Here is a 71,129-nt window from a genome sequence, read left to right on the forward strand (position 1 = left end):
TCCCCATGAATGGGATGAGTGCTCTTATAAGCAGTGGCCAGAAGCCTAGCTGTCTCTTCTCTCTCTGCCGTGTGAGGACACAGTGAGAAGCTGGCAGCCTGCAACCAGAAGAGGGCTCTCACTAGAACCCGACCGTGCTGGCACCCTGACCTTGGACTTCCAGCCTCCAGAACTGTGAGAAACATGTTGGCTGTTGAAGCCCCCAGGTCTGCAGTCTTCTGTTACAGCAGTGCCAGGTGGCTAAGGCAGAATGGTTGTAGCATCTGGGTTATAACTTACCGAAATCACACACATGGGCTGCATATTCCAAAATATTTTAAAGAAAATTGCAAACACTGTAACTGTGGTTTTCTTCTGGATGGAAAAGAAACATTCTGCTGCTCCCATACTATGCTGGGGCCTGGAGCCAAAAGATTACCCCAGACTCTGTCTAAGGCTCTGCAAAGCCACTGCTTCTGTGGGGTCTCGCCACCTCCAGGGGCGCTCTGCCTGGGAAGGGGCAGGGGTTCTGCTCTCCTAACAACCCCGCACACGTATGTCATTTAAAAGAAATCGTATCTTGGGACTTCCCTGGTGGCACAGTGGTTAAGAATCCACCTGCCAATGCAGGGGACACGGGTTCGAGCCCTGGTCCGGGAAGACCCCACATGCCACGGAGCAACTAAGCCCGTGCACCACAACTACTGAGCTGCACTCTAGAGCCCGCGAGCCACAACTACTGAGCCCACGTTCCGCAACTGCTGAAGCCCGCATGCCTAGAGCCCATGCTCCATAACAAGAGAAGCCACCGCATTGAGAAGCCCACGCACCAGGACGAAGAGTAGCGTCCGATCGCCACAACTAGAGAAAGCCCGCGTGCAGCAAAGAAGACCCAATGCAGCCAAAAAAAAAAAAAAAAAAATCACATCTTTAGTTTGTCCTTATTCCTCAGGGACCCACCAACATCGCTGCTCTCATCATTTCCCCTCCCCCAACAGTCCAGAGAATCTTTCTGTTCCAGGGATCAGGGAAGACCTCATCACAGTCTCTCAAAACTTTGCTCATGTCAAGATTACTTTCTTTATCCTCCAGGAGGTCATTTCCCTGGCTCTCTGTCACCTTCCCTTCCCTGAAAAGGGGACACGGGATAAAGGGCCAAAAATGCAAGGGAAAAATGCTGGAAGAAATACACTGGTACTGTTTCAAAAAATGTATCCTACCATGGATACAATAACCTGAACCCTGCAAGGGCTCCCTGCTGTTCTCAGCAAAGGGTTGCCCAGCAACGGAGGTGTTAACGTGCTGAGGGAGCTCCTGGCTTGTGCAGTTTTCCATTCGTGGCTGGGCTTAACGAGTCTGGATACCCTCTGGATACCTGGGTCAGCACCTTCCTGGAAAGTCTTGACACCTCAGATGTTCTGACAGCAAATCATTCACTTCTGTCTTCCACACATCCCCATAGATCAGAATGAAGAGTCTACAGAAGGTTTGCTTCGGTAGGGCACTTCCTATGGCTTTACTTGCCTCACATCCTACATCTTTCCAGATACTTGGACCAGGAGAACAGGACTCCAGGGTTTTCCTTAGCACTCTGTCAGGTGTCTGGGTGGGGGGGGGATCCTCCCGATCAATACCCCCCACTGCTTGCTGTCTGTCTGGAGTGTTACTGACAGTGCTGTACATTTATCTGTTACATAAAAATTGTCACAAATATGGTGACAGGGAAAGTCAGGATGCCACAGTGGAGAGGGAATCTCACTTAAGCAAGAAGATCTGTGTTTGAATCCCAGGGCTGCTGCTTGTTAGCTGGGAAACCTTGCTGGTTTATTAAAAAGATTAAATGAGGTAGTCTATGTACAGCGCCTAATACATTGGAAGCTTCAACAAGAATCTGAATACAGTCCTTCCACATCCACAGGTTCAGCCGAAGATTGAAAATGTTTGAGAAAAAATTCCGGAAGTTCCCAAAAGCAAAGTCTGAGTCCGCAGAGCGCCGGCAACTACTTCCATAGCCTTTCCATTGTGTTAGGTATTCCAAGTAAACTAGCGACGATTCAAAGTATACGGGAGGATGTGCACAGGTGACATGCAAATACTGTGCCACCGTATATGAGGGACTTGGACATCCACGGATTGGTATCCGAGGAAGGTCCTGGAAACAATTCCCAGCAGACACTGCCTGCATATGCAAACACATCAAGTACCTTGTTAATGATTTTTAAAGGCGTTCACAATGCACATGTTAATTTTCCAAAAAGGCAGGGGCGGTGGGGGGCAGTGTTTTCCTGTGGATCCTGATGGGGGAGACCGCTCTCATCTACAGCCTATGAAGCGTTTACAACTATGGACGTTGTAAAGGCTCATGAAACCATAAGCACTTACAACTTCCATAGTATCCCCTTCATTCTGCTGCCGTTCTTCCGAACAGCAATGAACCTGGGCTCAGGGGAAGTTCTTTTCCCTGCTAAGTGACAGGCTATAAGGCAAGGCATGAAAAGGGATTATTGGATACATGAATTCAGATAAAAGGGAGGTCCCCAGAAGCAGGCTGACAAGGCCTCCTTCGACTGTCCATCAGCAGAAAAGCTGTCTGGCAGATACGATTTTTTGGAACCAGCAATCATGGGGAACTCTGGGTGACAGATGTCAGATGCTGCCAGAGCGGCTGCCAGAACCAATCTCCCTCCACCTTCAGACCTCAGGCTGATGGAGGACCGGGCGCAGCTGGACCGGCAGCCCCTTCCGGCTCGGATCACTGCTCACATTGTTATTTCTCAGTCGCTGGACAAACAGATGGTTTACCGTGTATTTGTGATTTTTTTTTGTTGGCCTAGAAATTCTGTTCTTCCATCAGGGTACAGCATGTAATCAATTATGACAGTGGGTGGTGTAAGAAAATCCCTGCCAATAAAAGTCCAAGACCTTCTCTTTTATTAAATTTGCATAAACCACGACAATTTCCAACTTAAAAGCAATAGGAGGAAAAAGCAAAGTCACGGGGTAAGAAATAACTTGGGTAATTGCAAAACCACAATTCTCAGTTGGTCCTGAAGACTCTTGTTAGTTTATACTAATACCTGATGTCTGTTTCGTCTGCCCGTTTTTAGCCTTAAAATCTTCTTGTCTCTCTTCTGATGAGCCTTGACGAGCTTCGTGTTAGAATCGTAACGTAACAATCGTAAGTAAACAGAACAAGTCCCAGGAGCACACACACCCACCGACTCAGACTTCTTTTTGAATATTCAGAGTTTTACTCTAGTAAGTCCTTTTACATTAGAACTTTGGCCTGCCTCAGTATATATGCGTGACCGCATACATACAACAGTATATGCGTTCTCCCCCATCTGCCCTCTGGGTAATTTTCTTTATGAAAAAAATCTTAATTATACGCATACAGCTGAAAAGTTCTTTAACCGTAGAATAGCAGAAGCATTTTTAACGTTATAAATATCACCTAGACAAACCCCTGACACAACCTATACGTTTCTTCTTATCTTGTTGTAATGTATGTGTCTTTTCTTATAACATCAGGCTCACAGTGAATAGTTTTCTATCCTATTGAATAGTTTTTTTTTTCCTTTTTTTTGCCATTTAACCACTTACCGGTATCATTAGGTATTCTTTAGGAACATGATTTCTCTGGATGACAAATACTGATTGGGCTTCTACAACGTGACTGTCACCGTTCCAGGCACTAAAGACGTATAAGAGAACAAGAGGGTCCCTTTCTTCAAAAAAACCTACATTCCCGCAGAGAGAGACAGGCAATAAACCTGTGAAAACAGTAAATAGATGATATAATTTCAGGCCTAAGTGCTCTAAGATAGGGTAACACATAGTGACTGGGCGGGGACTGGAAGGAAGGCCTTAACTTCTGAGTTAAGTTCTGAAGGCTAGAAGGAGGTAGGCCATGCAAGTATCTTGGGAAAGGGCTTTGTCGGCAGAAGGAACTGAAAATGCAAAGGCCCTGAGGCAGGAATGAGCATGACGTGGTCCAGGAACAGAGGGAAGCCGTTATGGCTGGAGCTCGGTGAAGAGGGGCCATGAGGAGGGAAATGGGACCAGAAACCCAGAGAGAGGCCAAGTCACCTAGGCCTTGGAGGGGCTGGGACTTCAGTGGCAGTGAGAATCCGTGAGAGAATTTTCCAGCAGGGGGGTGACGTGAGATGATTACAGAGCTATCGCTTTGCTGGCTGGGGAGGGGATGGTTTATGGGGTACAAGAGTGCAGGCAGCAGAGCCATGTGAACAGACTCTCCAGACAAGCTATGTTAACAGTTGTTCACACAAGAGATGATGGAGGGTTGGTGGAGGATGCAGTAAAGCCGTAAGAAGTGGATTCAAGACATAATTTGGTGAGAGAGGCCACAGAAACTTCTTTTTCAGGTTTTAAGTTCCTCCCTCCCTCCCTCCCTTCCTTCCTTCTTTCCTCCCGCCCTTCCTTTTCTTTCTTATTGAAGATTTGAACAACACAATTAACAACACAATTATTTCAGACACATATAGAACTCGGCACCATATAATGAGTGAATCCACATTCTTCACAAACATACATGAAACATTTACACCACAGGACTGGGGACAAATTCATGGAACAAGTCTCTGCAAATTTCAAAGACGTGTATCTTTAAAGAGCTCTCAAGTCCTGGAGATTTAAGACTGTATATATTTTAGTCTTACTATCAGAAAGAGGAAAAACCTTCAGTTTAAAAATATATATTTATAAACAAGAAGAATAGAAATTTCACTGACTCTGAGTAACCAACAGGCCAACGTTTGGTCGCAATAGAATTATTCTCAGCCCCAATTCTATTGTTGAAACCATTTAGATGCCCTGCAAATGGACTCCCACCCTCACTAGCCTCCCCATCCCACCTTCCAGACAGATCAGGTATTTTCACACTTGGCTTATCCTCAGTGAAGACTGGGATTAGATCTTTATTTGAAAATAAAAGCAAAAGTCCAGCACTCACTGTACTATTGAACGTACAGAAATTTGTGATGACACTGATGGGGAATGTAAGGTTACAGTGAAGAATCAGGATTATGTGAGCAATGGTAGAGGCATTGCCATTTACTGAGATGAGAGGAGTGGGCCGTCTTTGGAGGCAAAAATCAAAGGTTCTGCATGGATAAAGCTAGCTTGAGATGCCTACACTAGAGATCCCAGGGAAGATGCTGAGCAGGTCACTGGATAAATGAATGCGCAGAGGAGAGAGCAGCCAAGGTGGCAGAGTAGGAGGCCCCTGAGCCCACCTCCTCCCAGGGGCACACCAACATTACAACTATTTACAGAGCAACTATTGACGAGGAAGATAGGAAGACTACAGAAAAGATCTTCTACAACTGAAGATTTTAAAGGGGAACCAGAACAAAATGAGTGGGAGGGGCAGAGATGTAGTACAGTCAGGACCTATACACCTGTGAGGGAGTGACCCACAAACCAGAGGATAGTTACAATTGCAGAGGTTCTCCCCAAGGAGCGAGTGGTTTGAGCCCCACATCAGGCTCCCCAGCCCAGCACCAGGAAGACAAGGCCCCAGAATGTTTGGGGACACAGACAGTGGCAGCAGGCATTCTGGGGAGCTTGTTCTACCACGTGGACACGGGCGCTGCCAGCTGCCATTCTGGAATCCTCCCTTGAGTTTATTACCATTGGGACTCAACCACACCCACCAGCCTGCAGGCAACAGTATTGGGATGCCTCAGGCCAAGCAGCTAGCTAGGCCCAGGACCCCTGGGCCCTGCAGCCAGAGATTCTTGGACCTGGCTCCACCTACCAGCAGGTCAACACAAGCTCTGGAACCCCAGGTCCTACAGCCAGAGACTCTAGGACCTATCTTCCTCAAACTATTCCAAAAAACTGCAGAGGAAGGAATGCTTCTGAACTCATTCTGTGAGGCCAGTATCACCGTGATACCAAAACCAGAAAAAGATATCACAGAAAAAAAAAGAAAATTACAGGCCAATATCACTGAGGAACAGAGATGCAGAAATCCTCAAGAAAATATTGGCAAACTGAATTCGACAATACATTGAAAGGATCATAAACCGTGATCAAGTGGGATTTATCCCAGGGATGCAAGGATAGTTCAATATCCACAAATCAATTGATGTGACACACATTACAAATTGAAGAATAAAAATCATATCATCGTCTCAACAGACGCAGAGAAAGCTTTTGACAAAGTTCAACATCAATTCATGATAAAAACTCTCAACAAAGTGGGTATAGCGGGAACATACCTCAACATTTAATAAAAGCCATATATGATAAGCCCGCATTTAACATCATACTCCAGGGTGAAAAGCTGAAAGCATTTCCTCTAAGATCAGGAAGAAGACAAGAATGCCCACTCTTGACACTTTTATTCAACATAGTATTGAAAACCTTAGCCATAGCAGTCAGACAAGAAAAAGCAATAAAACGAACCCAAGTTGGAAAGGGGAAGGTAAAACTGTCACTGTTTGCAGATGACATGATACTATGCATAGAAAATCCTAAAGACACCACCAAAAAACTACTAGAGATCATTGACGAATTCAGCAGGATACAAAACTAATATACAGAAATCTATTGCATTTCTATACACTAAAGATGAACTATCAGAAAGAGAAATTAAGGAAACAATTCCACTTACCATTGCATCAAAATAAATAAAATAACTAGGAATAAATCTAACTAAGGAGGTAAAAGACCTGTACTCGGAAAACTGTAAGACACTGATGAAGGAAATTGAAGTCAACATAGACAGATGGAAAGATATACTGTGTCCATGGACTGGAAGAATTAATAGTTAAAATGACCATACTACCCAAAGCAATCTACAGATTCAATGCAATCCATATCAAAATACCAATGGCATTTTTTCACAGATCTGGAAGAAATAATTGTAAAATTTGTATTGAATCACAAAAGACCCTGAATAGCCAAACAATCTTGAGAAAGAAGAACAAAGCTGTGTATTATGCTCCCTGATTTCAAACTATACTACAAAGCATGAGTAATCAAAACAGTATGATCTGGCACAAACACACACACATAGATCAATGGAACAGAACAGAGAGCTCAGAAATGAACCCATACTTATATACACGATTAATCTATGACAAAGGAGGCAAGAATAGACAATGGGAAAAAGACAGCCTCTTCAATAAATGGTGTTGGGTAAACTGAACTGCTACATGCAAAAGCAGCAAACTGGACAGTTCTCTCCCACCATGCACAAGAACAAATTCAAAATGGATTAAATATACAGCTTAATTATATGACCTGAAGCCATAAAACTTCTAGAAGAAAACATAGGCAGTAAGCTCTTTGACATCAGTCTTAGTAATATTTTTAATTTTTTATTATTATTTTTAATGGCATTTATTTGAAACATATTTTTTTAAGTTTATTTATTTATTCTTTTAGGCTGTGCCAGGTCTTATTTGCGACAGGCGGGATCTTCATTGCGGCATGTGGGATCTTTTTTTTAGTTGCAGCGTGCGGACTTCTTAGTTGCGGCATGCAGACTCCTTAGTTGTGGCACGTAAACTCTTAGTTGCGGCATGCATGTGGGATCTAGTTCCCCAACCAGGGATTGAACCTGGGCCCCCTGCAGTGACAGGGTGGAGTCTTACCCACTGGACCACCAGGGAAGTCCCATATTTTTTAGATATGTCTCCTCAGGAAAGGGAAACAAAAACAAAAATAAACAAATAGGATTACATCAAACTAAAAAGCTTTTGCACAGCAAAGGAAACTATAAACAAAATGAAAAAGGACATCTACTGAATGGGAAAAAGATATTTGCCAATGATATATCCGATAGTGGGTTAATGTCCAAAATACAGAAAGAACTCATACAACTCAACATCAAAAAAAAAAAAAAAAAAAAAAACAACCCAAACAACCTGATTAAAATGTGCAGAGTATCTGAATAGACATTTTTTCCAAAGAAGACATATAGGCCCATGGAAAGATGCTCAACATCACTAATAATCAGGGAAATGCAAATCAAAACCACAATGAGATATCACCTCACACCTGTCAGAATGGCTATTATCAAAAACACGAAGTGTTGACGAGGGTGTGGAGAAAAGGGAACCCTCCTACACTGTTAGTGTGATGTAAATTGGTGCAGCCACTATGGAGAACAGTATGGAGGTTCCTCAAAAGACTACAAATAAAACCACCATATGATCCAGCAATTCCACTGCTGGGTATATATCTGAAGAAAATGAAACCACTAATTTGAAAAGATACATGCACCCCAATGTTCATAGCAGCACTGTTTACAATAGGCAAAATATGGAAGCAACTCAAATGCCCATCAATAGATGAATGGATAAAAAAAATGCAATAAACACACACACACACACACACACACACACACACACACACACACACGCATTGGAATACTACTCAGCCATAAAAAAGAATGAAATCTTGCCATTTGCAACAACGTAGATTGACCTAGAGGATATTATGCTAACTGAAATAAGTCAGACAGAGAAGGACAAATACTGTATGATTTCACTTATATCTGGAATATAAAAAAACCCAATGAACAAACAAAACAAAACAGAAACACATTTATAGATACAGAGAACAAACTGGTGGTTACCAGTGGGGAAGGGGGTGCTGGGAGGAAAGCATAGGTGAGAGAGATTAAGAGGTATAAACTTCCAGGTGCAAAATAAATGATTCATGGGTATAAAATGTACAGTGAGGGGGACTTCCTTGGTGGCCCAGTGGATGAGACTCTGTGTTCCCAAGGCAGGGGGCTGGGGTTCGATCCCTGGTCAAGGAACTACATCCCAAATGCATGCTGCAACTAAGAGTTCACATGCCACAACAAAGGAGCCTGCCTGCTGCAACCAAGACCGGTGCTACCAACTAAATAAATACATTTTTTAAATGTATGGTGTGGCGAATATAGGTGACATGTTTAAATCACTTATCTTGGTGATCACTTTGAAATGTACAGAAATATTGAATCACTATGTTGCATAACAGGAACTAACGCAGAGTTTTAGGTCAATTATACTTCAAAAACGAACAACAAACTCATAGAAAAAGGAGATCAGATTTGTGATTACTAGAGGCGGGGGCGGGTAGGGAGGGAGAATTGGATGAAGGCAGTCAAAAGGTACGAACTTCCAGTTATAAGATTAAATACTAGTGATGTAGCGTACAACAGGATGAAGATGATGAGCACAGCTGTGTTATATATGAAAGTTAAGAGAGTAAATTTAAGAGTTCTCATCACAAGAAAAACAACTTTTTCTTTTTCTTTTATTTTGTGTCTGCGAGATGATGGAGGTTCACCAAACTTCTTGTGATCGTCACTTCATGATGTACGTAAGTCAAATCGTTATGTTATGCACCTTAAACTTACAGAGTGCTGCTGCATGTCAGTAAAATTGGAAGAAGAAAAAATGAATGAGGAGGTCAGGGGAAAGTTGCAGACCAGAGGCACAAATAAGACCTATACACTGGGTGAGGTCACCTGGGAGACTCAGACATGCATGGTCCGTGTGGCATTGTCCACACACTAAACATTTATGTGTTCCCCCATACTCCCCATCACCTTTGCAGTTAGCTGGGTTGTGTGAGTAGCTCTGGACAGTGAATGGAGGAAGCACCTAAGAACTGGTTCAAGACCCTCAGTTGTCCTCATTTCCTGCCACAGTTATCATGAATCCATGTACTAATGTCATTGTTAACTCCAGTCCCTGAGGGGATTTGCAGAGTAAATTCACAAATTTACTCCATGTCCCACACGTAGCATGAGAGAGAAATAAACTTTTATGTGGTAAGCCATGGAAATTTCGGGACGAATTTGTTACCTCAGCATAACTTGGCCTATCCTGACTAATTCAGAATTCCATCATATAAGCTGCCACAACAAAAGCATCCTCTTTCATTAAAAAAGATAGCATATGTGATTTGATATGTTTTCAACAAAAGTATAGCAGTGGTTATTTCTAGCTTCTGTCTAAACAACATTTAAATGAACTCCTTGTTCATTTTATAAGCTGAAGGGTAATCTCTGAACTGTTGAGTGAATAATGCAGGATAACGTCCATTCTTTCAAAGATCCTCATTTCTCAACTGTTTTTTCCTGATTGTTAAGGTTTATGAAAACATCGTTTTTATACATCGTTCTTGGATAATTAAAAAAGTAATATTGATGCTTTATAATTTTCTAAATTTCTCCAAAAACAATTCTCTCCCCTTATATCAGCTAATTTTTTAGATGTTTGATTCATTTGACAAATTGACGATAAAAGAGATTCCGCATTCATTCATTTCACAAGTTTTAATTGAGCCCCTACTTTGTTCTAAACATTTTGATAGGAGCCAGGGAAATAAGGAAAAGATCCAGTACTTACCTTCATAGTTATGGTTTTTTTTTTTTTTTTTTTTTTTTGCGGTACGTGGGCCTCTCACTGTTGTGGCCTCTCCGTGGCTCACGGGCCCAGCTGCTCCGCGGCATGTGGGATCTTCCCGGACAGGGGCACGAACCCGTGTCCCCTGCATCGGCAGGCGGACTCTCAACCACTGCACCACCAGGGAAGCCCATAGTTATGGTTTTGATACCACCTGGAGCATTACCTACGGCCAAACTCAGTTCTGAGATCCTGAGAGATGGGAAATTAGTTAACCTCTGTGTGCCTTAATATCTTCATCTGTAAAATGGAAATAGTAACTCATTCCCTCCAGAGGTATTGCAGTAATAAAATGAGACAAAGTGGAAGGCTATTTTTAGTTACATTTAGAAATGCACTCAGACCATCTTAACACAAAGGGGTTTTACTGGAAAAACCAGAATCTACAAGGTACCTGGTGCTCGGGCAGCTGGAGAGAGGAAGTAGGGACCAGGTGGTCTCTGCATTGCTCACTGTGTCTTCTTTCTGTCTGTCTACTCAGTTCCCCCACTATCTTTGCTTGCTCTTACCTTCTACTCCGTGATTTTGCTTTCAAGCTTGTATTGCTGGTGGTTTCCGTTTCTTCATAGCTTCAGTCTACACACTGCCTTGAGCTCTATCTCCATGCTTTCTTTCTTCTTTCGCCCTCACAGATAACTACCTTTAATTTTTCAGTTCAAATTTCCAGAAGAATCTGTTTGATCGATTTGTTCATTCAGGCATTCAGAACACATACATGGAGTATCTACTAAGGACAGGCAGTGGACGCCCGTGGTAATCCCCACCCCCTGTTAGGAACCTGTTAATGATCCCTCCAACCTCATCCTGAAGATGGACTCTTTCCCTGGGACCTTGTTAGAGGTGCTGAATTTGTCCCCCACTCCAGATCTACTGAATCAGAATCTACATTTTAACAAAATCCCCAGGTGATTTGTATGCACAGTTCAAGTCTCAGAAGCACTGCTTTAAACTTCTAGCTCAAAACTGGCTGCACACTGGAAACAGCTGGAGATTTAAAAAATTACTGATGCCTGGGTCCCTCGCAAAGGGATTCCTTTTTAATTTTCCTGGGGTGCAGCCTGGCATTCAGAAAATCCTAGATGATTCCAATGTGCAGGTAGGTTTGAGAATCTCTGAACTAGTCCTGAGTCACCACAATCAGCTGTGAACCTGGACAAACTGCTTAGTTTCTCTCTAGGCTAGACTTCTCATCTCTTAAGTGAAGATAACCTGTGGACCTCAGAGTTGTTCTGAGGGTCCCATCTTCTCTTATACAATTGGGGATTTAAGGAAACAAATGCATTATTAAATATGAGAATATAAGTAAAAATACATAGAAGATAATTGTAAAGCTTACATGATTACACTCTACCTGTGTCATGGCTGAGTACCGTTATCCCATCTTACCTATCACGTAATGGAGGGTTAGAGAGGTTAAGTAACTGTCTCAAGGCCCTGAAGGCTGTTAAAGAGAAATTATTCACCAGATTCTCTTTAAAAACCGGCGGGGAAGACTTTACTACAGACTACTGCGATGGGGGAAACAGACCGAATGCAGCTCTGAACACAACTGGGACCAACGGAGATTTACAGCCAGGGGGCAGGGTGAAGGAGAGAACGGAAAAAAACGACCAAGACGAACTTGGTGAGATATTGGGGGGTAGGGTGGCGGGTGGGATGAGGAACGTGATTAGAAATCGAGAGTGGAGGAAGAGGAGCTTGATTAGGTACCAAGGGTGGGGGGGATTCTCGATCGAGTGGCTTCGCAGGATTCTTTGGTAAAATCAGGCTCAGCAGGCCAGGCACGAGGCCTAGTCTACACGAGGGCTCCAAAGGACCAGACCAGAGTTTGCTCCCGGAGTGGGTCTAGGCGGAGTTGGGGGCTCAAGCCGGGCGAGTCTAAGCGCGCAGACACTGCTGACCCTACACGCCCCCAGTGCCGGGGTTAATGCAAACCTCACAGGACCGAACGTGTCTGGCGCTGTACACCCACGAAGCAGGACTGCTGGCTGCCCTCCAGCTTCCAATCAGACCAACCCCAATCGGAGCGGCGGTCCCTTAGCCGCTCGTAGCCTACAGGACCGGGTTTCCCCGGGCACGCCCCGCCTCCCGGTCCGGGGCGGGGCCGCCGCACCTGCCGCGCACCAATCACGGGCCGGCGCGTAGGGGCGCACGCGCCACGGCCCTGGGCGGGGCCTCGCCGCACATCAGTCTCCGCGACCTGCCGGCCCCCGGCCTCCCTGATTGGCCGTCCTGGAGTGACGTGACGGCCGCCTCGGCCTATGGCAGCGGAGCCGGCCGGTGGCGGGGTGCGGAAGCTGCGGGGTGCGGCGGGCGCAGTGCCGGTTGGCTTGTGCGGAGTGTGGGAGACGGTTCGGGCGGCGTGCGCGGCCTTTGCTTTGCTCTGTCCCGGCGCCGGCGGGATGACGCGCTTCGCTCTGACAGTGGTCCGGCAGTGAGTATGGCCTGCGCGGGCTGCCCTTTCCCCTCCGTGGAGTGTTGCGGGCTGGGCTGTGGGACCGAAGATCTGCACCCGCCCCGCCCTGCCCGTCCCATTTGCTCCTCCGAGGCTCGGCCTGGCGATTTCTAGGTGTTTCCTGTGAGTTACCCCCTACCGGCCCTCCTGCCCCAGCGAAGCTGAGCGGGAAGCCAGGTGTCAGATGGCAGCGGTCCCGCGTTCGATGGGGACAGGGAGGTCGGGAGGAGTGAGTGTCAAGGGCCCCCGTCTCCGGGTGGCAGCTGAAGCTGAAGAGACAGCCCTGTCGCCGCACCTCCCGGGCCCCGCGTTTGCCCCCGGCCGGTCCCCCAGGGTCTGCAGAGTGACTGGTCCGGGGCCCACGTTTCCGCTCCAGGCTCTGCGACGGCTCCGTCCCTGTCCCCTCGGTCGCCTCGGCCCCCCAGGCTTGTGTCTGAGATTCGCTTCTTCTCCGCAGATCTTCTGTCGCTGGGGGAGGAGAGGGGGCCTCGCCCTGCTCTCAGCCGCCTGCATCGCCCCGAATAAATATGTTTATCATATAACGTTACAGGGAGCTAAATGCTGACAAGTCGTTACGTCTCTTCCTTTTTCCTTCTCGACTCTTCTTGGCCCGGTGTTAATGGGAGGTGGAATTCAGGGAGGTCAGGAGCACAGATTTTTCGAGAAAGATCGACGTAGGTTAGAATCTGGGCTCCAGCTAGGAGCCTTGTAACCTGGGCTTCCTTTCACCGACTTAATCTCTACGACCTCAGTTTCCTGATTTATAAAATGGCGTTAGTGATAGGACCCACTTCACTGGGTTAGTGTGATAATGAAATGTCAGAAAGGTGAAGCGTATAGCACAGTGGAGGGGGAGAAATATATCTGAGAATTAACTAACTTTTGTTTCTGTAAGGACAGCTCTGATACAGATGCAGGGAGTCCTCCAATTTGTGTGTTAATGGGACCAGCATTCTGAGCGGGTGCTGTGTGTCAGCCCGTAACTAAGGGTTACAGGGTTACAGGGAACTAAGATGCCGTTTTTGACATCGTGGAGCTTGTGGAGAACAGCGATATGGTCTAACCTTGCCAAGCTGACTTTAGCTGCTATCGTCTTTGGTCCTGTTTTTACTTTATAGGAAGATTATCTTGGCAACCATCTGAAGTTGTTCCGTTAGGATTCACAGGATTTTAATGACTGAGCTAGAAATCGAGCTCCTCTCTTTCCGCCCCACCCCTCTCCATTTTTAGAAGGCTTTATGACTGTCGTGTGACCTTCTTAAGGTCATCCAGCTAGTCAGTAGCAGAACAGGGATTAGTGTCTTGATTGCCCTCATTTTCCTCTGAAGTTTCTGGATGCCTTGACACAGTGCCTGGCGTGTAATTGCCACTCAGAAGTCGTAGAAAATCTGGGCAAGACCACCCCTTGAAAAACAAGATGATCCCTATTCAGTTTCTTAATATACAGTAGTTACATGAGTTCGGATTTTATCCCCTCCCTGCTTCTTAAAAAGGGCTTGATTTTTAAAATGGATTCATCATAGAATTCCTATGAGGAATTAATTTAAAAATAAGTCTTAATAAATTAGTATGTGCCAGGCACTGTCGTAATTAAATTCTGACAACAGTCTGGTGAGGTAAAGACTGGCTTCTCAATTTGCGGGTGAGGAAACAGACACGGAGGGCATGTGACTTGCTTATAGTCACATGACAAGTTGGGGTGGTGGCCTTTAAACCAAGGCAGCAGATCTGCGGCCCATCCTCTTAACTATATACTATGCCCTTCTGCCTCCAATTTTAGAGTTGAAACCTAGTGTTTGTAGGTTGCTTAAATATCATCAGCCATTTCAGAGGCTACTTTTTATTTCCTGTGATATAACCATGAAGAGTGGTAAGAATAGTTTACTTTGCTCTGTTTTATTCATGGGAAAGTGCAAAGGAAGTGCTGAAATAATTGATAGGGTTAGTTTTCTCCTTCAGAGTTCTCAAAGCTAAAAATGGATGATTCTTTCAGGAAAAGAAACAGTTTCAAACTTGATTGATCACCAGAGTTCAATGTAATGACTCTTACTGGAATCAGCAAGATTGAATCATTGAGCAAAATAGTGGGAGTTTACCTTGAGTTGTCTCTTACCTGACTCTGTCAAACGCTTTGCAACTCAGTGTGTTTAAGAGTTGGATAATTTTTGGATAATGCAAGAAAACTTTTTAAATGCAGTTTCTTTAAGTTCAGTCAAATCCTTTATGAATCTGTGCTGTTACCATCTGTGTGTTGGTCTTCATCATCATACTTGAAAGGGAGAGTTACCAGTTGTATCATTTTTGGAACAGAATACCCCACCTTTCAAACTTCAAGTCTACTAGTCTGATTGAGCTGTAGCGTCTGGTGGCGTTAGAGCAGCATGGTTGAAAACCCCAGTATATGCAGGTCGGCACTGCCATCACCCACACGGCACATCGAAGGCCCTAGTTCCCTTGAAAGGTTCTTTGTAGGAGTTTGCAGTTGGTTGCCTGCAAAACCATCCCATTTCACTTCCGTTTTTAGCTAGCTCTTTAAACATTTTTACAAAGTAAATTTCCTTTACTTTTAACTACTTAAAGATGATGAATCATGGGGCTTCCCTGGTGGCGCAGTGGTTGGGGGGTCCGCCTGCCGATGCAGGGGACACGGGTTCGTACCCCGGTCCGGGAGGATCCTACATGGCACGGAGCGGCTGGGCCCGTGAGCCATGGCCGCTGAGCCTGCGCGTCCGGAGCCTGTGCTTCGAAAAAAGATGATGAATCAGTGTAGGTATTGACAGCAAAACTGATTGGTTTTTCTTACTCTGCCTCTGTCGGCACTTAGTCTTCATGAATGCTAGTCACTGTTCTGTTTGTTAATAAAGCAGAGGCCAGATGAATATTGGATCATCTGTCAACTTCTATCAAGATGCATGTAATCGTTATGTTACTGTGATATTTGTTTTCTGGGAGTAGGGTTGATTAACTGGGAGAACCTATGCAACTAGGCCTAATCTACATATAGACAAAAATATATCATGAATTGAGTATTTTACATTTTTGCCCCCAGACCATCTGGTGAAACTCTCCATGTTACTAGTGCTTGAAATCTTCTATGTTTTCAAATTATTAATCCATTTTCAAAGGAATTAACTGGTGTGGAGGAATTAGGATGAAGCTGTATATGCATGATTAACTATCAGGTGAGTACACTCCATTCCTGTGTCCACCAAAGCATATCTATTTTGAAAACTTGCCCCAAGTATATACTGACTTCCCATGATTTGTCTCTGCTGCAGCAAACCGAGTCCTGGTCCGTGGAATTTGAATTATTAAAAAGGATGTGATTGGGAAATTAAGCTTTCTATATGATTTCTAGAGAAACGCTGTAGAATACAAACCAGAACTAACAAAATAACATGTCTTTTTAAGGGGAGAAGAGCATGATTATCCACAAAATAAATGGTGCATATCTGTGGGCCTTTAGACGGCCGGTCACAGACATGACTTCCTGGCCTAAGTGTTTGCGTTCTCGCGGAGTCGGGCGTCCGTCTTGGAAGTGAGTCACACTGCAGGTTTTGAGAATCAGTGCTGTTATTCCTGATTCCTTTAAAATACACTCCTCTGACCTTTCCACTCCCCCTGCCTTCCCCGCCACTGCCACAAGCCGAGCTTCGGTTAGGGAAGTAGCTTCATAGTAAACCTATTTTAGCCACCCACTTTCCTCTCCCACTCCCCAAACAAACTAAACAGTGGCTTCAAGCATTTGTACAGACCTCTCGAAAAAGCTGATAAAAGCTGTAAAACTAAATATTTGTGCACATTTTTGGAAAAAAAATTCTCTTTCTAGATTCTTACACTATAATGTTTATAAAGTGATTTGAAAGCAAAATATGCCCAGTAGAACAGCAGTGATTATTAATAATGCACTAATGTCTGCAGCAGTCTCGACTGACTTACAGCTAAAGGAAATCTTTTATTATGTTACAGCTATTTTTTCTCCTTTTGCTGGAATTGCTGAGATGCTGGGGCAGTACTGTTACAAATTATCAAAGTACTGGGATTCTGTTTTTTAACAGGATGACATTTTGATGATATAATGTGTTCTTCTGAATCCGTGATCAAATCAGCTATTGGGATTAAGTTAAAATCTTGAGCTACCTTTTCAGTAAGCATACAGAAAGTTATCGTCTTGGCATATCATTTGTGTGATTTGTAAAGACCTGGTCCAGCGTAATTATTAAATTTCTTCTCACCCTTGATTTTAAATCTGTGCAATGAGCAAGAGAGCTTGTGATCCACAGTAAGTGGGCAAAACCTTCTGAGGTTCCCATATAAAAGTAAATATGGGATTGGGGGCCAGGGAGGCGTTATTTGAATTTTGCTGGTCATTGAATTGGTTACAAAGCCATTGTCTAAAGAGGACGTCACTCGTACAGAAGTGAAGTACAGCCCTTTTATTCTTGGTCTCGGCAAGACTGTGAGGCTGAGACAGACAGGAAGTGGATCCTGTGTTTGGGAACTGTTTTCTGTATGAGAAGCAGTGCCTTCCCCATCACTTCCCTGGATGCTTTGTTCATCTGAACCGCAGAGCTTAATCTCTTTCCTATCCATTTCATACGATTCTGAATGGGTTTTGGAATGCTGCAAGACATCTTTTATTAATACTCACCTCAAGAACGATAATACTGGCAAGTGAGTGGCTAGTAGTGCTGTGTAATTTCACTCACTTGTCGTATATTTTTTAAGCCGCTACATCCACACGTTTAGAAATCAGAACAGTTCTCCTGAGTTTTCTGTCCTCTCCCCCTGCAGGTGACCACAGCCTCTGCGTCCTCCCGGCATCTCTCGTGCAGATGCAAACGTTTACTTTTGCGCCCTGCCTTTCTTGTTCTTTCCTTCTTTCTTTCTTTTTTTAAAAATTATTTTTGGCTCTGTTGGGTCTTCGTCGCAGTGCTCAGGCTTCTCCTTGCGGTGGCTTCTTTTGTTGCAGAGCGCGGGCTCTAGGCACGCAGGCTTCAGTAGTTGTGGCACAAGGGCTCAGTAGTTGTGGCTTGCGGGCCCTAGAGCACAGGCTCAGTAGTTGTGGCACACGGGCTTAGTTGCTCCACGGCATGTGGGATCTTCCCGGACCAGGGCTCGAACCCGTGTCCCCTGCATTGGCAGGTGGATTCTTAACCACTGCGCCACCAGGGAAGTTCCTGTCCTGCCTTTCTAAAAAGGTAGCAGTCTTTGTATATTATTCTGTACCTTGCTTTTTCTGCTGAATATGTCTTGGTGATTTTTCCATCTCTTTACGTAAATCACTCTCCCGCAGACACAGCCGCATCGAATTCCATCAGGTAGATATCCCACTGTTTATTTGTTAAAGTAACGGGTTCCCTGCTAAAGGGAATTTAGGTTATTTACCATCTATCGCTGTTAGAAATATACTGTAGCAAATATTCTTTTAAATCTAGATGAATGCAAGCATTTCCAGTAACAGGGCTGCTGAATCAAAGGGTAAACAGACTTGTCATTTTGGTGGATATTTCCAGATGACCCTCCATCCAGAGAGCATGTACACTGAGCTTCTGTTATTTCCCAGGATTTTCTCCAGGGACCAGGCATGTTAGGGTGATGCAGCCTCTGGCCGTGCCTTTTAAGGAACTGGGGCCAGGATAGATGCATGACTACAAAAGTTAACTAGCGTAGTACAGAAGTACAGTAACTAACTACAGTAGTGCCGGGAAAAATGCGAGTGCAGAGTTGGGGTAGTTAAAGGGGATGGGGCGGTAGGGAACGGTGCTGGAGAGGGAAAGCTACTTCAAGGAGTTATCTGGCTGTGTTGGGTCTTGAAGAATGAGAACACTTTGGCCAGGTCCAGCGGTCTCTGTTTTAATAAGACCCCTAGGGGATTCTGAGACACACTCAAGTTTGAGAACCTGTGCTGTAGGCGAGGTTGAAAAACCCCGGTTTTTATAAACGAGGGGCAAGGTATAAACAAGGGGCAGAGACACGAGTTTGTGATCACGACCAAGGTCTGGTGGCATTCCTTTCTGGTTCTGAGTGAATCAGTCCCACGCGAGATATTTTTCTTTTTAAACTACTGCTTCACGTAAAAAACAAAGCAGGAGTGATGAGCCTTCATGGTAATCAGGGAAACACCAATTAAAGTCAAGGTGAGGTAAACTGTTCAGGTTCCGTCTTGGCACAAACTGAAAGCTGTCACATTATAGTGAGGATGTGGAACGCTGCAGAGGGGTTGCGACTGGTATAACCACTTGGCCTTATCGAATAAAGCTGGATGCGCCGTGGCCCCGCAGTTCTAGTGCTAGGCACGGGTCCCTAGGCAGGGGTCAACAGACCCCTGAGAGCGAATAGTTTAGGATTTGCAGGCCACATGGTCTGTCTGAACTGATCATTTCCACCATTAGAGTGTGAAAACAGTCATAAACAATAAATAAACGTATGGGTATGACTGTATGCCAACAAAACTTGGTTCACGGAAAGACTTGCTTACCAGTCCTTGAGTGGATCTCAGACATGAGCACGCAGCAGCATCGCTTGGCGGGTTTATTGAAACAGACTCTGCTGGCCGCCACCTCAGAGCTCCTGAGTCAGTGTGTCTGGGGGCAGGTGGGGCCTGAGACACTGCATTTCCAGGCATTGCCAGTGATGCAAGTCCAGGGACCATGCTTTTGAGAACCACTGCCCTAGAGAGTCTGCTGCGCTCTGACAAACATGTTCATGGCAGCGTAGCCCGGAGCTGGAAACAGTCTAGGTGTCTGTCACAGTGGACCATGCACTACATCGTAGCAAACCCTTACAGTGAAGTTTACACAGTAAAAACGAGAATCGAGTGCGGCCACACTCAGCAACGCTGGTGCATCTCCCAAAATGTTGAACAAAAGAAGCAACACAGAAAACCACGTAGAGTAAGAAGCAAGTCACTGTAAAGTTCAACAACAGGCAAACTAATCTATGCTGCACGTGGGCAGGAAAGCGAAGAGGAAGGGTGAGCACCGGAGCGGGCAAAAGTCCCGGCAGGGGATCCGCTGGGGAGGGAGGACATCGTGGTGGACAGGGACGGGGTCCTGGAGGCCGGCAGTGATCTGTTAACTTGGGTGGTGTTACGTGCCTGCTGGCTTTATCATTATGTTATTTACTATTTGTTTCATAATTCTTAAAAGATTAAAAATGCATTAAGTCTTGGATATCTATATAGTCTGTCCAAAAATGGCTTATAAATACAGCTACTGAGTGCTTCCTACAGCCAGGCAGTGTCTGGGTGCTTTACCTGTGTTCATCCCATCATCCCGAGAATCTTGTGAGGTTGGGACCGTCTATTATCCCCATTTGACAGATGAGGAAGCTGAGGCATTGAGCTTAACCCAGCAGGTGAGTGTAGCGCCAAGCACTCTTGCTCCTGGGCCCGAAAGATGGCAGCGAGGTTTCCCCTCACGGATTTTCACCTCTCGCCGACCTGAAAGGGTGTGGACGTGGGCTGTGGGGACAGTTGATTCCAGATGAGGCGATAACTCGATCCGAAGAGGCCTGTGGGGTGTTTCCCCCCACCGTTTCCAGTTTTCTGTCCAGTGTGCGCACAGCACACGCCAGCTCCCACCTGCACTCTGTTGTCTGGTCTGGTCCAGGTGCCCTCACCCTCCCCTTCCCCCTCCAGCCTCAATCCAGTTGCTTTGGGGCACCACTTCCCCCCGTGGCTCTCTGGGTTGCTTCAGAGTGGGTTGGGTTTGCTTTTGTAATTCCTTGGTGTTGCAAAGTGGGGCAGCTTTGAGCAGCTCCAGGACCGAGGAGGCAGGGCCGGGGTCTGCGGGTCTGCGCTCCGCTCTCCGTCCCTCGCGCCTGTCCGCTCAGCGCAGCGGATGGACGGATGGACCAGCTGTTGTGTTTTGGTCCCGATGCCTGTGGGAGTAGTTTTGATCAACATATTTAAGAAGATTATTTAACAAAAATTTTTTATACATACATATACTGCTTTTGAAATAGCATTTTCTACCTTTAGTTCACTTAAGATTGTTGATCTATACATTTGAATTTGGGGCAATTTGAAATTTTTAGCTTATCGATTAGGCACATAGAACAGATGATTGCAGACAGTAGTTTAGAATACATTTTATCTTTACGGGTTAGATTCTGACGTATGTACAATATGCTGTCTTTACAAGTATCATTACCTTTCGTTGCTGATTTTTTTTTCCTCATTTCAAAAATAACCTAATTTGGTAATAAAGGCTTTTTTCCCTCCCTGTTTTAGTGGAGAAACAAGACTTAACAAGGAGAAAATCCTTCAAGGTTGGTATGCTCTGACTCTTATTTTAGCTCTCTCTGTTAGTATTAATGTGAAATATGGGTTAATCAGATCTGGTGGGGTAGGGTGGACCGGGGGCCGCTCTGGACTGTGAACTGGGATTACGGAATTAAATCATCATGGTCACAGAAATACGATCAGAGCAGATGGTAACCAAGAGTCTCTTGAGTGAATTAGATGTAAAGAACAGTGCTCCAAGTTGTTCGTGGGCAGCTTCAAAGCTGATTAAGGAGTTATATTGAGTCTAGTTGTCTTAAAATGTATCTGCCAGGATTTTAAATGATTTCATATTTGGAAACAAAAAATTTACTGGCTGGTGTTAATGGTATTTTTCTGCTAAGATACTTATATTATTTTTAGTAGTAACAAAGAAATGGTCTAAAAAGAGAATTCCTGTTCTCACATGGGGTTGTTACTTTATTCTGAATAGACTCTCCTCTGCCCCCTGCCTTGTTCTGTTAATTTGGGTTCAGATCTTTTAATCTCCCTGTGATCCAGCTGGCCTGGCTTTTAAAGAATGTCTTTCAGCTAGACGTGCTGTTTCTCTGCTTGGATTATACAAGCATTTAGTTTTATATTTTTGGGTTAGGGACATCTGGGGTTTGCAGAAGCTGATTTTCATACCCTGTGTGCTTGCCTCCCTCTTCTGGAAATCAGTCTGATAATTAAACGCACCTCTATTTCCCATTGACCTGGGCCCCACCCAGAGCATCCTCTGGGCTCACGTACAGTACCGCCTTGTCCGTGGGCCCTGCTCCTTGGTCTCATTTCATTCGAAGCTGACGGTAAAACATGAATAAAATTTTCACGTTCACACCTGTTTTTTAGGTCTGTTTTGTGTTTTCCTAACTTTGGAAGTTAGATGCTTAGTTCTTTAAGTTATAGCCTCCTTTTTATTTTTTTTAAAGCCCTCAAGCCTTATATGTTTCTAAGTACCATTTTTTTGTCACATACCTGCAGTTTTGATTTGTAGTAATCTGGTAAGTATTCAGCACCAAGTATCTTAAATTTCCGTTACGATTTCTTCATTGACCCATGAGTTATTTAGAACTGTTTTTTAAATTTCCAAATGAATGGGCTTTTTGGTTTTGTTCTTCATCTTTTGTGATTGGCTTCCACTGTAATTGCTTTGTGTTCTGACAATATGGTTTATTTGATAAGACGTCTTTGAAATTGGTTAGCATGGTCAGTTTTTATAAACCTACTACTGTGTGTTTGAGAAAAAAATCTGTTTTCTAATTGTTGGGTGTGGAGTTCTGTATCAAATACTTGACCTTGATTTTGTTGTTCAAATCTTCCATACTTTACTAATTTTGTAAATTTACTCATTTGCCTGTATGAGCTAAGCGTCAGTTTATGAGTGAGATATGTTGAATTTCCCGCTGTGATGGCCAGCTCATCCTTTAATACCTGAAGTTCTGTCAACTTGTGCTTTATGTGTTTTGCTTTTATGCAGCTAGAGGCTAATTTATTAGGCACAGACAAGTTTTAAAATTGCTCTGTCTTCGTGGTGCATGGGAACGCTGATTGTTTGTAGTGATCTTTACAATCCTTACTAAGACTGTTGTCATAAAGTCTGCATGTCTGAGAGTGATACGGCAGCTCCGGCTGTTTGGGGTTGGGATTTGCCCGGTATAGATCTTCCTGTCCCTTTCCGTTCAGCCTCGCTGTGTACTGATGTCCTAAGTGTTACCTTGTAAAGGGTAGGCAGCTGATTCTGATTCTTAAAAAAAAAAAAAGGAAAAAAAAGAAATATGATCTTTCTGTTAACTGGTGAGAGTGGTCTGTCCACATTGACTCTGGTTTCTGGTGTGTTTGGACTTTTCCTTTGTGGTTCTTTTCTCCCTTCTTTATCTAGTCCTTTCCTTCTCACTCACCTTTCCTTCTTAGGTGCCTGCTTTTCCTTTTCTTCTCTTTATCCAGCCCACTCTTACTTTCCCTACTGGCCTCAGAATAAGCCATCTCTATCCTTTTGATGGTTGCCTTTATACCTTTACCATTTGTGCCTAACAAGGTGTAAGAGAAATATCATCTCTCCTGAAAAAATACAAAGTGTGTGCTGCTGTTCAGTATCTCGGTCCTGTCCTTTTTTAACCATGCAGTGTAGGCATTATGATTTAATCTGTTACCTAGTGTTTGTTTAGATTGCCATCGGTAGTTGCCAGTTTCTCTCCTCACCATTTCTTTTGCGTCTCAGACCTTCATTCCTGAAACATCTTTTTTGAAAAGTCCTCTTGTGTAAATCAATTTGTGGTAAAGATAGTTTCAACTGATTCTGTTCCAGACGATTCTGTTTTTATTCTCCTCCATCTTTTTTAGTCCAGACAGTTCTAGACTCACAGTTCTCTTGGCTCCTGGGAGCTATTCATCTGCTGCTTTTTGGCTTCAGGAGTCTTCTCTCATCCAAATGGTGTCCCACCGTGGGTATCTGTCTTTCTCTGTAACTGCTTTTAAAGTCTTTGTGTTTTATTTTGGTATTCTACAGTTTCTCTTACTAAATCTAGGAAGGTACTTTTTTTTTTTTTAGTAATTTATCCTTCTTGGTGTACACTGTGTTCCCTTCATCTGTAGTTTTATGTGTTCCCTCACTTCTGTTCTCCATTTTCTCTCGCCTTTCTGGAGTTCCCACTGGATGTGCTCAGGAATCCTCGTCCTTGCTCCATGTCTCTGACACATCTGCGCTTCTCCGTCTCCTCGTGTCTGTGCCAGGGGCCAGCTTCAGCCCCTGCCTTTGGGCTCGTGAAGCTTCTCAGCTTAATGAATCTCCTTTTATCCACTGAGGGATGTTTTTTTCCCCTCCTCAGCAATTCCATTTTTCACTGTTAAAAGACCTGTCTGGTTCTTTTGGAAAGCTGTCTGGTTTTTGATCGCTTGTTGTCGCTTATTTTTGTGACTCTGTTTATAGTCTCTGCTGATTTACACGTCTGACGTATTAGTGGTTCCAAATCTGTTACTTGTTGTTTCTGCCAACTCTCATTCATGACAGATTATTTTCCTGTGTGTTGAGTCATTGGCTGACCTGTTACTTGCTCTAAATTAGTAGAAGACTTGTCAGCGTTTATTGAGGATGACTTGCAATACTGAACGTTCCTGAATTCAAACAGTGGAGATAAAGAAGGAAAACTTTTCTAGGTGATGATCCGACTACCCAAATGCAGCAGCTGAGCTGAAAACGTGAGGTTGGGGGCAGCATTAATAAAACACGTGGTGAAGTGATGGGCGATGTGGGGGCAGAGCTCGGGGCAGCCTCCTCATTACCCAGTTCTCGCCAGACACACATTCTTCTGGGAGATACAGAAGAGCTTTTCCAGGATCCTAGCTGAATTTTGCTTGCTTTCAGTTCTCTGAAAAGTTATGTGGAAAAGTACCCAAGGAACTCTTTTAATAAAGTATAGATAAATGCTCTGTATATTCTCTTAGGTGTGATTTTTATTGCATCCCATGTATATGTATATATATTTGAATGTTACTCTTCTTTCTCTTAATACCACAGGACAAGGAATAGATGAGCCTCTTTCAGAAACTGGATTTAAACAAGCAGCTGCTGCTGGTATATTTCTTAATAACGTGAAGTTTACTCACGTTTTCTCCAGCGACCTCATGAGGACAAAGCAGGTGAGCTTAGAGTCAAGGTTGAGGCGGACGAGTCAAAAGTCTCAGCAGTCGTAACCTTGAAACATTTGCTGCCAGAGTCCGCAGGGAACTAACTCACACGAGACGTCATCCCCAGCCCTCCTCTCCCTGACAGAACTTACTTCTTCTCCCTTCATTTTACTTTTGTGCTTTGTTTTATTGTGGCAATTTTTAAGTTAGAGTAGCTTGGGGAAAATGTCTAACAAAAGGCCTATAAAAAGGCAAAGAAGGTGTCGTGAGAGAGAGCCAGTGGAAACAACACAGAGACGTCAGATTTTAGAATCCAGATACAGTTTGAAAAACAACTGTGTTACTCTAAAGAAATAAAAGACGTGTGAAATATCTTTGAGGAACAGATTACTATAAAAATGATCCCAGAGGTTTAAGAAAGAACCAAATCAACTTCTAAAAGGTCGGTGGAAGGAGACTTTTGTGGCAACCATGGGGGAATAACAGGGTTGGAATGTAGCCTCCCCCCATAAACAACTAGAAAACAGGACAAAATCTGTGAAGCAACTGTTTTCAGACAGTGGACTCCAGGCAGCGTGGGCTGCGATCCCCAAATGAAGGGGAACAAAACAGGTGAGCCCTTGATCGTCCTGGTTTTCCAGCTGAAGCAATTCCCAGACTCTGGCAGAAAAAGCCAAATAGAGAACAGTGGTCTCAGTGACTGAGGGGACGGAGCTTGGAATTTGGGGAGTTTAAGTAAGTAAAATTTGTGGGGAAGAGTGCTGGAGAGAGAGCTGCACAGAGAAAACTCTATAGACATGTGTAGGGATCCCCGTGATTCTTTGTTGGACGGTTGGTTAATCTGCACACGTGTGGCTGAAACTGCACGAGGGCAGAAAACACGGCTTCGGGCGGGAGGGCAAAGGTCCCTGGCGGGTGGCGGTCATCCACTCAGTTCCTGGGGCTCACACAGGGTGCGGAGTCAGAATTCCCACCAGCGCAAGGGGAGGCTTTGCTGGATACAGAGAGCATGTTACACCTTAATAGTGAGGCTAAACTGTCCTCAGAGGAGCATGAGGTGAGAAGTAGGAGGCAGCAGAACCAAATTTCATCTTCTACAGGTGAAAAATGCAGTATTCTGAAATGAAAATTTCATAGGGTGGGATTAACTGTAGGTTACACTGTAGAAGAAGACGTCAGTCAACATGAAGACATGGAAACTGAACATTCCAAAATTAACTGTGGAAAGAAAAAAGACTAAGAAGGGAAAGTGAAGAGTCTCAGTGACGTGGAGGACAGTATCAAGCAGTGCAATGTACATGCAGTTGAAGTCTCAGAAGGGAAGTGGGGAGAAGGGTGAGGGTGAGTATGGAAGTAAAAAGACAGATTTTGAAGAACTAATGACTCAAAAACCTCCAAATACATACCCAGTGAAAATACTTTCAAAAATTAAGGCAAAATAAAGACTTTTTCTTTCAAGCACAAGTTGAGGGACCCACACTTATATGGTCAGTTGTTTTCGTTTAGTCTTTTTGGTCAGTTGGCTTTTGACACAGGTGCCAAGGTAATTCTGTGGTTGAAACGATGGTCTTTTCAATAAAGGGTGTTGAAACGATGGACCATCCAAGCAGGAAAGCATGACATGTGACTCTTACCTCACACAGTCCACAAAAACTAACTTGCAGGTGTTCGTAGAACAAATCTAAAAGCTAAATCTATGAAAATTCTATAAGGAAACGGGGAAGATCTTTATAAAGGCATCTTGGGACAAAGTATAAACAAGACACAGACTGGGAGAAAATTGTAAACGTGTGTTACATGTATGTAATATATGTGTATATATCTGACACATATGTCAATATATATCTCTTAGCTGTATAAACATGTAAGATTCTTCCAACTCAGTAATTAGACAAATAGGCAAAAGGTTTGAATTTGACCGGGCGCTTTACAAAGTGAGATACGGGGAAAGCCAGTAAACAGATGAGAAGGTGCTCAGCATAACTGATCGCGACAGAAACGCACATTAAAACCACAGCAAGATACCGTTACACAACGTGTGCGTGGCTAAAATTAGAAAGCTAAAGGATGTGGAGCACCTGGAACTCAAGGCGTTGCTGGTGAGAATGTAAAACGGAACGCCTGCTTTGGAAAACGGCTTGAAAGTTGAACACACACTAACTGTGATCCAGCAGTTTCAATCCCAGAAGTCTATCCCAGAGAAGTAAGAACATATGTCCACACAAAGACCTGTACACAACTGTTTAATGGCAACTTTATTTGTGACGGGCAGAGAGTGGAAACGACCCGTGTGTTGATCAGTAGGTGAATGGATAAAATGAACATGGTATATTCATACAGTGGAATACACCTCATCAGCAGCACAGAGGAGTCCCCAGAACAGGATCTGAGCAAAAGAAGGCAGATGTGGAAGAGTGCAGACTGTGTGATTCCATTTACATGAGACTCTAGAACACATAAAGCAGGTAGTGCGGGCCGGGGGCCAGGAGTGGGAGGCATTGGCTGGCAAGGGCACGAAGGAATCATTTCGGCTGATAGACTTCTCTGCCTTGATTTTGGCGGTACTTAGATCTGTCACAGCTCGGTGACCTGTACACTTGAAATATACTTCAATAAAATTTACTTAAAATATGGAAAAAGTTTATCCAAAAATGAAAACCTCAGTGGCTGTACTAAATTATAGACTAGATGTAGCTGAAATGGTCATTTGCTTATAGATAAATGTAAGATAGCAACTGAAGTGTAGCGCAGTGTGATAAAATAGGTTAAAAATAAGACTAAGACAGAAGGATGTGATGAGAAGGTCTGTCGTCTTTCGAGAGGAAGTATCAGAGAGAATGGGAAAGAGGCAATATTCGAAGAGGTCACAGTTAATAAACTACAGAATTATTGAAAGATAGCAAAATATCCGATCCAGAAAGTATAAACAAATCCCGGTCAGAATTAAAGAAAGAAACCCACACATCTACACTTACAGCAATATTGCAAAACTCCAAAGACTATGAAGGAAAAAACATTATCCATTAAAGACCAGTATTAGACTATAAACAAATGTGTCAATATCAACAATAATTTGATGTGCTGAGAGATAATAAAGATTAATCTAGAGTTTTATACCAGCAAAACATTTTCCAGAGAATAGGTGAAGACATTTCAGACAAACAAGCTAGAAAGAAACTTTCAAAGGATAATTGAAGAAGGAAAGAAATTCCAGAAGAGATGTCTGAGATTCAGAAAAGAATAGTGAGTGAAAGAAATTGTTACAGGTATAGGTAAATATAAACGAATATTGACGATGTAAAACAGTGTCTGATTTTTGGAAGGGAGTTAAAAAACAGGGCAGACTATGGACTTTAATGATTTCTACCGTTTTGCAAATACAGTGTCTCTTGTCAGAGTAACCAGGTACACAATGAGAGAAGGAAACATGAACAAAAATGAGCAAAAGCAAAAGGCAGCAGAAAGAGCCACAGGAGTTATCTGGTATCTGGAGTTATCAGATGTAGCCTTTAAAATAATCACTGAATGCACAGATAAAAATGACATGGAGAATCTCAGCAAAGAACTGGAAATTATAAAACAAGAACCAAATGCAAATTCTAGAACTGAAAAGATAACTGAAATTAATATTCAGTGGATGGGTTTAAAACCAATTTAGACACACCTGAATGGAGAACTAATGAACTAGAACCTTTTTCTGTAAAGGGCTAGTTAGTTAAATTTTTAAGTTTTGTGGGCTGTATGGTCTGTGTCACAATTGTGAACTCTGCCGTTGTACTGTGAAAGCAGCCATAAATGATACATAAATGGCTGAGTTCTAATAAAATGTTATTTACGAACAAGCCATTTATTTATTTATTTATTTATTGGCTGCGTTGGGTCTTTGTTGCTGCACCCTGGTTTTCTTTAGGTGTGGTGAGCGGGGGCTACTCTTGTTGCGGACCACGGGCTCTAGGCACACAGGCTTCCGTAGTTGTGGCACGCGGCCTCAATAGTTGTGGCTCGCGGGCTCTAGAGCTCAGGCTCAGTAGTTGCGGCACATGGGCTTAGTTGGTCCGCGGCATGTGGGATCTTCCTGGACCAGGGATTGAGCCTGTGTCCCCTGCATGGGCAGGCGGATTCTTAACCCCTGTGCCACCGGGGAAGTCCTACCACATCTTCTTTATCCATTCATTTATCAGTGGACACTTCGGTTGTTTCCATATCTTGGCTATTGCAAAGAATGCTGCAATGAACATAAGGGTATATATAGCTTTTCAAATTAGTGTTTTTGCGTTCTTTGGATAAATATTCAGAAGTGGGGGAGTTCCTTGGTGGCCTAGTGGTTAGGATTCCGGGCTTTCACTGCCATGGCCCAGGTTCAATCCCTGGTCAGGGAACTGAGAATCCTGCAAACCACATGTCACGACCAAAAAAAACAAAAACAAAAACAAAAACTCAGAAGTGGAATAGCTGGGTGATATGGTAGTTTTATTCTTAATTTTTTGAGGACTCTCCGTACTGTTTTCCATAGTGGCTACACCAATTTACAGTCCAACAGTGCACAAGTGTTCCTTTTTCTCTCCAGGGTTTCTTATCTCTTGTCTTTGTGATGATAGCCATTCCAGCAGGTGTGAGGTGATAGCTCATGTAGTTTTAATTTGCATTTCCGCAATAGTGATGTTGAACATCTTTTCATGTACTTCTTGGCCATCTGTGTGTCTTTGGAAAATGTCTAATCAGATGCCCTCCCATTTTTTAACATCTTTTCATGTACTTATTGGCCATCTGTGTGTCTTTGGAAAATGTCTAATCAGATGCCCTCCCATTTTTTAACGGGCTTGTTTGGGTTTCTGTTGTAGTTGACTGATGTGCATTCTTTATACAGTTGACCCTTGAACAATGTGTGGCTTAGGGGCCCCCACCCTCCTTGCAGTCAAAAATCTGCATATAACTTTGCAGTTAGCCCTTTGTATCCACAGTTCCACATCTGAGGATCGTGTAGTACTGTAGTATGTATTTTTAAAAATCCATGGATACATGGACCTGTGCAGTTCAAACCCATAGTCAAGGATCAACTGTATATTTTGGATATTAATCCCTTAGATATATGATTTGCAGTTATCTTCTGTCATTCAATAGGTTGCTTTCTCATTTTGATGATGGTTTCCTTTGCTATGCAGAAGCTTTTTAGCTTAATGTAGTCCCACTTGTTTATTTTTGCTCCCTTGTCTTTAGAGTCAGATCTACAAAAACATTGGAAATACTAATGCCAGTGAAGTTACTACTACCTGTGTTTTCTTCTAGGACCTTTATGGTTTCAGACCTTACATTCAAGTCTTTAATCCATTTGGGGTTAACTTTTGTGTAGGGTGTAAGATAAGTAGTGTAGTCTCTTCTTTTGCATGTAGCCGCTTGGTTTTCCCAGCACCATTTGCTGAAGAGACTGTCCTTCCTCCATTGTATGTTCTTTGCTCCTTTGTTGTAAATTAATTGTCCATATATACGTGGGTTTATTTTTGGGCTGTCTATTCTATTCCATTTATCTATGTGTCTGTTTTTATGACAGTACCATACTGTTTTGATTACTGTAGCTTTATAGTATAGTTTGAAATCAGGGAGCATGATTCCTCTAGCTTTGTTCTTTCTTAAGATTGCTTTGGCTATTTGGGATCTTATGAGATTCTGTACAAATTTTAGAATCATTTGTTCTAGTTCTGTGAAATATTGCCACTGGAATTTTGATAGGGATTGCATCAAATCTAGATTGCTTTGGGTAGTATGGACATTTTAACAATATTAGTTCTTCCAGTCCATGAACATAGAATATCTTTCCATTTATTTGTATCTTCAGTTTTTTCATCAGTGTCATAGTGTTCAGTGTACAGGTTTCACCTCCATGGTTAAATTTATTCCTAGGTATTTTATTCTTGTTGATGCAGCTGTAAATGGGACTGTTTTCTTAATTTCTCTTTCTTTCCTAATTGCTGTGACTAGGACTTCCAAAACTATATTGAATAAAAGTGTGATGGTGGGCATCCTTGTCTTGCTCCTGATCTTATAGGAAAAGCTTTCAGCTTTTCACCATTGAGTATGATGCTAGCTGTGGCCTTGTCATATATAGCCTTTATTATGTTGAGGTATGTTCCCTCTATACCCACTTGGTTGAGAGTTTTTTTTTTTAATCATAAATGGGTGTTGAATTTTGTCAAATCCTTTTTCTGCATCTATTGAAATGATCGTGTAATTTTTATCCTTCAGTTAATGTGGTGTACCATGTTAGTTGATTGCATATGTTGAACCATCCTTGCATCCCTGGAATAAATCCCACTTGATCATGGTTTATGGTCCTTTTAAAGTATTGTTGGATTCGGTTTGCTGATATCTTGTTGAGGATTTTTGCATCTTATGTTCATCGGGGATACTGGCCATAGTTCTTTCTGTGATGTCCTTGTCTGGTTTTGGTGTCAGGGGTAATTCTGGGTTTATAATATGTGTTTGGAAGATCTCCCTCCTCTTCAGTTTTGGGGAAGATTTCAAGAAGGTTAGGTATTAAATCTTTGAATGTTTTGTAGCATTCCAGGTGGTTAGTGAAGCCATCTGGTCCTGGGCTTTTTTTTGTTGGAAGATTTTAGATTACTGATTCAGTCTCCTTACTAGTAATCAGTCTATTCATATATTTTATTTCTTCATGATTTAGTCTTAAAATCATTGAAATTTCTAGGAATTTATCCATTTCTTCTAGGTTGTTCAATCTGTTGGCATATAATTGTTTGTAGTAGTCTCTTACAGTCCTTCATATTTCTGTGTTATCAGTTGGAACCTCTCCTCTTTCATCTCTGATTTTATTTATTTGGGTCCTCTCTTTTTTCTTGGTTAGTCTAGCTATAGGTTTGTTGATTTTGTTTATCTTCTCAAAGAACCAGCCCTTATTTTCCTTGATATTTTTCCTATTATTTTTGTTCTCTATTTTATTTATTTCCACTCTGATCTCTATTATTTCCTTTTGTCTATTAATTTTGGGCTTTGTTCTTTTTTTTTCCTAGTTCCTTTAGGTGTAAAGTTAGATCATTTGGGGTTTTTCTTATTTCATAAGGTAGACCTGTATTGCTGTGAACTTCTGTCAGAACTGTTTTTTGCCGCATCCCATAGATTTTGGTATGTCGTATTTCTGTTTTCATTTGTCTCTAGGTATTTTTTGATTTCTCCTTTGATTTCTTCGATGATCCATTGGTTGTTCAGTAGCATGTTGTTTCACCTCCACATTTTTGTGGTTTTTCCTGGTATTTTTTCCCTTGTGCTTGATTTCTAGTTTCATACAGTTGTGGTCAGAGAAGGTGCTTGTTATGATTTCAGTATTCCTGAATGTATTGAGACTTGTTTTGTGACCTAATGTGTGATCTGTCCTGGAGAATGTTCCATGTGCATTTAAGAATATTTTGCTGCTTTTGGATGGAGTGTTCTGTTTTTATCTATTAAATCCATTATTTAAGACTGATGTTACTTACTGATTTTCTGTCTGGATGACCTACCTATTTGTGTAAGTGGGGTGCTGAAGTCCCCTACTATTATTGTATTGCTCTCAGTTTCTCTCTTTAAGTCCACTAATATTTGCTTTAATCTTGGTGCTCCTCTGTTGGGTGCATATGCATTTATAAAATTATATCTTCTTGCTAGATTGACCCCTTTATCAGGTAATGCTCTCTTTGTCTTTTACTACAATCTTTGTTTTAAAGTCTACTTTGTCTGATATGAGTAGCCACTCCAGCTTTCTTTTCATTCCTGTTTGCATGGAATATCTTTTCCCATCTTTTTACAGTCTGTGTGTGTCCTTTGTTCTGAAGTGAGTCACTTGTAGGCAGCCCATAAATGGCTCTTTTTTTAATCTGTTCAGCCACTCTGTATCTTTGATTGGCATATTTAGTTGAGTTACCTTTCAAGTAATTATTGAGAGGTATGTACTTATTGCCATTTTGTTCATTGTTTTCTGGCTATTTCTGTAGTTTCTCTCTGCTCCTTTCTTCTCTTTCTCTCTTCCTTTGTGGTTTGGTGGTTTTCTTTAACGTTATGTTTAGATTCCTTTTTCATTTTCTTTTGTGTATTTAGTGTAAATTTTTCTTTGTGGTTACTGTGAGGTTCACATATGACATCCTATATAAGTAGTAGCCTGTTTTAAGTTGGTAGCAACTTAAATTTGAACACATTCCAAAACTAGCTTTTTACCCCTCCCTGCCATGTTTTGTACCTTTTGTGACACATTTTACATCTTCTTATTTTATGCGTCCCTTAGCTAATTATTGTAACTTTACTGCTTTTGTCTTTCATCTTCATCAACTGATTGATCTACTACCTTTATTATATATTTACCTTTTCCAGTGAGATTTTTGCTTTCATATGTTTTCTTATTATTAATTAGTGCCATTTCTTTTCAGCTTAAAGAAGTCCCCTTAATATTTCTTTTTTTTAAAAAAAAATTAATTTAATTATTTATTTATTTTTGGCTGCGTTGGGTCTTTGCTGCTGTGGGCGGGCTTTCTCTAGTTGAGGCGAGCGGGGGCTACTCTTCGTTGTGGTGCACGGGCTTCTCATTGCGGTGGCTTCTCTTGTTGCAGAGCACGGGCTCTAGGCGTGGGCTCAGTAGTCATGGCTCGCAGGCTCTAGAATGTAGGCTCAGTAGTTGTGGCGCACGGGCTCAGCTGCTCCGGGGCATGTGGGATCTTCCTGGACCAGGGCTCAAACCCATGTCCCCTGCATTGGCAGGTGGATTCTTAACCACTGAACCACCAGGGCATTCCCCCGTTAATATTTCTTTCTTTCTAGGGTTGGTTTAGTGGTGATGAACTCCTTTAGCTTTGTTTCTGGGAAACTCTTGATCTCTTCTTAAATTCTGAATAACCTTGCTGGGTAGAGAAAAGCTTCTTAGTTGGAATTCTCAGCACTTTGAATATGTTACGCCACTCCCTTCTGGCCTGTAAGGTTTCTACTGGAAAATCTGCTGTTAGCCTTATGGGGTTTTCCTTGTCCTTGGGAGGAGGTGAGTTCAGTGACCTCCTATGCTACCATCCTGAACACTCCCAGAATGATGTTTTTTTTGGCTGCGTGTGCAGCTTGTGGGATCTCAGTTCCCCGACCAGGGATCGAACCCAGGCCCCCTGCAGTGGAAGTGCAGAGTCCTAACCACTGGACCACCAGGGAATTCCCCAAGAATGATTATTTTTATGAGAAAAGAGATAGTTGTCTTTTGATTTGCAGACCGTGCATGGAATTTTGGAGAAGAACAAATTTTGCAAAGATATGACAGTAAAGTATGATTCAAGACTTCGAGAAAGGGTAAGTAACTTACATATTGTTCTTTTACCATAAATTATCAATAAACCAACTCAGTTTATCCCATGGCTAGAAATTAAATGCCTACCTGCTAGGGATGTGATATCAGCTATTACGTGAAGAATTACTGTGTGGCAGTACTGTTACTTACTCTCATAAATAGTGTCTTTTTTGATCATTAAAATCATAGGAAAGAGGCATCTTAAATTATAAAAGCAAGGCATACTTGTGAGAACTTAGTACAGAAGAGTTTAAAGTTAAAGGTGAAACGTTCTCTTCCCAGTCTCCTAATCCTACCCCATAATTATAAGCATGAATAGACTTCTTTATGCCAACTTTATATACTTTACCAGAAATGAATCTTCCTGAAACGGTGATTTAGCTAAAAGATGGCAATTTCAGATCTGAGATTTGGCCCCAAGTCTCCTCCTCGAGCAGTGTTTTTAGTGCACTCTATAATACTAACGTGTAAGCTGGTTGCTGTCCTGCCAGCCCTGTGATTTCCTCTACCCCTGGAGGGAAATGTAACAGAATGGCCAGCGCATCTTCAAAGAACTGCTTTTCATAACTTGCGTGTGTTCACTGTTATAGTTCAGCGTATAGGCTAGAGCTCCAGCATAAACTGTCCCTGGAAAGGCTCACTGTGTGCCCAGGAGCCAGTGCTCGAACGTTGTTAAAGAAAAATGTCTTGGGAGCTCCCTGGCGGTCAAGTGGTTAGGACTCCACACTTTCACCACTGAGGGCGCGGGTGCAATCCCTGGTCGGGGAGCTAAGATCCCGCAAGCCGCGCTTTGTGGCCAAAAAAATAAAATAAAGCGCGACCAAAACAAAACGAAAAATACACCTATCCCCAAAACTAAATCTGAATAGATTAAAAGAAGAAAATGTCCCGAGTTCAGTGGAACGCTGCCCAGGGCCCGCCATCACGTGAAGGAGAAAGCGCTGTCATCGGCTGGGCCGTCCCTTCTCCATCCGTGCTCTCTCCTGAGTAACTTCATCCTCTGCAGTGATTTCAGTCCATGGCTCTTCCCTGAGCTGCACACACACACCGAGCCGCCTGTGGCTCAGCTGCCCTGCAGCCGCATCCGGCCAGTGGAATGCGCCCCCCTCTCCACGTGGCCCTGCTTCACGCAGTGGCTGAAACCCTCCTGCCGGCTCTTCACCGTCTCTCGCACTGCGCATCCTGTCCTCGTCTCGTCTGCTCAGCCTCTGAGAAGTTCCTGAATGCTTCATGTCTCTGTGAGCCCCCCGCTGCCCTCCTGCTCGGCATCCTGTCGCCTGGGTCACTGCGAGCCCCCCCGCCGCCCTCCTGCTGCCGCTCGGCATCCTGTCGCCTGGGGCACCGGGACAGCGAGTCTCCTGCTTTCCCAGTCTGATCTGCACGCTGCAGCCAGGGTAATCTTGGCAGAATTTGGTTGCCACACCCCTGTATAAACGGGTTCACTGCTTCTCTTCTACCCTCAGGAGTTGTCATAACTCTGACCCGGCTCTTGGGAGCTGCGGGGTCTGATCTGTTGCCTCCTGCCCCTTGCCGGGTGCTCGGTGCCTGGGTTTAGCGGTCACATGAGTGGGCATTGGCGCTGCGCTCACCGCATCCCACCACTGTTCCAAGAGCCGCGGGTTTGTTCATCTTCACAAGAACCCCGGTGCCGGGAAGATGTAAAAACCTCATTTCTTAACCCCCGTTTTACAGAAGCAGAAACCGAGGCACATGGAGGTCAAGTCCAGGCCCAGGGTCCCAGAGCTCATTCGTGGCAGAGTTCAGATTCACACTGAGGCCTCTGGGCCTGGAGTCCCTGCTCTGGGCCGCTGGTCACTCGCTTCTCAGCCTCTTCCCGGAATCTCCCGAACACCCTGTGCTCAGTGAACCTCTGCATCTGTCCTCCATTCTCCCTGGAATGCTTGCTCCCAGGCCTGGCCAGCTTCCACTCGCCAGAGACTATGGCCCTCGGTGGTTTCCCGAGTCCAGATTAGACATCCCTGCCGTATCTGTCAGTCTCTCTCCATCTCGGCACTTTTCCACTTGCAGTTACTTGGTATCCCCACCACCCTGCAGTCTCAGCAAGGGTGGGAGCTGTGCAGCCGCCTGTCCTCTCCTCCTAACTGCCCCAGCAAAGCGTTTGGAGTATTCAAGAAAGGATGCTTCCATTCCTGTGAAAACAAAGCAACTGATGGCTTTTAGTGGCCCTCTTTGTAATAGGTTGCTCCAGATATAATTAAGAGTAAGAAATTGGGCTTGAAGATTGGAAGAGCAGCTGGTAAAGTGTGCATGTATTCTTATAAAAAAGTGATATTTCACTATTGGATTTCTTATCTGATGGTGGTGTTAGAATCTTTTGGCATCATCAGTGCAAACCCTAAGTGACGATTTGTCTCTTTCAATATTTTCTTATGCAAGTAATCCATTGTCATTGTAGGGAATTAAAACTAAGAACACTTTGGAAAAAAATACAATTAAAATTTCTACCACACACAAACACTGAATATTTTGGTATGTGTGCTCCTGGCTTTTTCCTTCTTGTCTGTTTCTATCTGTCTGTCTGTTTGTGTATATGTTTTTCGAAATGAAATCCTACTCTGCATTGTTTTTTAACTGGCTTGTCTCACGTACTGTGTTTTTCAGTGCCCATAAATGCACATCAATATGATCACATAATTAATGACTCTGTACTCTTCAGATATTGCTATTGCGTCATGTGTGTGACCAGGCTACTACTGACCTAGTTTAGGACATCTAGGCTGTGACTAGATTTTCCACTGATGTAAATAATGTTAAAGTATAAACATCTTTGTAGTTGATCCTTCACACACATCTCATACATTTCCTAGAAACGGAATTGCCGAGTGTGTACTTTTTAAAAAGACTTTTGTATGTCTTGCTACATTTCCTCCCAGAAAATCTGTGCCAATTCATACTCGCATGAATGATCTAGGAGAGAGTTTTTCCCACATCAACACTGGCTGTTAGTGATCTCTGTGGTCTTCTGATTTAATAACTTACGAAAGGTGTCATTTTAGTTTTCACCCTCTGGATTCCTAGTGAGGTAGATTTCCCACGTTTATTGGCCATTTGCATTTCCTTTGTGACTTGCGTGTCCTTTGCTGAGACTCAATTTTTATGACTCTAAAAAGCGAATGAGCTTTGAAGTCACATGGATCTGGGTTTGCATTTTCTCCGAGGAGACAGGCTAAAGTAAGCCAAAGAAATCTAAGCTCATCCGCAGAATGATTGTTCTGAATTTGCCACAAACATGTACTTAGTTGTTGTATTGCAAATTCCTTTGAGGCCTTTTTGTCTGTTGGATCATTGCAGAAATATGGGGTTGCAGAAGGCTCGCCGCTGAGTGAGCTAAGGGCCATGGCCAAAGCAGCTGGGCAGGAGTGCCCTGTGTTCACACCACCCGGAGGAGAGACCTTGGACCAGGTACGTAGCCCTGGGGAAAGTCGCCGCATCCATGAGCGTGCCAGCGTCAAAGTATCTGCAATCTTGACTCGTCGCGTAAGCAAGATGTTTCTGAATTGTAGCTAAGCGGTTTGGAAGTTGTTTGGTTCACAAAACAACTCTGCATCATACCATTTTTTCCCCTTCTAAGCTGTCCTGTCTTTCTCGTTTATTAAGTCATTACCGATAATGGATTTGAGGAAATGGGTTATTAGATGGGTCTGTTAAGAAAACTCCTTGAAAAGGGAGCAGAGTAGCCTTCGCAGTGGCAGTGGAGTCGGTGAAGCAGGCATGGTGCCGGTCAGCGGGATGGTGGGCAAAACCCAGCAACTTGGGTGGCAGACCAGCAGGCCTGTCCTGCGCCTGCAGCTCTGAGTGACATTGTAGCCCTGCTTGCGTTGCTCTGGAGTGTTCTGCTTTTGATTGTGTTATTGGTGATTTCCCCCCCCACCATTTTTAATTTTCATAAATGTCTTGTAAAGACTTTGTATCAGTTTAGTGAGGGAAGGCTTCTTATCCTCGTTGTTCTAATTGAACGGAAGTGCCCGAGGCAGCTTCCTAGGTATTCCTAGTTTCCCGCTATTTTATGGGCTTCTGTTTGCGTGTAGATTTCCCCAGCTAGACTCCGAGTGCTTTGAAGTCAGGAATTAGTCATTGTATCTTACTCACCTTTGTCCCCAAAATGCTTTCATGGGTCCAGAAATAAGGTGGGCGCTTACTTACCAGTGTCTGTGGAAGTACTGGTTGAATGAATAGAAACACAGCGTTTCATCTGCTTCTGTAGTCACGGACGCTGACGTGTAGAAAAACTCAGTTCCGTTTACGTCTTAAAACAGTCATTAATGTCACTTTATTTCACCTTTTCTTTTCTTTCCTTGTAGGTGAAGATGCGTGGAAAAGACTTCTTTGAATTTCTTTGTCAGCTGATCCTGAAAGAAGCAGGTCAGAATGAACAGTTTTCCCAAGAAGCCCCGAGCGACTGTCTGGAAAGTTCTTTGGCAGAGATATTTCCTTTAGGGAAAAACTGTACCTCCACGTTTAATTCGGACAGCGGCGCTCCAGGGTTAGTGGCCAGTGTCTTAGTTGTGAGTCACGGCGCCTACATGAGAAGCCTGTTGGATTATTTCCTGACCGACCTTAAGTGTTCCTTCCCGGTGACCCTGAGCAGGTCCGAACTCACATCAGTCAGCCCCAATACAGGGATGAGTGTCTTTATCATAAACTGTGAGAAAGGAGAAGTGAAACCAACCACGCAGTGTGTGTGTGTGAACCTCCAGGGCCACCTGACCGGGGTGACCAAAGTTCACTAACTTTAAATCTGCATCGAAAGCTAACAAATGTGAACCTCTGAGGGGGGCCTTTGACGTTATTTCCACTCTCTGCTAATGCAGGCTTGGGAACAGTTAAAAAGCTGTCCGTTAGAGCAGGTTATAAAGCTCGGGTGGAATCAGAGCCACATGAAACACTAATGGAAAACCATTGAGAATTGACTTCTTCTTTGTGAGTACGGTTGGAATTTTCCAGGGTAATCTTACCGCCCTGCAGTGACACCTCTGGATTGTAAATGGATGAAGGAACTCAGTATTGCAAACTGGGGGAGTAATAATCCTGTTACTGTGGTTTTTTTGCTTTTTTAGTGTCCTGGTTTTTTTGGTATTTTTCTTTAATGTCTGAAAAATCTGGCCTGTTTTATTGGCTCTTGGTAAGACACTGTATGTTTTCTTTTTTACTGTCTCATCCAGTCCTTGGAAGAGGGAACTATTTGTAATTTCCACTCCATATTTATGTGAAAATATGTTATATTCAAAAAGTCCTTTAAAGGAGAAATGCTTGCCGTCATAGTTCATGTAAAAGCAAACGACACTGAATGTTTAATACAGAAATCAGCTGTTGGAATTGTTTACTCTGGAGGGTTTGAGATGCAGATGAATGTGGATTGTGGTTGCAGAACGGTCTCGTGAGGAAGAAGCATCATCTGATTACAAAATTTTTAGAGAAGGAATCTGAGCGGAGGAAGAGGAAAGAGCAGATCTTTCTCATCTAAGCTGTAGGCTGAGGAATTTGGTTTGAAGGTGGCACTAAAGAAAGTAAACGGTTGCTTCACAGTAGCCCCAGAATAAAAGAGGGGCTTCACTGAAAAGAACTGTGGTTTTTTTTGTGGAAGGTACAGATGAGGTTTCCTCTCTTTTCCACCAGATGGCACTGGAGAAAAGGGAGTTTGCTTACCTTAATTCTGTACAAAAGATGGGTCGCTCTGAGGCCCTCATGTAAATGGAGAACGTGTTTTCCATGCAGTTTGCTTTTAAATGATCATGTTGATGAATGCTGTGAGTCTCAGCTCACAGAGGGTAGGACTGAGGCTGTCAGTTAAGGCTAAAATCACGTGTAGTCATATTTCAAGTTCAGGATCCTGCTGTCCTTAGTGTGTCCAGCGCTGCCAGTGCTCGTGCCAGTGCTGGAGCAGAGCATGTGGCTGAGCGCAGAAGAAGTTCACTGCAGACGAAAAGTTGGAAAGTAACCAGAAAGGACAGATAATAAACGTCCACATCCCTGCCATCCAGAAGTAATATTCCCCCCCGCTTTTTTTAAAAAAAGAAATAACACACTGCGATGTAAGCCAAGTTCCTTTAAGCAGCTGTTGCTGTCCTGTTCCCTCCTGTTCTCTACAGAGACAAGCCAGCACCGCGAGTCCATATACCCATCCGTCCCTCACGTGGCCACCTAGTGTCATAAGGGAACAATGGTATTGTTCTGGTGTTTCTGGTCTTGATACAAAATATCACGCTGTCTGTATTCTGTATTCTCGCTTATCACATATATCTTGGGGCTCTAGATTGGTATGTATAGATAGGTCTGGTTACTTGTAACCACTGTATCGTACAAAATAAATGTAGTACCTTTTATTTCTTTATTCTCGTATCAGTGGGTGTTTCAGTATATTCACTCTTTTCTTATAGAAACAATGCTTACATGGAATAGCCTTGTGCCGTGTCATAAAGAATGTGCATCTCCAGTTTGGCAAGAGCCAGTGGTTCTCTAGAGCGGGCTGTACTAGTTTGCAGTCTCGGTAGAAGTATTTGAAAGTTCCTGGTTTCCACGTCTCTGGAAATCTTGTCTGATGACCTTTTGTTGATCTGATGAGTGAACAGTATGTCACTGTTACAACGAGCTTTTCTGTGACTGCTGGAGTCTGGGCAGTTTTTTCACGTGCACGTTGACAATGGGGCTTCCCTCCCTGGCGAGTCACCACCGTACCTTCTTGGTCTGGTTTTCTGTTGGGCTGTGGGGCGTTTTCTTAGTGAGTTACAGGAGACCTTGCAAATATCCTGCAGTTCACTGATCTCTTGCCTGTGTTACCATCCATTTTTTTCACGTGTTTTTTATTTTGAAGTCAAACTGCCGATACACCTTGTCCTTTATGGTTGGGGGGGAGTTGCGGGTGTCTTTAAGAAGCCTTCTTTACCATGAGGTCATATCCTAATCTCCTTTCCCTTACAGTGTTACAGGAGTTTTTTAAATGTTAAATCTTTAAATTACCTGGAATTTATTCTTGTATAAGGTCAGAATTCAATCTTTTATTTTTCCGTATGGGGAAACAGTTACCCCAGCATCACTATTAGGAGTCTTTCTTTTCCCAGGTGTCTGGTGAGTCTCGGTCAGACCCCCACGTACCCACATTTGCCGGAGTGTGTGGACTCTGTTCTGTTTTAGTGCAAGCTCTGGGTTCCCGTCACACTGGCATCCTCAGTTACGTTCGCTTTGCAGCTGAGTACCTTGTAGGGTGAGCACCTCTATTCTATACACATGTTAGAACCAACTGGTCAATCTCCAGAAAAATTCTGTTGCACATTTAATTGGAATCACATGCCTCTATTCATTTGTTTAGTCATTTGGTAAATACATTTTGAGCATGGCACACACATGCCAGGCTATTATAAGAACTATTAGACTATTACACGAACTGCGAATATATGGCAATGAACAAAAAATAGACCAAGTCCGCATCCTTGTGGAGCCTATACCCCGTCAGGGAGGATAAATACATGACCTGTCATTGTGGCCGATGCAATGGAAGGGAGTGAATCAGGCGCGGAGGGAGGCGTGCTGCTTTCTTTGGGGGACGTGCAGAAGGGCTTCCCTGGGTGGGCTTGGAGGACCCAAGGCGACTCTGCTCATCTGTGGGAGGAAAGCAACCCAGATGGAATGGGGGGCGCAGGGGCCCGAGGAGGGGTCGAGCTCTGCGTGTGGGACCCGAGCTTGGGGGGCGCTGGGCAGGCAACAGGAGACGGGGGCAGAGAGCAGAGGGGATGGGGCAGGGAGGCATGGCTCTGTGGCCTGTGCCAAGGGGTTGTCTGTTGATGGATTCATGTCTGGTGGGACCGGGCAGTGACACAGGGAAGGTTTGTGGTCAGAAAACCTGCATCCAAGTTCTTCTAGTATTGTGGCCAAGCAAGTCTCTTAATATCCCCGAGCTGCTGTTTCCTCATGTTAAATGGAGAATAATTAGAATTCTGTACGTGTGTTCTGGTAACCTTTTGGTTTTGATATGTCAGACCTACAGAAAAATGGCGAGAGTGATCCAAGAAACTCCTTGGGTTAATCTCTTTACCCGGATTCACCACTTGCTTACATTTTGCCCCATTTGCTTTGTCGTTCACGCTCGTGTGTGTCTTTTCCCTCAGAAACATTTGAGAGTGAGTTGGAGACATCATGCCCTTTTTCCCCTGCAAAATTTCAATGTGTGTTAATCTTAAGGTCAAAGGTGTCCTTATATACAGCCACAGAATAAATATCAAAATCAGGAAGGTTGATACTGATAGAATTTATTATCTGGGCAACAGACCATATTTAAATTTTGTCAGTTATTCCATCGGTGTGCCTTCTGCCTACTGTTTCCTCACCCCCCAACCCAGCATCCAGTCCGGGACCACGTGCTGCATTTCATTGTCATGCCTCTTCATTCTTCTCTGATCTGGAACTGTTCCTTAGCCTTTCTTTGTCTTTCTTGACCCAGTTGTTAAAAGAAAAATTAGAGGCTACAGGCTAGTTACTGGGTTTTTCTGGTGCTTCTCATTCTTAGATTCAGGTTATGCTTCTTTGTCAGAAGCACCCGAGGAAGGATGTGTCCTTGGTGAGTCTTGTCAGGAGGTGTGTGAGTGGTATCACCACGTCCATCTGCCATGAAATGACTGTTTATCTGGTTCCTCATTAAACTGTCACCCACACTTTTAGCCTCCATTGATTATTTTCTATCTCTATTTTTGTTTATGTATTAGTTGGTATTATACAGTAAGGAAGAACTTTCCCTTCTCCCCTACTTATTTATTTCTATCACTATGAACTCAGGGATTCTTATTCAATGACTTAAATTCCAGTACTCTCATTATTTGATGCTCAGATTGTCCCAAATTTGTCCTGTGGGAACACTTCGCAGCTGCTTCTTGTGTTCTGTTGGGATATTCCCATCATTCTTTAAGCGCGTCTTTCTTTTCTGACGAACAAGATGCTCCAGAATCATCTTACTCTTTCCCAGCCTCAGTCCTGGGAATCAGCTTTTTCTCCAAAGAGCCCTGGAGCCATTTGCTTTCAGCAGAAATGGTATTTAGAAACCAAGGTCTGGCTGTCAGGTGTGCTCACTGCTAACCTAGGTCTTCCTTGTTATTACTGCATTGAATTCCATTGTGGGAATGAACATACCACAGTTTATCTGTTCTATTGGTGACATGTGGACCATTTCCAGTTTGGGAGTATTTTGAAAAAGCTGCTACAAATTCTTCTTCTTTACAAGTCTTTTTCTGGATATGTGTTTTCATTTCTCTTGGGCTGGTTGTAGCGTAGGTGTGGGTGTATGCTTAATATACAAGAAAGTTGTCAGACCTTTGCTCCAGGTCTGTGTGTATGTACACACACAGGCTTTTAGATATTTATAATATACCAGCCTATATGTTGGTTATAAAATATAACTTTATTTTCTTAACAGTGTTTTTTATGAGAAGTTGTTCATTTTCATGAGACTGATTTACCACTGTGTTTGTTTTGTGGTTATTGCTTTCTGTGTTCTCAGAAATCTTTGCCCACCCCCTAACTATAGAGATACTCTGTCTTCTTCTAGAAGTTTTGTAATTTTACCTTTTTTGTTTAGGTCTTAATCTATCTGGAATTAGTTTTGTTTTTGTTTTTACTGTCAACTTTATTTTTTTCATGATGCAAATTATTTTTAAAAAATTTTATTGGAGTATAGTTGATTTACAATATTGTGTTAGTTTCAGGTGTACAGCAAAGTGATTCAGTTATACATATACATGTATCCACTCTCTTTTGGATTCTTTTTCCCATATAGGCCATTACAGAGTATTGAGTAGAGTTCCCTGTGCTATACAGTAGGTCCTTATTAGTTATCTATTTTATATATAGTGGTGTGTATATGTCAATCCCAATCTCCCAGTTTATCCCTCTGGAATTAATTTTTGTGTATGGTGTGAGATGAGGGGTTGAGTTGCATGGTTCTTCCACGTGGTTCTTCCGGTTGTTCCAACAGCATTTGTTGAAGAGACTCCTCTTCCCTTGACTTGCTTTGTTCCTTTGTCAAAAATCAGTTGATCACATAAGTGTGGGTCTATTTCTGAATTCCTTATCTTGATTTTCTTTTGCTGTTACAGGACCTTTTTATCTCCATGTACATTTGAAAATAGACTTTATTTTTTAGAATAGTTTTAGGTTTACAGAAACGTTGAGAATATGGTACCAGGAGTTCCATATACCCTGTGCTCAGTTCCTCTGTTATTGATATCTTAACCTTAGTATGGTACCCTTGTTAACCAATGGATCGGTGTTATTAACTAAGGCCCACAGTTCATTCAGATTTCCTTGGTTTTTACCTCCTTCTGTCCTCCTCCTGTTCCAGGATTCCCAGCCCCATCCCACATGGTGTTACATAGGGTTCCGTCTCCTTAGGCTCCTCTTGGCTGTGACAGGTTCTCAGACTTTGCTTGTGTTTCGGTGACCTTGGCAGTTTTGAGGAGGATTAGTAGCATGTTTTATAGGATGTGTATCTGTTGGAATTTGGTGTTCTTCTCATGATTAGAGTGGGGTTATGGTTTTCTGGGAGAAGACCACAGAAGCAAAGTACCATTTTTTATCACATCATCTCAGGAGTACACACTGTCAACGGGACTTATTTCGTTTGATTGTTGGTGTTGATTTTGATACTGACCTGATCACCTGCCTGCGGCAGTGTTCGTGAGGTTTCTCCACTGCAAAGAGGCTCTTCTTTCCCCCTTTTCTGACTATACCTTTCGGAAGGAAGTCTGTGTGCACAGTGGGGTTTATGCTCCCTTCTTAAGGACACAGTATCCACATCCATCACTCGGAACTCTGCCTGAGGGACTGTACTCTTCTCCCTATTTATTTATTTATTCAGTCATTTATTTTGCTCTGTAAGATTTTGAACTTTTGAGTTAATTGAGCTTGTTTGCTGGCCTGTATGTGGTCTGTGTTGATGGACATTCCGTCTGTGCAGAAAGACTGTCTTCTGCAGTTGTCGGGTTTGATGCGCTGTAAATGTAAGTTATATGAAGTTCATCAATAGTGTCGCTTAGATGCCACTAATCTTTCTGATGTTTTGCCTGTTCGCTTACTCAGTTACTGAGAGAGGAATGTTCACATTGCCAACTCAGATTAGTACTCGTCTATTCCTCCCTTCAGTTTTGTCAGTTTTGCTTCACGTGTTTTGTTACTCTGTTTTTAGAGACATAAACATTTGTGATTTTTATGCTTCCTTATGAATTGGCCCTTTTGTCATTAAGCAACGTTCCTCTTTACCAATGGCAGTATTCCTTAACTTGAAGCCTATTTTGTTTGCTATTTATACAGTAAGCCATACTTCTTATGCTTACTGTTTTCACTGTATATATTTGTTATGGACTGGATTATGTCCTCCCAAATTCATGTGTTGAAGTCCTAGCCCCAAATAACTCAGAATGTGAAAGTGTTTGGGGAGAGGGCCTTTAAAAAGGCAATTAAGTTAAAATGGGGCCAGTAAGGAAAGTACTAATCCAGTCTGGCTTGGGTTCTAAAAAGAAGAGTAAATTTGTTCACACTAAGAGACACCAGGGATGCCTGAGTACGGAGGAAAGACCAGGTGAGGACGCAGCGAGAAGGTGGTGCCTCTAAGCCTAGGTGAGAGGCCTCGGAAGGAGTGAAACCTGCTGGCACCTTGACCTTGGACTTCTGGCCTCCAGAGCTCTGTGAAGGTAAATTCCTGTTGTTTAAGCCACCCAGTCTGTGGCATTTTGTTATGGCAGCGAACTAATATACTATCCTTCCCTTCTTTTCTTTCAAGTCCATCTTTTATAGACAACATGTAAATGGTGTTTTTATTTCATGCATTCTGACCATTGCTGCCTTTAGTCGTGGTGCTTTATTTATATATGATCTAATTATTGATATGGTTGGATTTAGTCTTGTCATTTTTCTATTGGTCCCCTCTGATTTTTCTTCTACTGTTCTTCCTTTTCTGCCTCCTTTTGGGATAATTGAATATTTTTTTTAGTATTCTCTTTTAATACTTCTAATGGCTTTTGTCAACACCCCTTTCATTGTTCTTATTATTGGAGGTACTTTAGGAATTATAATATGCATATATTCTCATCACAGTCTACTTAGAATTCACGTTGTATGACTTTCACATACAGTGTTACAATCTTGCAACCGTCTCCTTCATTTACCCTTCCCATCCCGTGTGGAAATTCTGCCACACAGTACAGTGTTGTAATTCTTGCTTTAAGTGGTATTTTAAAGAAACCAAGAGAAGAAAGTGTATCACATATTTGTAGTTGTTTGAATTTACCCACATTTTTACTATTTCTGCTGCCCTTCTTTGTTTTCTACATGGTGTTATTTCTCTTCAGCCTGGCAACAAGTTCTGTCAGTTTTTACTTCACCTTCGTTTCCCCCTCCCCACTTTTGAAGGATGTTCTAGCAGGATATGTAATTCTGGGCATGTAGCTTTATTTTCTTTCAGCCTTTTCAGCGCCTTATGGCTTCCCTTGTTTATGGTGAGAACTCAGCTGTGCACAGCTGTTCACGTATACCTAAAGTTTCATTTTTCTTCAGCAGCCTTCAAGATTTTATCCTTGCTTTCAGAAGTTTGTGATATACTCAAATCACAGTTTGACTGTGGTTTTCTTTGTTTTTATTTTTCTTGAGGTTTGCTGAGCTTCTTTTATCAGTACATTAGTTTTTCATCAATTGGGGGAAAATTTCAGCCATTGTACCTTCAAATATTATTCCTCAACTCTTCCCGCTCCTTTCTTGGGACTCCACGTACACATGTTTTGGACAGTTTGATATTGTCACACAGATCACTGAGACTCTGGTCATTATTTTTTTAACATATTTTTTCTTTCTTCAGATTAGATTACATGTTAACTTTATTATCTTCAATGACTGTTCTTTCGTCCTCCATCTACTATTAAGCACATTTAATAAATTTATTATTTCTGATATTGTATCTTTCAAGTTTTGATTTCTACTTGGTTCTTTTTATTATTTCTTTTCTCTTTTGAGATTCCTGATCTCTTTGCTCCTTATTACCACTCCTTCCTTTAAAACCCTTAACTATATTTATAATAGCTGCTTTAACGTTCCTGCTGCTAATTCCAAGATCTGGGGCATCTAACGGTTGGTTTCTAGCGATTGAGTTTTCTCTTGACTCTGGGCCACTTCCCCTTATTTCTTCCAGAGCCTGGAATGTGTCGTCTTTCTTTAGAAGCTTACTGGGATCTTGAGGTGGCTGTGTCTGTGGGTATTTTTCAAATAAAAAAAAATTCCTCTCTTTAAAGGAAACACAAGCTAGAGTGATCAGAAATCCAGCATTAAAATTTTTTCCTTGTTTTCAATAATTCTGTCTGAATTAGGCAAAATTGCTGAGTTCATCTGTGTATGGAAAAAACCTTGACTATTTTAAAATTCTGAAAATTTTCAACTCTGCTCCCTCTAGATTTTCCAATTGCTCCCCTCCCGTAATTCCTCCCGTAGTTCCTTTTATTCTCATAGTTCGATGTACTTTTGTGCAGTAATACAAAAAGGAAAAGCTAAGAGAAGCTGAGATAAATTTTATTTTTTTAAAAGAAGAGAGGAAAAAGGTGGTGTTACATTTTTATAAATATCCATCAATATAGAGCGATAGGCAAAAATCTTCCAAATAAATAAATAAATATTGCCACGTGCTAAGTGACATAAGACATTGTGAGGCTCTCTTAGCTCTGCCAAAGAGAAAACCCCAAGGAACCAGTGTTCTGCCGAAGTCCTTTCCATTTAGGTTTCCAGTAGCTTTTATACACTATAATATCTCGAACGGAAAATGAAAACTATAAAGAAAATAGTTGCCGTGCACTGCTATATAGTTATTATACACAGTCTGAGTGTTTTGAAAGAGGAACTCATCCTTCAAGATCAGCCTGAAACCATAGGTGAGAGCAGTCGGCCAATGCTTCTCTCATAAGTAAAAGAATGGATCCGTTTCTAAGGTCGGGTGCGTGATGGCAGCAGGGGGAGAAGGTGACTGGGAGGGAGCTGCTGTTCGCATCTACTCTGCTCGTGCATATTCTGCTGTTCAGGTGGCCATTTAAATAGAGGTAGGAAATGGGGCCCCTGAGGATGACTAAGGTATCAGCCTCCCCCTGCCTGGTGCTCAGCTGTTCTGTAAGTGAGGGTTGGTTTTCCTCAGGGTGGCGCTGGGGCTCCTGGGACTGACAGCTGTCTTCATTTGGTGCCCCCAGAACGTCCAAGTGGAGTAAGACCCAGACACGCCCGCCTAGGAGTGTTTTAGCTAGGCCTCTAGCCACGGCTACAGGGCGGGTTGCGGTCATGGTGAAGAGCTGACAGTGCTGGCTTTTCCTGACTCCTACACTGGGATCCCTGGTGGTTGGGCTTCTTTCCCCGGAATTCCCGATGCCACTTCACAAAAGGACACAACTGGGGCTTCCCTGGTGGCGCAGTGGCTGAGAGTCCGCCTGCTGATGCAGGGGACACAGGTTCGTGACCCGGTGCGGGAAGATCCCACATGCCGCGGAGCGGCTGGGCCCGTGAGCCATGGCCGCTAAGCCTGCGCGTCCGGAGCCTGTGCTCCGCAACGGGAGAGGCCACAACAGTGAGAGGCCCGCGTACCACAAAAAAAAAAAAAAAAAAAAAAAAAAGACACAATTGGCACAAAAACCCAGCCCAGAGCAGTCCCCTTGTCACCAGGCCCCTCCTTGCAACATTTGTCTGATTCATCCAGAATGGATCACCACTCAGCCTGAAAGCAGAGGTTTAATTAAGGGCCTCTTGGGAGAGTTTGAATTTATTTCCATTTTGAAAAACAAATCCTAGCAGGGTAGATTTTCAGGAGCCAAGACCAAAACTCCTCAGGCCCAATTCACTCAAGCCAAAGGTAGGGCCGAGAGGCAGGGGCCACGTGGGAAGCCAGCGTCACTCTGGGCCGGGCTTTGGCTGCACAGAGGGACAGAGCAGGGCAAGGGGCCATCCTGTAAGGAGCTCGCGTCTCTAGCTTGATCCCTGCCTCCATCCTCCGGGTGCTCATTCTGGCTAAGTTTTGACCAGCCTACCCCCAGTCTTGTTGACGGCCCTTCTCCAGAGATGCTTAAGGAAGAACGAAGGCTTGAGGTTAGGATTTTCATGGGTTTTGCTCAGTCGAGCTGTTAATCCCCCAGGTCAAGGTTGCAAACTCAAACCCTGCCAACAGGGTCCAGGCAGATGGCACAAAGCAGGGGGCGGTGGAGAAGCCGCTGGCTTGGGCTCCCTGCTTCACCTCCCGGCTGGTCAACTCGCTAAGCCCCTGTTCTTAATGTTAGACTGATGGAGAGGAGAGGAGAGGGAAGAGGAAGGACTGGGGGTGAGGGAACCCTTTCTCTCCCAAAGGAGCGCGTCCAGGTGGGAGGAGGAAGGCGAGGGGCGCCACCGCTCCAAGGGCAATCCCCGGGGACCTCCCGCTAAGGGAGGAAGCGGGGCCGGTTCGCCCCACCTCCAGCCCGCGCCCCAGATGGTTTGGCTTTCCGAGTTGGGCCGCCCTAAGCGAAGCTGGGGAAGGGCCGGCAGCGCTCGGCGCCCCCCGGCCCGGCGCGCGCGTCCAGCCGGTGGCCGCGGAGCACCCCCAGCGGGTCGCTGGCCGCAGGGCCGCTGTCCTCGGCGCTGGGCCGCTCCTGCGAGCAGGAGGCGGGCGCGGGCGTGGCGCGGGCGCGCGGCTTGAGCACGCTCAGCGGGTCCCCGCCGTCGTGCGCGCTGCGCGTGTGGCGCCGGGGCCGCGCGGTGGCGAAGTGCAGCAGCGGGATCTCGTTCCTGCGCGACAGGAACTGCGCGTACGGGGGCGGGTTGGTGCCCGGCAGGAAGGCCCGCTTGGCCCGACCCAGGCTGACGAGGAAGCGGTGCTGCGGCGAGTGGTACACGTCGTAGCCGTTCTCCAGCGTCCGCTGCCGGAACCTGCAGCTCTCGGGGCTGAAGTGATGCTGAAAGCGGGGCGGGGCGACCGGGTGAGGCCGAAGTCCTCGGCGGGCTGGATGGGACCAGCTCCATCCCGGGACCCCAATTCTCCCACCCACTCTCCTGGGGCCTTGCCTTTAACCCCGTCGTGCCCTGCTGAGCAAAAGTGATTTCCACTCATTTCCAAACTGCGGTTACGACTGGCAGGTGGGGACAGGCTTGGGGAGCTCGCGGCCCCGCCTGCGGACCCGCCGCCGGCACTTGGCTGCCTGGGGCCGGGCTGGACGGAGCCGGCGCCTCTGTCTGCTTTCTGGACTGAGGCCTGTCCTCTCTCTGCCTTTTGTTTTTGGCTCGGAGGTGGCTTCGGTCTGTCTCCTCACCTGGACAAAGGTGGGCTGGGCTTTGTAGGGCCGCACATAAGTAAGGAGACTCCCCCTCGGAGGCAGAACAGAGTTTGGGAATTAAGGGACATGAACTTCATCACCAGGTGACCTACGTGAGCCCTCACTCTGCCGCTAACTGGTGCTGTGTTTTGCTAAGTGCCTGCTAGGGCCTTTACGTAGGATGTCCTTTAATCCTCAGAAGTCCACGGAGTAAGTATTTTACAGATGAGGGGACTCTGTATATGCCTATATGCGGTCAACAGGTATTTATGTACTTATTTGTCTATATTTGTTCAACAGATATTTATGTACTCTGGGCAGATACTATGGTGGGTGCTGGGACACAGAAGTAAGTAAAACAGAAAGTCATTGCTCTCTTGGAATTGCTGGTGGGAGGAGCTTCTGAGACGCACAGCCCTGCTTCTGTCCAATGCCCCCCCGTGCTTTGGAATATGCTGCGCCCTGTAGTTTGGGAAAGCCCTTGCTCGCCAGTCCAAAAGACCAGCCATCACAGCTGGGGCCGAGGGAGTTCGTTACAGATCTTGATTTGGGGGAGCCCCACAGGGCACATGGTCCATCCCACTTGACTTTTTCCGGGTGAGGAAACTGAAGTTGAGAGAAATAGGGGACTTGCCCAAGGTCAAGGATATCTAGTAACAAGATCATGAGACCCCAGTGGCTTCTCACCCTTTCTTTCTAATGGACTTTCCAACATGAACGTATGTGACTTGAGGACCTGGGCTGCGGACAAGGTGCTGTGCTAGTTAAAAAATGGGGACCAAAGGGCAGGTAGGACTAGAGACTGAGAGCCCAGATGCTCCAAAGCCAGAAGGCTTGGGGTCAGACCTCAGCTGTATAAGCCTGAGCATTTGATACTTAGATGGAAAAAAGTACTCAGTGAAAACATCACCCGGGTAATGTGCAAGTGGAATCTTTAAGCTATAAAATTCTACATTTTGCCAGAGCAATGAAACAATTATCTGCAAAGAATTACCCAGCACACAAAGAAACTCACAGATCCAAAAATGTTGCCTCTGAAGTCCATGCAGAGATACCTCCGGCTCACCACCCCTGTAATCACCACGAATCCCGCATCCTCAGATCTGATCATCAGGGCACCTATGGAGAAAATCATTCAAGTCAAAACCTGGCTTCACATCCCGCCCCTACCTCCAAGGAGCCTCCCTTGATTGATCTAAAGGGTGGTGATGATTTCACAGAAGCCTCCTCTTGTCCTTGTTCAGCCTCTTTCTTCTGACTTCCCCTCCCCCGCCCCTCCCCCCTCCCCCCTCCCCCCTTGCCTCCTGCGTGTCGTCCTGCCTGTAAGGAGCACCCTGAACTCCCAGCTTTCTTCCACCTGTACCAACGTGTTTCTCTCTCTGCTTGGACTCTCTTTATTTTCCCCTTTGCCTGTCTCATACTTCTTAATGTCTGTGGTGGTGGGCACATCCTCCCGAGCCTTCTGCTTTTGTGATGTTTAAATCTATGCCCAGATGTCTTTCAAGCATCCAGCTTGACCCTCCACCCAGGGAGCCGTGCAGGAGTCAGTGATACAGCAGTCAGCACCCTTTATGTGTCAAGAACTGTATTCCGATGGTTCTCCTCCCGCCTCTGCTTATCGAGGTCACTCACGCTTCAAGGCCAGGCTCAGAGGTCACTATTTTATGGAGACTTTCCTAATCTCCCTAATCAGAATGACCTGTTCTTCTCAGCCGCTCCGACTCGCCTCTCTCAGAGCGTGTATCTCCTCACCTGCCTTAATAAGTTCACATGTCTGGTGCCTCCCTGGGGTGAGCCACTTAGAAGCAGACGGTGTATCTTTCCGTGTCGAGTAGATCCTGGGACGCAGGGAATTACTTCTTGCTTCTTCATCGCTATTCTTGGTCCTTTTCTCACTTGGTGGTGCCCCCACGTGCAGCCCCTCTCAAAAACTAGCCCTGGACAAAGGCCTGAAACGCATTCACACTACCTACACCCTGAGTAACTGACAACAGTTTTAAGCGTGACCCCCCCCACCCCCATGGGGACGTGCAAGTCTAACAGGTACCAGTGAGTACTTTAAGTTTCTGTTTTGTAGCAAGGGCGCAGTGAGACCAGAAGAGGCGTGGCGTGCGTGCTAATTCAGCAAGACTCCTCCCCGGATGCTGTTTAATTACCTGACATTTTCTACTAGAATCACCTTTTCGGGTCTTGGGGCCTCTTCCCTTTGCCGACCACAGAATTTCCCCACACATCTCATTTGGCCTCACAGTTCCCAGGCAGGTAGCCCAGGCAGGGGGTCGAGTCTTGAGCCTGGAGAGGGTGGAAACGCCAGGCATCTGTGCCCAGTAAGTGATGGTGCCTCGTGGGGTGACTCATAGCCCAGATCTACCCCCACGGAGGCTCAGCACAGAGCCCTCCAAGGAGAGCGGCAGGCAGTACTAGACACTAGCTGAGCGCAGAGAAGTCAGAGTGATGTGGGGCAGAGGCCACGAGGCTGGGAACAAGCCCAGGCAGAGGGCCAAGAGGAGAGGTCACTGGTTTCCAAGTTTGGCTAAGGATTAGGCTTGAGGGAAGCTTCTGGAAGTGGGGTGGGGCATGGGAGGTGCGGAAGATATTAAATGCTCCGTAACGGGGTTTGCCTGTGAGTCTCAGATCTGTGGCTAATGTTGAGAGAAGGCCTGAGAGAGACATAAGGAACATGGAAGAAACTGTTTCCAGCCTGATGAATTTTCAGTCTACTTGGGGGAAAAAAAATTACACTTCGTAACTGTTTTGAGATGTTGCACTCTGCGTATTTGACACATTTAAACTCTCAAAATAGCTGCTGTGGGACTTCGCTGGTGGTCCAGTGGTTAAGACTCTGCACTTCCACTGCAGGGGCTGAAGGTTCAGTCCCTGGTCGGGCAACTAAGATCGCACATGCCATGGGTCACGGCCAAAAATAAATAAATAAGAAAAGAATCCCACCTCCGAAAACCTCCCCCCACAAAACCAGCTATGTTGTTAATGTCACCAGTATTAATATTGGAAGTAGCAGCCTCCCCATTTAAATCATGAGGAAACCAAGGCACGATTCAAACTCAGGAAACTCAGGTCAGTGACCCTAACATCTTCTGCCCACAGCCCTGGAGCTCGTCTCCAGCTGACGTCACGACAAGCCTCAGAAGATGAAGTCAAGGGCCGAGATCCAGGCCACGGCCATGAGGCCCCCAGGTCACGGTACCCCCGAGGGGGTCAGGGGAGAGGGGCTGAGCCAGGAGCCCGGAGCTGGGGCGCTGAGATTCTGGTCCCTGTTACGCCCTGTACTACCTCTGTAGCCTTGGGCAGCTCATCACTCGAGCCTCAGCGTCCTCAGCTGGGAAGAAAGAAGAAGCACAGCTGTCCTGCGTGCTTCCCAGGGTTGCAACCAGGATCAAATGGGATGATGCTGTAAAAAAGGGCCTTGAAAACATTCAGCAGGTGGAAGGCCCTGTGGAGGATGGCTGGCCTGCCCCTGACGATAAGCCCACACCCTGCCAGCTGCCAGCCGATGCCTGGGTCCCTGTGAGCAGTGTGCGTTGTCTCCAGGGCCAGTGAGGACAGAAGACAGCCTTCAGGGGCACCGGGAGCTGCTGCCGTGAGGACGCACAGGCTTGAATCAAACCCACAGGAGCCGGTGCAAAAGTCCAGCAAATGGAAGAGCCAATTGTCCTCCCCGTGCAGGTGACTGAGGCAGCTCTGCACCGACCCAAGGGCAGCATTTGGCAGAAAGAAGGCACCAACCGCTGGCCGCTGGGACCACACCTGTTGGAGCCCGGCAGGCGTAAAGGACATTTCCTTTCGTGATGCCGTGTCTGTGCACGTGATACAGAAGAAGCAGGGGACCTGGGTCCAGGTCTCCCCGAGGTCATTTACCGCCTATGTGACCACAAGCCAGTTATCTGAGTCCTTGAACCTCTGTTTTCTTATATGCAGTAGAATCATTTATTTCATTTGGTCATCTTTGGGGTGTAAGGAGATAATATTTTTATCTGCTATAAACCCACTTTCTAAATGCCGGTGATTGTTACTATTACCACTTTGCCTCAATCTCTGCTATAAAAGTAGAAAATTATCTGCCCTATTCTAGTCTCATGGTCAATAACTGATAAATAAGATGATGGATGTAAAGGACTTTGAGCTCCCCAAAAGAAAGATAACATTTTGAAGGGTTAGAGAGCCCAGGGATAGTTCGGCTTCAAGTTCAGCACAAGAAAGTGACGTTGGGGAAGGAGAGGAAATAAAAAGACCAGGAGCCAGGGAGTAATAGTAACCAGGGGTAATAAGCATCTCTTTGCTGCTGTTGCCACAAAGCGGGGCTCATGGAGAGTGGGAGGGTAGTCTTGTTCATAGTAGGAAGGAGACAGACATTGGAGACGCACTCCCTGACACCAGCTGCAAGTCACGAGGGTATTGAATCTTGTAGGCAGATAATTTTACAACGATCAGCAAACCAGAGATGGGCTGAGCACTCAACTATTAATCAAGACTTTAGTAGAGCACAGTAATCGAGTGAACCACATTTCACTGGAAATCTGTAATTAATTAGGAGGGGAAAAAACACTCCACGCCTTGCCATCAATGTGAAACCGTTGCTTTGCGTTCATCGGGGAGGTCATTACAAATCCTTCTCCAGCCTGTTACTTAGTTGTCCTACGGAGCTACAGGCATCCGTGTTTCTTCTTTCCTTTTGGGGTAACTTTTTATCTTAGTGTGTATATCTGTCTGTCTATATATATAGTGCTCATGATAACTGATCTGAATAGTATAAATGTTATATAAACGAGCAAAAGTGTCTCTCTCTCGCCCCTGACTCAGTCCCTTCCCAGGTTCCTTAATTGCCAGAGACACAAGGCTTAGTAGGTTCTTTATATGACAAAACAAAATCACATTTCTGTAAAAAAAAAAAAAAAAAATCTGAAATCAGTTCAGTTCACTTTGCTTCCTCTCAGTCATTTCAATTCATTCCAGCTAGCGCTCTGTGCCTTCTCGGGGCCCAAGGTCGGTGGATATAAGAGGGAAAATTCTATGATTCATGCTGCAAACTCAGTGGGCTGAGCCCTACCCACTCCGGGCACCGCTCACAGCCCTCCCTCTCCCCCCACCAGGCCGTGTCTTCGGGGGCTTCCTTTCATCAAAAGGATTCTGTGATTACAGAGAAATTTTATAAGCATTCTCTAATTATCTGCAGCCCTTTCCATGTAGGGGAATCAAAATAATTTACCATAATCTACCGTCCTGCGTTTTAAATCGCCTCTCATCTTGAAGTGAGGGCGGCCTTCCACGAGAGGGCAAAACTGTGTTTCCTCAAAGCTGGTCATGAGCTGGGAGACACGAAGGTTGGAAACCTGGAGGTGCGTGAAGGGCTGGTCTTCCTTTGAAGCCACAGAGCTTTTCACGATGTCAGACACGTTGTAGGTTCTGCTAAATACCCATTGAATAAAATGGGCAATACTTCGGATGTATCAACTGTATCCAGATTTATTTCAGAATTTTTGCCATGGGACTCAAACTTGGCTTCCAAGATGTTGACTTCTGAATCCACTGTGTCCCCCTAAGTTCTGGAACCTGTTTGGCATTTGGGGAGAACTTCCTCCTTTCTTTCACCCCCTGTCACCATCCACTGAGCACCTGAAGAGGTCTGAACTCCTGGCTTTGCACATGCCTCTCTCTCACTACCAGGTTTAAGGTCCTTTGACTCTTAGCAGATGAATGTCTTGCGTATAGCAAGGCCACAGCAAAATGACAGAATAATTTAGTGCAACAGTAAAGGGCCAGTCATTATTCCTATAAGAAATTGTCTTTAATTAAACAGAGACACTGCTTACTCTTCCCTTCCTCTGATTGGATCTATTTTGAATCGGTTGGCATTTTTCTGGATCCTTAATTTTTACAGTTTTCCTCAAATAGAAGACCTTGTCTTTTTCAATATCCGTCATCCCCCCACCCCATTATTCCTTCTGGGGACGTCGGAAACACCGCTAATGGATTGACTGTTGTGGACTGTGGTCCAACTTTCCACAAACCTAATCTTTAAAAACATTCCGGTTGTCTCGTGTTTTCAGTGAGTTCCCAACCAGATTCATTTGCTAATAAGTGGATCTTCCAGCTCCACAGAGAAGACTCCCCAGCTCACAGCATCCTGGGTTCCACTGAAGCCCTAGTAAGCTTGTTGGATGAAGGGTGTGCGTGGATGGATGGATGGAGGCACTGGGTCAGACTCATCAAGACAGGATTCCTGGACAGTCTAGTCTTTAATACATTTTCCCTGAGAACTTTTATAAGGCCAACATACTAGAAGCTCTGAGTTGGAAAGGGCCTCTGGGTTTATCTATTCCAAGCCCTGGTCTGGTACAGAAATCTTCACAACCTCTACTGTTAACCCAGTCCAAAGTCATGAGCCAAAACTCAGTGTCTACTGACCGATCTGACTTGTTTTGCTCCCAGCCTCCTTGCCTGTCTTTTGTACGTGTTTTGACTCTTTGGACGGGGCACAGAGAAAGTGGCTGCTGTTGTGGGAGTTAAGATGGAAATTATTCTTGTTGGGAGAAACCAATACACAGTAATTGGGGAGGCGGCAGAATCTTCTCCCAAGGTTTAAACACGCGCACACACGCACACACGCACTCACGGATCCTGGGCGAGAAGCTAGGAGGCTGGAGTAGCCCTCTGGTCCAGCCAAGGCCTCCCCGAGTCCCTGCAGGTGGAGACACAGATCCGTCCCCCCTCTTCCCAGCCTAGACGGAGCCCCAACTTACTGTAGATGGTCTGCTGGGGTGAGCCATCCACGTGGCCGTCCCTGTGGATCTGCAGGTGGTAGCTGTTCCTGGCCGTGGCCGTGTACAGGTGGGTCAGGCCGCCCCAGCTGGAGCCCAGCAGCGGGGAGGTGTTGGGATAGGCGTGGACCGCACAGACCAGGGTGCAGACCCAGAGGCCCAGGCAGGCCCCCAGCATCGCGGCTCTCTGGCTGGTGTGGCGTCTGAAACCCGACCCTGGCTCTGCGCCTGGCCTCCCTGGACTGTTTCTCCTCTTCCTTGCTGGTTTCTGGCCTGAGGCTCCTAGGCTGCATTCCCTCCTTTTTTTCCCTCGGACTTTTAAAGGGTAGCAGTGTGACATCAAACAGGAAAAACTCCACCGTCCACATCCTCTGTGTTGTAATCAGCCCATTTGAAGAGAATACAGGGATCTCTGAGGCTCACGGAAGGCACGTCGGTTCCAGACACACACACACACACACACACACACACACACACACACACACACCCCTCAATTTCAAGCCAACGCTCCCAAAAGTGAATGATGTGTGGGCAAAAGTTATCTACGACACTGGGTTGTCTGCTGACCTGCCCCACTTCCACCAGGAAATGCGAAGGCAGCCAGTGGTTCCGAAAAAATCCAGCTTCACTCATGCAGTCAACAGATGCCTGTGCAATTAATCTCCCATCAAGTCCACTCATTTTGTTTTTCTCAGTCTTTTTAATTCCAATCCGGAACTAAGCGCCCAGAGCTTTGTCTGTGCACAGCCCTAAGTGGGTGTTCTGAGGGATACAGAAGGAATCCAGGTCAGTACCAGGCAGTGGCGTCCTCTGAGACCCCCTCTTCGTGAAGATGTGGGAGACCGAGACAGAGGCACAAAAGCAAGGTTGCAGCCTTGGGAGGGTTTCGAGACGGGAGGGAAGGAGAAAGGCCTCAGAGTCCCTGCGCCTTTATGGAATGCTGAGGTTTGATTGCTCGGTTTCCCCGATTTGAACTGCCGAGGGCAACTCCACTGGTATTGTGGTCTCTCCAATAGCGTGGAGGTGAATTCAGAAACCTCCTGAAGATGACAAGTCTGCTGGCTAAGCCCAGGGACCGGAGCCCGGGAGGGTCCCGGGAGCAGAGCCGCAGGCCAGGCGTCCCCACGTTTAGTGTCTGTGGGGGGCCTGGCTCCTGGGACTAGACGTGCCCTCTCGTGTGGGGCGACAGTCCTATCATGGGCCACCCCTGGGGGGCAGGCCACTGCACGCCTTCTAGAAAAACATACATGCGAGGGGACTGTCGCGCTTCCCACGTCCCCTCTACTGAGTGCAGACCACGTGCGGGCGGCAGGCTAGAGATCGGGGCTGCTGGCAGAGGGGAGCGATGTGATCCCCGCCCCAGGCGCTCCCAGCTAACACAGAAGGCACCATGGGAAGGGTGGTCACACAGACGCGGGCACAAAGACGTGGCATTGGTTATCCTGCCCATGCACGTGTTTTTATCGTTTACAAAGCATTTTCACGGGTATGAGCTCATCTGAACCTCGCTGCCACTCTGAGAGGTAGACTCCCCAGGTGTCATCCATATTTGAAGTTTAGACACGAAGAAATGGAACTCTTGGGGTTCACACGTCCAGAGTCACAAAACAAACAAACAGGAGAGCCGGGACAGGGTCTTCCGGTTCCCTCCGCTGCCCCTCCGATGATGATCTCAGAGACACCTGGCACTTACGGAATTTATGATGTGCTTTACTTGTAGTAACTTTAAAGTAATTAAAGTAACTTTAAAAGTAACTTAAAACTTAAAAACTTAAAAGTAACTTAAAAGTTACTTTTAAAGTAACTTTAAAAGTAATTCACTTTTCATAATAACCCTTTGGAGAGGTACAGGTACTTCCTCTGTATAGATTAGGAGGCCAATGTAGACAGTTTAAATAATGCACCCAAAGATGTGCAGCTCATACCGGGAGAGGTTGGATTTGAATCCGGGTGTCCTGAGCCGTCCCCGTGTTGGGGCTGAAGCCACAAGAGCAGGAGAGACAGGTCCAGGAGCAAAGGGGCATAGTGCTCCTTGCCTGGATGCAGGATGTGTCTCTAAGACACGGGGTGCTGCCCCCCAGGTTAGAAGATTTAGGACGCTTCAGTGCTATGTGTGAGACAGCTTTCTTTAGTAACAGCCACAGAATGGTTCGTACGTGTTCACCACAGGATACAAAGCAGCGCAAACATCCTCAAGGGGCCCACGATGCGAGTGAGCAGAGAAGACCTTGTTCCATACAAGGTGCCACCATGTGAGAGGCGTTGGGTGACCAGGACGGGTGCGACATACCAGAGCATCCGGAGGACGGACAGACCTCGGTGGTGGACACCGTGGTCAAGGGGGACTTGGGGGCAAAGGGGCTTGAGGGAGACTTGCAGGGTGGGTCAGAGAGGTGTTTCCCAGCGGCTGCCAATGCGCTGCAGGGGGCAGGGCAGGTGTCTTGAGAGAAGGATGTGGTCATGCGCTCTGGTCCCAGACTGGTTGGAGGTGGAACCTCCCTGGCCACTTCCGTGTGTCCTGTTAGGAGACAGAACTGATGTGCCGGCCTACGTCACTTCCGAAGACTCCCCACCAGCCCTGAGTGCCTGGCAGGTGGATCTGAAGGCAGAGGACCGCCCAGGGGAGTAGGCTGATTTCGGGGAGAGGAAGGATCCCCCACTTGGTGAGAGTGAAGGAAGGTGCCAGCATCTGAGAGTAATTCTTCCCACCTGAGATAAGGAAACACTGAGCTTGGAGGTAGGGATTTGCCCAGTAGCAGGGATGGCAGACCTTCCAGCTCCTGGCTAGACTTCCTGCCGGGGGCTCCCAACCTGGCTGCCCGAGAGAACAACCATAACTCCCCCAGGACCATCCTTCGCCCTGCTGAATGAAGGTGAGACTCTTTGCACTTGTTTCCAAAGCTCCCTGAGAGATTGTAACCCCTAAGCCTGACTCTACAGTTCTTATCAAGGAACAGATTTTGCACCCGTCCTGTGCACTGGAGTCAATACACAGGGACCGAGCCACATCTCACTGTCCATCCCCTTCCAGGATTCCAGCCTAAGATGTACATGGGCTTTTCTGGGGAGTCCTAGCACTGAATGCTAAGTCCGTACAGTGCTCTGAGCTTGTCGTTGTGGCATCTCCTCAGAAGCTTCCGAGGGTGAGGATGACAGAGCCCAGGGTAAGTGTGCTCCTTTTCTTGGCCCCTGGAGGGCATCAGCTGTCACTGCACAGGTCAGAGGATCTGGGAGCGTGTGACCTTGGGAACCAGGTGTGAAACCCTGGTACCAGATGGGAACAGGAAGCTCAGGACAAGACCGGCGGCTTGTGGGTTTTGGATATCTCTGTCCATGGATCCCATGGGGCTGCCTGGGATGCACTAGGTGGGGACATCTGCCCTGGCGTTGGGAGAATTTGCCCCGGGAGCTCTGTGGAGGACTTCCGGTCCAGACCCTGCCTGTACAGTCATAGAATAGAGGCTCTGAATATGGCCTGGGGACTAGACAAATCTGTATTCCCACAAGTTCGTTCCTTCCCCTCATCCCCTGACTTCTCAGAATCCTCTCTGAGAAGGTGCAGAGAATTCTCTCCCAAGGTCGTATTCTCTCCATGTGAAGGTTTTCACCAATTTTCAAAAAAAAAAATGTTGTTTTGACTGTTGTTAAACTATGATGAAAAAAATTTCGAGGAATCTTGGTAAAAGAAAGACCAGGGAATGGGGCGGCGGTCTCAGGATGGGCCACAGTTTTCTTTGCTTTGTTGGACTCTGTCTAAAGTCTCCGTCTGCAGACGGAGGTCTCTGCTCCGTATTCCCACCTCTTCATGATTCTGGCTCCATCATTTCAGCAGTGGTTTCCCTGGCATCTTGCCCATCCAATCCCTGGGGTCAGGCAGATGGATGTCTAAGCCTCCAGGATGAATGGTCATAGGGGAAGAGCTACAGCCTTCCTGAAAATGCCACCCTGTGTCTTCTTCTCCTGACGATGAAAGCTCCACTCCTAATATCCAATCCTATTCTCTCTTCCTCTAATGCGTCCAATCAACCCACACGTAACTGTTTATGGAAAGTCTATTCTGTGGCTAGTGTTTGCAGAAAGTCTTTAGGGAAGCCTAAGAATGAAAAAGCACAGTCCTGTTCTTCAAGGCGCTGACGATGCTCTGGGCAGAAGCCCGTTTGCTTCTGTCTGGCTCTTCCCAACCTACGATGCACACACACGCCCAGCATCCCATCTGATGCTCTGACAGTCCTGTGAGGAGTCACAGGACTCCTAGCAGGTCACTTCAAGAACTTCACTACTCAGAACTACAATGACGTATCACCTCACACTGGTCCAAATGGCCATCATTAAAAAGTCTACAAATAATAAATGCTGGAGAGGGTGTGGAGAAAAGGGAACCCTCTTGCACTGCTGGTGGGAATGTAAATGGATACAGCCACTAGGGAGAACAGTATGGAGATTCCTCAAGAAACTAAAAATAGAGCTACCATATGATCCTGCAATCCCACTCCTGGGCATATATCCAGAGAAAACTACAATTCAAAAAGATACATGCACCCCAATGTTCACAGCAGCACTATTCACAATAGCCAGGACATGGAAGCAACCCAAATGTCCATCTACATTTGAATGAATGGATAAAGAAGAAGAGGTACATATATACGATGGAATACTACTCAGCCACACAAAAGAATGAAATAATGCCATCTGCAGCAACGTGGATGGACCTAGAGATTCTCATACTAAGTGAAGTAAGTCAGACGGAGAAAGACAAATATCGTATGATATCACTTATATGTGGAATCTCAAATATAACAGAAATGAACTTGGCGGGAGGGGCTCTGCTGGACGGTGACCGAGAGGAAGCTGTCGTGAGAACGTGGAAGGGGGAGTGGCTGGAGGTGAGGAGAAGCAGGAGATGGAGGTCTTCCTAGGACAAGAGCATCTCTTGGGAGCAAATTCTTTAGTGGCAGGACCAGCCCTGCAAGTGTACCGTGCACGCACTGCACCCTGTTGTCTGGGGCTGGTGGTACCTGGCCACCGTCTGAGACAGTGAGGGGAACTGTGCACTGGGAGGACGCCCACAGCCAAGAACTGGAGTGCAGGGGCATTTTAGGGCAGTGAAACTGTTCTGTAGGAGACCGTGATGATGGAAACGCAACACGGTGCGTTTGTCAAAACCCACAGAACTCACGACACACTGTGGACCCTCACGTAAACTCTGGACCTTTATTAACCATCACGCGTCACTATTGCCTCATCGACTGTGACAAACGTACCACTTAATGCAAGATGCTGGTAACAGAGGAAACTGTGTGTAGGGTGGGAAAGGGGGTATATGGGAACTCTCTGCTGTCTGCTCGAGTTTTTTGTTAACTTATAACTGCTCTAAAAAAGAAAGTACATTCAAAAGAATGAGAACAAAACTCGGCCACGGTGTTTGCCTGAATCAGTGTCAAAATCACTACCTGGAATAATTCATTCCAGGGTCAGGGAAATGAAATGTGCCAGCACAGCATCTATCTGCCTGTGTACATTAGTTACCTTGCGTTCCTTTAGATAAGACATGAGCAGATCCCTTACCCGCCCCCGTCATGTGTATCAGCTTCCCCGTCAAAGGGAACCTGTTTCTTTTGAAATCTGTGCGTGCAAACTGAGGGACCATGTCCTCCCTCTGACCTGTTTCCCCATCTGTAAACTGGGGAGGTGGTGGATGGTGAATGAAACAGTCTCTGGAGTCCGTCCCGGATGCCTTAGTCTGAGAGTTTCTCTGAGGGTTGCACACTGTCTTGTCCTCCAACCCCCTCCTGCATTGTTTGCTTAATCACCTGCTACACTTGACCTGATCGACTGGGAGTTGCCCACCTGTAGACAGTGACTGGAAGTGTTTACATTCTCTGCTGGTGGCCTTGTTTCTCTCCCACTGCCTTGCTTATAGTGTCCACAGTGGATGAGGGATCAGCTCAAGCAAGGCAGACGCCTTTAATCTCTATGTTATTTATTTCTCTATTTTGGTTCTTTCCCCTCTGATCTGTATTATTTAGTTTTTTACATTACAGATTCTATTTCACTTCCAGTGATCGGTCTGTTCAAATTATCCATCTCTTCCTGATTCAATTTGGTGGGCTGTGTGTTTCTAGAAACTCGTCCGTTTCTTCTAGGTTGTCGAATTTGTTGACATATAATTGTTCATAGTATTCCCTTATGGTGTTTTGTTATCTGTGGTATCAGTTGTTATGTCTCCTTTTTCATTTCTTATATTGTTGATTTGGGTTCTCTCTCTTTTCTTGGTGAGCCTGGCCAGAGGTTTGTCAATCTTGTTTATCCTTTCAAAGAACCAGCTCTTGGTTTTGTTGATTTTTTTTCTATTGTTTGTTAAATCTCTATCTATTTCCTCTCTGATCTTTATTATTTAGTTTTTTAATTACAGATTCTACAGATGCCTCTAATCTAATATTTAATATCATACGTAGGACTGTGTTTTTTTATAATTTAATATTATAGGTCACTATTATAATAGAGGTACTCAGAAGGAAACCCAAATATATAAATAAAACCCTCATTATACACTCCCCAATGAAATACAGGGGCTTCTGTAATATCACAGAATCCATGCCTCTGCGGTCTCTCCTTTGGCGCCAGAACAAAGTTTATGCTGCAGGAGAAAGAGGGCTAAAGCCCTGCAGATGCCTTCTCTGGGGACCCCGGGTAAGGGAAGGTCACAGAAGAGCCTGACAGCAGAGGACAGAGAATGACCAGTGGCTGCAGCCTCAAGTCCCCTTTCCTTCCCTACGTCTTCCCCCGCCTCTTTTCCGCTAACATGCTTCTTACTGGAAACCCTCTCCTGGCCTCCACCACTACAGCTCGGGGGAGATAAGACGACGCTGTGTGTCCCAGGCTGCGGGGGTGATTTCACAGAGGGTTCACTTTGGGTGAAAAGAACAGGGCTGTGCTGGTTCCGTTCAGAGTAAAGTCAGAGACTTAGGTCAGACTTGCTGGGGAAGCATGGGGGTGGGGACGGAGGAAGCGGGGACACAGCTTCTGAATAAGGATTCTGTGTGAAGTTTATCCATCTGTGCCTCCCACACCTCCACCAACCAATCTCACTTTTTTTTTTTAAAGAAGTTTATGATTCGAAGTGGAGCTTTCCTGAGCTGTGCGTCCTGTAAGTCCCCAGGGGTAGCCGGTGTGCAGGGCCGTTGACTCCTGGCTGCAGTGGCAGGGACCTAGGAGGATGGGCGTCCAGTGTGCCGACAGGTGTCACCTTCTATGTCGGCCACCATGTGAAGACAATTGGGAAGCCCTGTTCCGAGGTCACCAGGTAGGACCTTGCCCCGGGTATAAAACAACCCCAGTGACAAAGTGCTTTCTCACACCTACTTGGGCCCACGTGTAACCCCAGGGAGGAGGCCAGGGCAGTGTCACAGCAGGAGACATTTCAGCGGCGTTCCCATGGTGATCTGAACTGAAGCCAGGACTGGTCCCCGTGCCCCAAGTCTTGTGTAATAACAGAAGCCCCCCTGACATTTACAAAGAACTTTCCTAACGGAATACTCTTCACAGAACATCCTCACGTGCATTCTCGTATCGGATCTTCCCAACCACCCCGTGGGAGAATAAGAATCCCATTTTACGTATGAAGAAACTGAGGATCAATCTGAGATTTGTGCGAGGTTCTGCGCCTCGACTGTGGCAGACCAGGGAGTCAGACCCCGGCCGTCTTGCTTTGAATTCAGAGTTCCGCCAACGACACCCGCCCTGTCCTGTGAACATTCCTGTTTTCAGGGACTGAATTGCTGGGATGGGAACATGGTAGGCAGAGAACAACACCAGGGGAGAGCTGGGAGGACGTGGTACGCTGGGAACAAGCTCTACAGGGTGAACTTTGGAGGTTTGCTCTCTTCTAGGTGGGGAAGAAGGAGCAAAGTCTAGAACCCTCCGTGGCTCCGCCTGCCGGGCTTTGCCGGGCTACCGCCTTCTCCTAACACCCCACTCTGCTCCTTTGACCAAAACCAGAGAGAAGACAGCGATGCCTGTCAAGCTGGGACTGTTCTCAGGGAAGAACGGTGGGAGCTGTGGACTGCAGAGTCACGTGTGTGTGTGTGTGCGTGTGTGTGTGTGTGTGTGTGTGTGTGTGTGTGCACACGCGCAGCCTGCCTGATCTGATTGGCGCTCCAGGGCTGCCCATCGGAACCCAGCCCGCCCTCGCAGGATGCCTGGGCCTCGTCACGCAGCCCACGTCGGAGAGCAGACATCCTGGTGCCCACTCACCTCCTTGGAGCCCGTGACCAAGGCCAGCCTACCGTGTTCGGGATGCAGCACATCCGGACCCGTGTTATCTCGGGGTCCTGGGACTCCTTGGACACGCTGCCCTGCCCCCTCCCCTCCCGGTGTACACGTGGCCTCCGCACACTTCTGCGAAGGCTATTTCTAGCTGAGGGGCTGGTGATTCAGCCCCAGCCTGTAAGGTCAGGTCGTCTGCGTGCTGCAGCTGGGAAAGCCGGCCTGACGCGTTGTGGGTTCAGCAGAAAGCAGGAAGCCGGGGCTTCCGGAGGCAGGCATCCCCTCAGGTTGCTGAGGCGTAGGGCTGGGGCAGACAGGATGCTCCGGCCCGCATGATGGGGAGGGGGTGGGAGTCCGCCGGGAGAGGCGAGAACCTAGCCTTCTCGCCCCTCCCGCTGTGCTCCGTGCTCAGACCCCCTGTTCCCTCTCTATCTGTGAGTCACTTGTCTGCAGTGTGGCTCGGAGTAAGCAGAGTCCTGGGGTTGGACAGTTCAGGCCAGAAACGGGGCTCTACCCCATCGAGCCACTTCCCCGCTCTGAGCCTCTGTTTCCTCACCTGTCAGAAAGGAGGTCATACCTACTGTATAGCACAGGGAACTCTGCTCAATATTACGTAACAACCTAAATGGGAAAAGAATTTGAAAAAGAATAGACACACGTATATGTATAACTGAAACAAACACAACATTGTTCATCAACTCTACTCCAATATAAAATAAAAAGTTAAAAAGAAAGGTCATAATTGTAGCTGCCTCATTAGATAGTCAACCCGATTTAATACTATGACATATGTGGTACTTAATTTCATGGGAAGGGGTCACATAGCCCCGCTTGGTAGACGGTAAATGTTTCTTGTGTTTAGGGTTCCTTTTCCCCAACCTCCCATTGCAGTTTCAGACGATTCCCACGTGGCTCTCATCTGCTCTCAGAATTCCTCACAGGTGACCTTCAGAGCCATCGTCATTTCAGAGTTATTTCCGATACCTGGCACGTGTTAGGAGATTATTAAGTATCTACTGAATGAAGCGATGAGTTCTTCCCTGAGCTTGACGTGATGGCAGGACACTGAACTTGGAATGAAAACAAACACAAAACAAAAACCTGGGCTCAAGTCCCAGCCTACCCCACAGCTAGTGGCATCACCAACCATGTCAGCGAGAGCATCCCGTCTCGGTGCCCCTCACTCGGCTCCCTGTTGGTGGGACCACGGCTCGTGCCCAGGCTTCTCCTGAGGGTGTGGGGACACATGGGCGAAGGGTGTGGCTCTGCTTTGGAAGCAGCTCCAGGCAGATTATTCTTTACCTCCAGTGATTTCTGATTCCCACTCCAGGAGGCCACATCTCTTCTGTCGAACCCAGTTTCATATTCTGATGCTCTCAACTAGCGCTGAGGTTTGCCTGAGCTGTTTCCTCTTCCTTCTCTTCCTCAAAGCACAGAGCTCCCTCCCTTCAGAAAGGAGCCCACTCACCTGTAAAGGAAGCCATTCCCACCAGCCTCCCCCAGACCCGAGGGCGTCAACCAATCAGCACTCCAGCCCTCCCTGCACGGATGTGTTGAGTAGCACGTGGTCTATTCCTTTGGCATGCTCGCGTATTTTTGAGGAATTCATCCATTCACCATAACTTTATGGCAGCCGTCAGGCACCCGTCACGCCCATGGTGCCTTTCAAGGCAAGACCACTTGATCTCATAATACACCATATTAACAAGTTGAAGAATAAAAACCATATGATCATCTCAATAGATGCAGAAAAAGCTTTTGACAAAATTCAACACCCATTTTAAAAAAAAATTAATTTATTTTATTTTTATTTATTTTTGGCTGCGTTGGGTCTTCATTGCTGCATGCAGGCTTTCTCTAGTTGCGGCGAGAGGGGGCTACTCTTTGTTGCAGTTCACAGGCTTCTCATTGTGGTGTCTTCTCTTGTTGCGGAGCACGGATTCTAGGCACGCAGGCCTCAGTAGTTGTGGCACGCAGGCTCAGTAGTTGTGGCTCATGGGGTCTAGAGTGCAGGCTCAGTAGTTGTGGCACATGGACTTAGTTGCTCCACAGCATGTGGGATGTCCCCAGACCAGGGCTCAAACCCATGTCCCCTGCATTGGCAGGCGGATTCTTAACCACTGCGCCACCAGGGAAGCCTTCAACACTCATTTATGATAAAAACTCTCCAGAAAGTGGGCATAGAGGGAAGCTACCTCAACATAATAAAGGCCATATGTGACAAACCCACAGCAAACATCATTCTCAACGGTGAAAAACTGAAAGGATTTCCTCTAAGATCAGGAACAAGACAAGAATGTCCACTCTCACCACTATTATTCAACATAGTTTTGGAAGTCCTAGCCATGGCAATCAGAGAAGAAAAAGAAATAAAAGGAATACAAATTGGAAAAGAAGAAGTAAAACTGTCACTGTTTGCAGATGACATGATACTATACATAGAGAATCCTAAAGATGCCACCAGAAAACTACTAGAGCTAATCAATGAATTTGGTAAAGTTGCAGGATACAAAATTAATGCACAGAAATCTCTTGCATTCCTATACACCAATGATGACAAATCTGAAAGAGAAATTAAGGAAACACTCCCATTTACCACTGCAACAAAAAGAATAAAATACCTAGAAATAAACCTACTTAGGGAGACAAAAGACCTGTATGCAGAAAACTGTAAGACACTGATGAAAGAAATTAAAGATGTTACCAACAGATGGAGAGATATACCATGTTCTTGGATTGGAAGAATCAATATTGTGAAAATGACTATACTACCCAAAGCAACCTACAGATTCAATGCAATCCCTATCAAATTACCAATGGCACTTTTTACAGAACTAGAACAAAAAATCTTAAAATTTGTATGGAAACACAAAAGACCCCAAATAGCCAAAGCAGTCTTGAGGGAAAAAAATGAACCTGGAGGAATCAGACTCCGTGACTTCAGACTATACTACAAAGCTACAGTAATCAAGACAACATGGTACTGGCACAAAAACAGAGATATAGATCAATGGAACAGGATAGAAAGCCCAGAGATAAACCCATGCACATATGGTCAACTAATCCATGACAAAGGAGGCAAGGATATACAATGGAGAAAAGACAGCCTCTTCAGTAAGTGGTGCTGGGAAAACTGGACAGCTACAGGTAAAAGAATGAAATTAGAACACTCCCTAACACCATGCACAAAAATAAACTCAAAATGGATTGGAGACCTAAATGTAAGACAGGACACTATAAAACTCTTAGATGAAAACATAGGAAGAACACTCTTTGACATAAATCACAACAAGATCTTTTTTGATCCACCTCCTAGAGTAATGGAAATAAAAACAAAAATAAACAAATGGGACCTACTGAAACTTAAAAGCTTTTGCAAAGCAAAGGAAACTACAAACAAGACAAAAACACAACCCTCAGAACAGGAGGAAATATTTGCAAATGAATCAATGGACAAAGGATTAATATTCAAAATATATAAACAGCTCATGCAGCTCAACATTAAAAAAAGAAACAACCCAATCCAGAAATGGGCAGAAGACCTAAATAGACATTTCTTCAAAGAAGACATACAGATGGCCAAGAAGCACATGAAAAGCTGCTCAAAATCACTAATTATTAGAGAAATGCAAATCAAAACTACAATGAGGTATCACCTCACAGCAGTTAAAATGGCCATCATCAGAAAATCTACAAACAACAAATGCTGAAGAGGGTGTGGAGGAAAGGGAACCCTCTTGCACTGTTGGTGGGAATGTAAATTGATACAGCCACTATGGAGAACAGTATGGTGGTTCCTTAAAAAACTAAAAATAGAACTACCATATGATCCAGCAATCCCACTACTGGGCACATACCCAGAGAAAACCATAATTCAAAAAGACATATGCACCCCAATGTTCATTGCACCACTATTTACAATAGCCAGGTCATGGAAGCAACATAAATGCCCATTGACAGATGAATGGATAAAGAAGTTGTAGTACACATATACAATGGAATATTACTCAGCCATAAAAAGGAATGAAATTGGGTAATTTGTCGAGATGTGGATGAATCTAGAGACTGTCATACAGAGTGAAGTAAGTCAGAAAGAGAAAAACAAATATCGCATATTAACGCATATATGCGGAACCTAGAAAAATGGTACAGATGAACCGGTTTGCAGGGCAGAAATTGAGACACAGATGTAGAGAACAAATGTATGGACACCAAGTGGGGAAAGCGGTGGAGGTGGGTGGTGGTGTGATGAATTGGGAGATTGGGATTGACATGTATACACTAACATGTATAAAATGGATAACTAATAAGAACCTGCTGTATAAAAACATAAATAAAATTTTTTAAAAAAGAAAACTTCACCTCAGCTCTCAGCTCTGCGTTAGAGGTGACATGGGTTATTACCCTCATTTTGTAGGTGAGAAGAAAATTGAGACCTAAAAATGGTGATTGACTGACCCAATGTCTCACAGCCAATGAGTTGTACCCATTTCCTCAACTGGGGAATCCTGAGGTGAGGTGGTACCTACCAGTGTTCTTTAGATGGACTATAGAGCATGGGTGTTCCGACTCCCTGATTAATACATCCGGGGTTTCCAGCCTCTGCCCTCTTACTGCCTGCCATCTGGGACAAGTTACGTGGTCGCAGAGCTTAGTGAAGATGTCTGTAAAATGGGGATATACTGTCTACCTCATATGCAAAGTGCTTGATTCATAGTAGGTCCTCAACCTTCCCTCCCATTCCTTATAGCTCCTCTGGTCCCCAACGGTTTCTAATAAGTGTGTGCATATTGTATTATATTTCCATTCCCACCCGCATGAAGGGCTTTCAAGGTGAGGTGGGCTGAATCTTTATCCAATTATTCGGTGACTATATACTGAGTGCCTAATATACACCAGCTGTTGTGGTAGGTTCAGAGGTAAGTGGGTGAAGCCACTATTCTTGCCTTCCTGTGCCTGCCAAAGAGAAAACTCCCCTGAGTGTGACTTGGGCCACAAGGGAGGTGTGTTTGGAGAGCTCTGGGAAGCAGCAGGAAGAGCCTCGAAACTGGCCAGGGGACGTCAGGCTGGCCTTCCAGAAGACTCAACAGTGGAGTGGAGTTTTGAAGGAGGAAACGCTAGCCACGTGGGCAAGGCATGCTGTAGGAGAGATTATTGTAAAAGGGGACATCACATGTGGAAATGCAGGGCTGTGGAGGGACAAAGAATCTTTGGAGAGCTGTGAGAATTTCAATCTAACCACAGTATAAAAGGAGGTGAGAAGCAGTGAGAAATGAGAAGAGAAGGTGGGCAGAGACGGATTACACGTGCACCTGGATGACATATTAAGGAATTTAGATTATAGTCTCAGCCTAGGGGGAAGCCCTGGAAATTTTGAGCAGGGAATCAACAGGATTACAGCTGTGTTTTAAGGGGACTTCCCTGGCCGTCCAGTGGTTAGGACTCTGTACCTTCACAGCCGAGGGCCCGGGTTCCATCCCTGGTCAGGGAACTAAGATCCCACAAGCCACGTGGTCTGGCCAAATAAATAAATAAATGTGGGTTTAAAGATGATCACTAGTAGCGGTGTGGTGAATAAATCTGAGGAGGGGTAAGACTGTATGTAGGGAGGCCAGTTAGAAAAACTTCACAATACAGTTGACCCTTGAACAATATGGGTTTGAACTGCGCGGGTCCACTTATACGTGGATTCTTTTCAATAAGTATATTGG

General features: G+C 45.3%; 2 protein-coding genes and 1 non-coding gene across 4 annotated transcripts; 1 reads left to right on the plus strand and 2 right to left on the minus strand.

Moving 5' to 3' along the window:
- Nucleotides 1–12,748: 12,748 nt before the first annotated feature.
- On the plus strand, nucleotides 12,749–40,618 carry TIGAR (TP53 induced glycolysis regulatory phosphatase). 2 transcript variants are annotated; one of them, XM_060024139.1, is made up of 7 exons: nucleotides 12,749–12,852; nucleotides 21,110–21,147; nucleotides 24,657–24,778; nucleotides 33,998–34,075; nucleotides 37,386–37,496; nucleotides 38,396–38,456; nucleotides 40,184–40,618. In XM_060024139.1, exons 1-7 carry the CDS (start codon nucleotides 12,821–12,823, stop codon nucleotides 40,237–40,239), a joined length of 498 nt encoding a protein of 165 aa, XP_059880122.1. In that variant the 5' UTR covers nucleotides 12,749–12,820; the 3' UTR covers nucleotides 40,240–40,618. The 2 variants fall into 2 exon arrangements, with proteins under 2 accessions (XP_059880122.1, XP_059880121.1); XM_060024138.1 differs by having other exon boundaries at nucleotides 38,396–40,600.
- On the minus strand, nucleotides 33,868–33,940 carry TRNAG-UCC (transfer RNA glycine (anticodon UCC)). Its single transcript has one exon. It is a non-coding gene; the product is annotated as a tRNA-Gly (tRNA).
- An 8,155-nt stretch (nucleotides 40,619–48,773) lies between the features above and the next one.
- Nucleotides 48,774–57,427, minus strand: FGF23 (fibroblast growth factor 23). The gene is made up of 3 exons (XM_060024141.1): nucleotides 57,136–57,427; nucleotides 51,393–51,496; nucleotides 48,774–50,020 (listed from the first exon to the last, which is right to left on the minus strand). The coding sequence occupies exons 1-3, from the start codon at nucleotides 57,329–57,331 to the stop codon at nucleotides 49,586–49,588; spliced, it is 735 nt and encodes a 244-aa protein (XP_059880124.1). The 5' UTR covers nucleotides 57,332–57,427; the 3' UTR covers nucleotides 48,774–49,585.
- Nucleotides 57,428–71,129: the final 13,702 nt, after the last annotated feature.

The sequence above is a fragment of the Delphinus delphis genome, chromosome 11 (genome assembly GCF_949987515.2).
Source record: "Delphinus delphis chromosome 11, mDelDel1.2, whole genome shotgun sequence".
Lineage (NCBI taxonomy): Eukaryota > Metazoa > Chordata > Mammalia > Artiodactyla > Delphinidae > Delphinus > Delphinus delphis.

Excerpts from the sequence above, each read along its gene's own strand:
- TIGAR (XM_060024138.1), top strand. The coding sequence starts at position 12,821 with ATGACGCGCTTCGCTCTGACAGTGGTCCGGCA. Across the intron at positions 12,853-21,109 it reads GCTCTGACAGTGGTCCGGCA|TGGAGAAACAAGACTTAACA; the intron begins GTGAGTATGGCC and ends TCCCTGTTTTAG. Across the intron at positions 37,497-38,395 it reads GAGGAGAGACCTTGGACCAG|GTGAAGATGCGTGGAAAAGA; the intron begins GTACGTAGCCCT and ends CTTTCCTTGTAG.
- FGF23 (XM_060024141.1), bottom strand. The coding sequence starts at position 57,331 with ATGCTGGGGGCCTGCCTGGGCCTCTGGGTCTGCACCCTGGTCTGTGCG. Across the intron at positions 51,497-57,135 it reads ACCCCAGCAGACCATCTACA|GTGCCCTGATGATCAGATCT; the intron begins GTAAGTTGGGGC and ends TTTTCTCCATAG. Across the intron at positions 50,021-51,392 it reads GAGGCAACATTTTTGGATCT|CATCACTTCAGCCCCGAGAG; the intron begins GTGAGTTTCTTT and ends CCCCGCTTTCAG.